This window comes from Dermacentor andersoni, chromosome 6 (assembly GCF_023375885.2).
Source record: "Dermacentor andersoni chromosome 6, qqDerAnde1_hic_scaffold, whole genome shotgun sequence".
Lineage (NCBI taxonomy): Eukaryota > Metazoa > Arthropoda > Arachnida > Ixodida > Ixodidae > Dermacentor > Dermacentor andersoni.
In genome coordinates this window covers 28,785,843-28,839,981 of record NC_092819.1, presented here as the reverse complement: position 1 = coordinate 28,839,981, position 54,139 = coordinate 28,785,843, and the positions used below count along the sequence as shown (strand labels likewise).

Here is a 54,139-nt window from a genome sequence, read left to right as displayed (position 1 = left end):
TTCTATAAAAATAAGGATATAAGACAACAGGAGTGATATGGCAATGAGTCTTTCATGATCCATCGAGACATATGCCACTAAAGATCTCGCTATAAGTGAAATCAAAAACTAACTTTATCTTACGGCGCACGTGACACTATTGAGACATATCCAACTATATATCTCGCTGTAAGTGAAAGCAAAAATTAACTATCGCTTACAGTGCACATGACACTAGTTCATAGTTGCGGTCGCATTATCATTTTTGCCTCTGACAATTTGACTCCTTTTTTCTCGCCCCTGTCAAGCCCTTCACCCTCGACCTCACACTTCAGTTGTGCTAGCCTTACTGATGCAATTCCACGCGTAGCCCAATAATTACGTGCGATTCCTGTGCCGTTCTAAAAAAATCGATCTGGAATCGTATCCATTCCGCTGAACGTTCGTAAGATTCGAACACAAGACATATTAACTTGTAACGCCACGTGCGGATTGTTTCAGTGGCAGTCATTTCAATGCATGGTAGACGTTGAACCACTGTTGAAACTTTCAGTCCAACTCGACGTGAAGGAAGCGTGTTTGACTCACATCCGAAATATTTGCCGTAGTGTCCTGCAGCGGCGTAACCAACGGCGGAGTACGGTCCGTAGGAGGCCACGGCAGGAGCTCCGAGCACCTTAGCTGCTGCTGGTGGTGCATACGCCACCGGAGCTGCGGCCACACCCGGATTGGCAAACACCTTTGCAGGAAGGACGAACGTGGAAAACGGCAATAATATATGTTATCCTGAAGCAAGTGCGTATTTGGACGAAACAAATTAAAATGATGTAGCTTGTATCTGAACGAGAAGAATAAGAGAATCCGAAGGGTTCGATTTTTATTAGCCGTAAACTCAGAGCCCCCATCCCCCCCCCCCAAAAAAAAAATAAAGAGAAAATCTAACGTTTAACGGAAACTTAGAAATAGTAAGGAAAACAAATGAAAGCGGACGAAAAGACAACTTGCCGTAGGTGGGAGTCGAACCAGCATCTTCTGCGTGCGGCGCTCTACCAGTTAAGCTACTACCGTGGCGGCCTCTTTTCCGTCCACTTTCTTGGGTATTTGTGTGTGCCTACAAGATTAGCCCTTGGAGTCCCTAGCCAGCGCAGCCATTAAGGTCATCATCCGTCCCCTCCCTCTCTTCGCATGCATGTCTTTCTCTATTCCCCTCACCCTGTGCACAGGAGCAGCGGGAGCGGCGTAAGCGGCCGGCGCTGGTGCGGTAGCAACCGGTGCTGGAGCAGCGGTTACCGGTGCTGGAGCAGCCGCCACCGGGGCTGGGGCAACGGGGGCGGGCGCCACTGGTGCTCCGTGCACCGTCTTGATCGAGTACGAGCTCGTAATGGCCTGCGGCCCCGGTGCGGCATAGCCTGGCGCCGGTGCGGCGTATGCAGGTGCTGGTCGTGGTGCAGGTGCAGGTGCAGGTGCGCGTACTGGTGCCGCCGGGGCGGAGTAGGGGGCGGGCTGCGGCCTTGGCTGCGGCGGAGTAGCAGCAGCAGCAGGTGCAGGGCCCTGCGCGTATGCCGGGGCGGCGGGAACCGCGAACGGTGCGGGACCGTAGCCCAGGAATGGAGAAGCGGGCGCCGCGTATCCAAACGCTGCAGGAGAGGCCAGGTTGCCGGCGTGGGCCGTGCAAGCGACAGCCAGGAGGATCACTGCACTGGGCTGCGCGGCAACGCCACGAAGGTCATCAGAGGAACGGTCACGGCGGAGTTAAAGAGGAAGACAAGGCCCAAAGCCTGCCGCAACTGGCGGCCTTTGTGGAGAGTACCATGCACGCTGGTGAGTGAGCTCGGCCTTGGGTAACGCTGATGAAGCAGCTGTATGTGATGAAGCTCCGCGTACGCGACACTGCGACATGCGCACGCGAACATGGCCCACTCGGTACCTCGAGATGGCGCAGACAATAGGGGTATACTTTTCTGGACGCTGTCGAATTTCGGCTTATTGTCGAATTCACCGTACTGCCAGTTCTGATTGGGTGGCGCCAGGACGACCACGTCCTCTCTGTCTTGCTGTAAACGGGGACAATATTCGTCAATATGGCGGAATTTGATTATTCAGAATAGCACCCCCGGTACGGACAACAGGAATAGGATGCATGCGCTTTCTACGATAGTACGCCTAACGGACAAGTGAGGCATGCAGCGCCCTCCATTAAGGACGCGGCCCTTATTTCCAAGCATCTACCCAATCATAATCCCATTTTGACGCTCGTGGAGCCAATCACGCGGAATTCAACTAAACTTTAAAAAACGATTCCGGGCGCTACGCACCGCAACTCCATGCCACCATAGCCACACAGAAAAAGAGACTTATCTATCGCTCAGAGCGCGATTGTTCAGTAATATGTGGCAAAGTTGCAGCGCATATGTGTATGACATGACTAGGTACATTTGTAGCAGGTCCCCAAGCTATTTTTATTGTGTGAGTATGGTATACACTCACATGCTTTGACAGAAATCATTCTGTGATCGGTGTCATACCATTAAAAACACTGCCAATACTTCCAGTTGTGATTTGTTAGGTTCTGTACTAGCAGACTCTGTCAAAAAGATTTTTCGTTCTCGCTCATGGAGACAAAAATGGACTACATTTAAGAATGGAAAGAAAGAATGGATCACATTTAAACTAATGAAGAAGCCGCGTATTAACAAACTTTATGCTTTTTATCTATCTGGAACGACGAGGGTGTAACAATGTGACATGGAGGCGGTGAACCATTGGATCGCTGTGCTATCTAAAAGAACCGATCGTCTCTCTAAGTCGGTAACGCTGCCGAACGTGCGATATCACAAGCGTGGCACTGTTCCTGCAGTTTTCAGCGAACGTCAACGTGAGGAAGCCATCGCTGGAAGACGGCGTTAACGGTCAGATTGATCGCGGCGTCTATTGCCTTCCGACAACACTTGATCAATTGGCAAACTTATCAGCGACATATGGGGAGCAAATGAGCACTGCTTCGGCAAGTCTGTCGGTGCAACTTCGGATAACGTTTCTTACTTACGGCAAACATTCTGTGCGTCTTCCCGGGAGCTCCACACGGAGTTGACAGACTGCGACAGGGACCGACGACTGAAGAAAACCGAAACCTCCACAAGGTGCCTCACTCGCCACCGCCTCCGCTGCGCATCGCTTTTGCCGAGTGCCCGACTTTTTATACGCGTCCGAAATAGGGCGTGTACGCGCGCATTCTTTCGGTAAGTGCAAAGAAGAAAAAATAAAATTAAAAAAACGCCCCGTAAAGGGGCAGGCGTTAGGGTGGATGAAGTGCGATCCTAAATACTCGCTGCCTTGTGCCTCATGCAAAGACAGGAGCAACGTACTCGCGCTCCCGTGTCACAGAATACACCACCAAGCCGACGAAAAACTAAAACTGTACATCTCACTTTTTTTTTCTATGCTGGGCCGCACAAGGTGTTACTTTGCATCTGCGACCGTGGTGTCTCCGACCTATGCTATACGCTATTCTCGGTGACTGTCAACCGAGGTACCTGCATGCAAAGCCTGACCCAGAATGCATTCAACGGTCGTGAAACACGCAGTGCACCGTGTTGATCGTTGACATATCAACAGCCTGACACGACGCCTGTCAGCTGATGCTGCTGCTGCAGCAGCAGCATCGGTTCTGAGTACCGAGTGGCATGTGTTGTGGTGACTCGGCCGCGATACGGCGTTTTCATGCGAAGCACAATGTCGCTATAGTTGAGCTTTCCGCGCGCAAGGCTGCCTCGTTCCGTTGGAAACGTTTGATTCGGCTGATATGATAACGTCGCATGATACATGATCGTCCGTTTCAAATGGTTGTGGTGACACCATAATAATAATCAGCAGCAGCTGTGCGGCAGCAATAAAGTGTTTGGCCCCGGCTTAATTTTGACCACCTGGTCGGGACACTAAAGACAAATATTAAACTTAAGCTATTAGAAAATTTCGCTTACGCAATATTAACGTGACAACTCCCACCGTGGCACGCAAGAAGCAAGAATCGATGTTAGTTGTTGAGTAGCTTGAATGAACATGTCTTTTTTTCTGAATATGTCGTCTACGGACAATTTTATTTTTGGAAGTGTAAGCAGCCATGGAGAGTATTCGACGTTATTGAATTCAAATTTTCATTGTCATTAGACAGAACTATGGAAAACCTTATTCACCTATTAAGGCTAGGCACTGCCTACACAAAGCAGTTCTTACACAGAATTCGCCGTGCGGAAACCCCCGAATATGATTGTGGATTTGTAGACGAAGATATATATCACCTCCTTCTATATTGCTCACGTCACGACACACCAAGATGCCGACTTAAATCAGCCCTTTATAAGTTAGACCGCAGACATTTCAGTTTAAAGAAACTTTTGGGTCTTTTGCCAACAACGTCCTTGCAGAAGAGCGCTTTGAAAGCACTAAAGACTTTTTTTGAAGACAACGGCATTGCTGGACGTTATTAACGCTTTTATTGTTCCTTTCATTTCAATGTCGCTGTATATAAGCATGTGTTTGTGAATTATGTTATGTTGACTGTTCTGTTGTGACTGTATGTGATAATGCATTTACACGATGTATGTACCACCCCCTGACTAGAGACCGTGTTATTAGGCGACAGTATCGTTTGTATTTTTGAGATTTTTATCTACATAACTGTGGAGACATTTGCCTTCTATATTGCATGTATATGTGTTTCTTACGTCATAGTCATCCTGTGAAAACGTTGCATGATAAGTCCTGGTGCTTGTGTGAAAAGGTTATTTGATATGTAATCTTGAACCCCGTATGTTGTATGATGGAACCATTCAAGAGATAAGGAGTAGCCGGCGCCTTAAATTGTGCCTCAACATCTCCTTATATCATATCAATAAAAAAAAAAGAACCGATGTCAGGTGCCGACGCCACAGTGCAGTTCCTGCTACAGTTCGCCACCAACAGAGCTTACACTCGAGCGTAGTTCTGCCGAATGCGTTCTAAAGGAGGCAAGGGCTCTACGTAGCACGTTTCGATAACATATTTCTGCGCAGCAACGGCTCAAACTGAAAAAAAAAACATTTTGAAGTTGACGTTCGGCGCGAATCTCAAGAAACGGAAGCTTAACCTTCGTTTTCTTCAGCAATAATCAACATTTTCAAGCCCAGTCAATAAATATTGAGCTTTCGAAGACTACACTACCAGTCTAAATTAATTTAATGCTGTTGCTTAGCGTCCCTTTAAGTTGCACCGAAACCGATAACCACGCGAGTGTCCCTGCGTTGCTCCCCTACCCTCTGGAAGTAGAATGCTCTCGGGCCGCGCAGGAGGGCGCCTGAATTCGATTAGAATATCAAAATCAAATCATTCACAAAAAATGTCGCGGAGACAGAGCCGAAAAGCCCCAAATCGGCTTTTGAACCTGAAACCCTTCATTACGGCGCCCGTCACAGCCCAAACGTGGCTCGGAGACGTTAATGTCAATCGGCAAAGACTGACTGCCAACCCTGAATGTTCTTAGTGGGCTGACAGCGCACGGCAGCTCGTTCGGTGACTGACAGCGCTGCCATGACGAACCTGTCAAACGCGAGCTCCTCTCGCTCGCAGCTCAAGGATTCCGTGCGCCGACTATGCAGATCACCTGGGCGGCGCTCGGCACGGACCTTGAGGAAGCAGACGCGCTCTTTTCGATGATCGGCGAGGGCGGTTGTTTCCTGGCCATTGTTCGCCCGTTCACAGCTCACGTGGCGTTCGCTTTGTGCGCGCTCGTCTGTGAATATAGTGCTTAAAGGTCAACCGCAACGAAATTTTGGACCGCGTACGAAACCTGCAGTTTCGGATAGTGTCCGATGTACAGCGTAACCCCTCCGAGTAATAACCTACGTTTCTTAAGTACCGATTGGTGGATGCATCACGAAAATCTCCCCCCCCCCCCCCAAAAAAAAAAAATTATGACTTTGATACCGAAAGTGATTTACAAACAAAAGCGCTGAGGCGCCAAGCCGAGAGCTTTGTCAAACCTTTTTACTGACGCTTTTAAGCTAGGAGCCCTTTGAAGCCAAGAATGGCACACGGGACAATCACTACGTTTCAGTTTGCTTACCCTGTTCGTAAGCGTGGTGTGAACAGCCATTGAAATTTTGATACTCGTGCAGGTAGCGTCAGTGCACATTACAGCGAAGTATTTGTAAGGAATTGGAGTCGTTTACGAAGCGATATAAAAGCATTTCACAGATGCAGTACGCACCTTATTTGTTTTCTTTATTCTTTTTTTTTTAGTTCGTGATCTTTAGGAGGCGTTGGCGTTTTTAGGTGATGCCGGCAACTCCTTTTCACATAAAATGGATACATACCCAAAACGAAAGAACACGCGGGCCGACACGAGAAGTCGCGTAAAACGCACTGCAACGTAAAGTCACCTATCATATACACCCTAAAGACCAAGAACACGAAGTCAGGTCACATAAATAAAGTCAAATAAAACACAGATATCACATATAAAACACAGAGATCAAATAAACACAAGCAAAAATTATCGTGTACTCAGATTTAAGTGCACGTTAAGTAATCTCAGGAGGCCCAAATTAATCCGTAGCCCCCCACTACGGCGTGCCTCATAAACAGATCGTTGTTTTTGGTTCGTAAGACCCCGGCATGTTATATATGTATATATATGAAAGGCCACTAGCTAGCACTCACCTTTCTAATTTATTTGTTGGTCTTCCACCTATAGGAGAGCGCTTTACGCTTGAATGAGCACCGACACACGTTTTCGGAGTCATGAAAACTCCACCACACGTTTATCGGACGTGAAAGGATCGACGATACTTTGCAACTATAGTGTACTAGAATTTCGCAACTATGAAGGATGGGGAACCTTGCAAGATATTTTAGTTTCATACTAAATTCGTCTCACCATGCCGGACCTGGTTGGCAAAGCTTGCACCATAAAGTTATCAGTTTTCTATCTGCTGTCAGCTTTCTCGTGTCCAAAACGGCGTGCGTGTGTGTGTGGGGGGGGGGGGGGGGCGTCAGGGCTGTCCACTGTCTCCAGTTTTGTTTTATTTATCCTATACAGAACCCTATTTAATAGTCATAGGACGTCATCCGCATATTAAAGGCCTGCCACTCCCTGGTAACTCTTTTGTTAAAGTGAAGGCGTACGCTGACGACATCGCACTGTATGTCCACAACGAACAGTCGTCTTCTGTACGCCCTTAATATATTTCAGGATTATGGGTCAACGTGTGGTGCAAGGCTCAATTATTCGAAACGCCAGTATTTTTTCATTCGTTCGCCAAACGCACGTCTCCACATCGCCTCGGCATTACAGTGGCATCCTAGAATCAAGATCTTGTGTATCTCTTTCGAAACAGTTTGCATGTCGACGTCGTCATAAAGACATTAAAAAGCAATGTTCAGGCAGCCCGACATTTCGATTTTCCTCTTCTTGATAGACGTTATTTAATTCAGTCCGTTATCTTAGGGAATTTTTGGTACATGTGCCATGTAGCTAAGCCACCCCTTTGTGTCTTGAGGAGTGTCCAATGCTGTGCCAAAACGCTTTTTTTTTTTTTTTTTTCGGGTCGCTGAACTATTGGCGCGACCGGCATTGCGACAGCCCCGCGACCGCGGCGGGTTCTCCTTCCCTAATGTCTCGTTTACAGCCTCCGTATTAAAAACTGCGCACTCTAATGAGGACCCTACTAAATGATGACATCCTCGCGCAGACCCGTGCAAAGTATTTCCTTGGCACGGCATTACGGGTTTCGCTTCCGACGAGCCCCGCGAATCGTGGACCTCAGTCGGCGGATGCGCCTGCAGTATACATACAGGACAGGCGTAGCCTTCCATAGACATCTGTCAGCTGCGTGACCGGATGTCGACTTCACCTCTGAGAAGGTCGTAGAAATAATGGGCGCTCTCCTGCTACACCCTCGCTGCCCCCTGACCGTCCCATAGCGCATCGATTTCAGTGGAAGCGGGTAGCCACGGCTACGCTGCCTGGCCACTTGGGGACTCGGCTGGGGATTGTTCCCAACTCGGGACAGGCTATAGCGCAAGCGCATGGTCCGTGTCTCCACGTGTCCCAACTGGATATCGGTGGAGACACGCGACAGTCGAGTGTGTCGTCGCACGTCCACGCGGGGTATCGAGGCCAGGGCGTACGGGACTTTGTACCTAGCGGAAGGTTTCCGCGCGGGCGCTTCGCGGACCTTATGCTGGTAGCGGCCCTGTTCAGCCTTTCGCGCAGTCGTTGTGAAGCTGTGGCAGGCAACTATCGCCGTCAGGCAATGTGGCCTATACTGGGCCGGCTGAGGCGAGAGATGTTTGCCTTCCTCTCGCACAAGCTCCTCTTCCTGGGAGAACCTGGATTTCTCCGTCACTGTTCGTGCCCAATCGTTTGGGTCCAAAACGGGAGAGTTAATTTAGCCTTTCGCCCGGAGTGTCTATGACAGCCACTTTCGAATAGTTTGTTTGGTTTGCATTTTGAATGTTCTTTTCCTGTATTATATACAATGTTCTTGATATTCGTACATGCAAAGTGAATGTTTTAGAGTGTATACGTATGTATTATCTGTGTACATAGTTTTGCACATATGATTACTTTTGTTATTTCCTGTACATAGTGCAAATAAACTTTTTTCTAAACAGTATATTTGCGATTGGTATGAATAAGACTTCCCTTTATATAAGGCCTGGTAGGCTGATGAACCGATATTAATATTGCTGGATATACTCTGCGCGTACATTTGTTGTTCACATTAATGTCTCATTTCTGTGTTTGCTGCTAGAGCATACAAAGTACATATAAAGCTACGAAGGCGTCACATCTTCTGCAAGTTCATGCAAGTCTCGTTTACCGACGCCAGGCCCTGCTGACGCCCTGTCGCTTTCACGCGGTCCCCCAGTCAGCCGTTCGGACAAGTCAGTCGCTCGCTCGCGCGCGCACTCAAATCCAGCTGGAAATTGTACAACTGTCGCGGCAATAGTGAATTAGTTCATTGTTAATCGACAAAAGGAGGCTCACATTGAGTTCTAAAGGAACCAAAAAGCTAGCCTATACCTTTTATAGAAATTTTGACAACTTTTATTGCCCTAAAATGACCCAAATACGAGAATATACATCGGAGTCAATGACGTCACACTGACATACCGGGGCTACGTTTCTGGCGCCGGTAGAGAAACATTGGCTTTCTTTTTCTCCGCTAGTAATCCATGAACCTTTACCCGCCATGTGAACACAAATTGAGTTCCGAAAGAATGCGTCACCGGTATACATTAATTTAGCGCTTCCCTTTAGCGTCCCTTTGATTCTTACAATAGTTTCGGATTATAACACTGGACTATCGGTGAGGTGCTCGACATCGCGGCGTTTCTGCAGCTCGGTAAATGTATAGCAACCTAACCAATCGAACCTTAATTCACTAGCCGGCATGAAGAAACGCTCGAAGCGCGAAGTGCGCCGTCCTATATACTGCCGACGCTTCTCGTTATCACATCGCGGCGCAAGACAACGAAGGATTAGTTATTCCGCACTCTATTGGACGGGGCGGGTTAACCTCTCCACCGCAACGCAGAAACATGGCGCAGCTCGTTCCCTGCTAACCGATTTATAGTCACTTAACTCCTCTCTAACGTCACTCGACGCTCCTCCCAGTGGCTTTCATTTCTTCGAGCCAGTATCGCGGACAGTGGGCCAATGCCGCAAGCCTCTTGGACGCGTTCTCCGTATGCTTTGTCCGTGTATCTCGCTCCGACCATCGCATCGTCTCGGAAACATTCCTTCGCGAGTGTCCTTGAGTTCCTCGAGCCGGTATTGCGGGCAATGCGCAAATCCCTTTAAAGACTTTCTCGGCTTCCTTTGTTTCTTGTCGGTGCGTTCGCGTCTTTGCTTCAGTCGAAAACAAAGCATCGCCATCCCATGAGAAGCCGGCCGGCGCTAATGGCTTTCTGAATACTTGCCGCGGCGCCACAGCAGCACGTGTGCGCCTCCCTCCAGCTCCGCGCCGAGAAAACGACGCGGTCATTGCGAACGGCGCGCCCGCGTTGCGGCAACGTTGACGCGTCGTCGTTCCGGCGATGAAGCGCGTCGGCCCAGCGGCGCGACTTCGGATCGCAGCGTGCTCGCCCAGCGCGCGCGTCCCCGGCGTCCGCTACGCAGCGCGCATGGCGCGTGCCGATGGTAGAAAGGACCGCGGCGAACGGAGAAAAGCGAGAAGCCACGAATCGGTAAACAAAGAAGCAAACGCGGCAGGAACTTCGATGATGACGGCACCCGCCGCTGCACAATGCCCGCTGCAGCCGCGCGAGAGAGAAAACGGCAACGCTTCGACTGCCGCGGGGTGCGCCCCGACGACGAGCAGACGATGGCGTCGTCTCGGAGAGGCTGTAGCAGCGGGGGCCGTTAACCCTAATCATTCTTGGTCAGAAAACGATGCCGTCGTCACATATATATAATATCCTTCCCGCCTCGGCGGTCTGTCCCTCCTTCAAATCTCTCTCTCTCTCTCATTCTCTTATAAGTTTGAGATGACGACGCGCGTGCGTGCGGTAAATGGCACGTGAGCGTGTCCAGACCTCAGCGGCGCCTTTGGCCACGGTTGCGCCGAGGACGCGGCGTGCACTGGTCGCTAGGGCTGTCGTGGCGGCTACGACGACGGCAAATACTACAGCGGTGTGCGCGCGTTGTAGTAGACACGCCACTATATGCGACGGAGGGAGATGGGTCGACCGTCGACGGTTGATCGTCGCGGTGTACGAGCGAGGAAATTAGCGTCGTGCACCCGAATGTCGCCACCGTGTGCGACGCTGCGGCCTCAGCGGGTGAGAGCATCGGTGACCCTTGCATGCGTACCGCTTGTCGAACGATGGAAAGGCCGCCTGATTTCCGGTTGGGTAACGGTCTTGTAGGACTTACGCCCCCGATAAGTCCTCGCATTCCGCTGAATGCATTGTTGCGCTGCAAGAGCAACACTTCCTGGATGAGAGAATCCCCGCACGCTCTCAGCCACGACGTCACGCGACAAGGCCGACTCTGTGTCAAAAGTGTACAGGTGTTACATGGCGTGCGAGCGCCGGGCTGATTACACACTTTTAATGGCAACATGCCACAGCTTCCAACGCCCTGGTGAACCAAGAGAACTCTCGTACGCGCAATCCAGAGGTCTAGGGCGTCAGGAGCGGAACGGAAGCGGAACTATATACACAGCGAAAAGGCGGATATGGTGAAGGCGCGGTGTGGCCTGTATACTTTTGACATATGCTGAAGCAGTACGTTTCGGCGGGCAGCGCAGGGCCTAGCAAAACCCCTTATTTTATTCGTCTTCTTTTTTTCGGAGCAATGTTTTCAGTTTCAGTTTATTCAGACATGTATTGCCTGGGTTGAAAGGACTAAAGACAGAGAAACTCTACCTGGCTAGGCCCCTCCAACCATACATTTGCTCAAATGCAGTGAGAAATAATAATAAACAAAAAATGGCTCTTTACATTTGAACATTATAAAGAATAGTTCAAATGCAGAAGTAATATCGCGAACAGGCATCTTAAATTATGACACGGAATCACACAATAATGCAACAGCAATAACCTCTCACAAGAACAAAACACGGAAAAATAAGAAAAAGATATAACCGGCAAACTATTCAAGAGTTCAAGATGATGCAAGTCCTTACCGAATGTCACATAATCATTTGTAGCAATGTACAGATTCTATGGAATACAGCAAAGTACAAAGATAATAGGACAATAAAAAAGCTTTTCTTTTATTCAAAAACTTATTTAGGGCAAATTACCAGAGAGTAAGTACATTTTTAACATTTTTCTTTAAGCTGAGTTTAGTACTACATTGTTCGATAAGTTCGTGGATATAACTATTGTGGAGAAAATAAGGTATTTAATATAAGAACGTTTGATTTCCGTAGATGGTTCTTAATAACGTATTTCAAATCGTTCGTGTCGGAGATCATAGGGAGCATTAGTAACGTAGCAATGAGCCATGTAACTGCCCCTGTCATTTCCAATTTTCTTGCGAATATATAAGGCGATTTTAAGGTTGTTAGAGACCTAAGTTAGTCTAAGATAGCAACTGACCTAGATACACAGATATGTACTTTGTTGATTTGCGGTGTCCAACTGAGGTTCTCATGAAAAAGTACACCAAATATTTAAACAAACGGACACGCTCGAGGTAATTATGTTTTATATCTAACAGAAATTGTGTAATCTTCGCGCTTATTTCTGCTCTTGAATAAAATATATTTAGGTTTACTGACGTTTAATTGTAGCTGGCTACAGTCAAGTCACTATGAAAGAGAAATCAACCACTCGTACGCTGCTTTTTCTAAATATCTTAAACGGCTGCCAGAGAAAAACAAGCTGGTATCATCTGCCTACAAAAATATAGAGGAAGTTTGTGGTACGTGCACGATATCATTTACATAAATAACTTTTGAAAAAGTGAACCGAGTATGCAACTTTATTGTGCACCGAACTTCAATGAATATAACTGAGATTGATACCCGTGCAGAGATCTATACTGCAGCCTGTCTGTTAAGTAGCTGCATGTTAACTGTAGAGCTACCCCTCGGATACCATTATGTGGTCATTTTTCAAACGATATATCATGCTTAACCGAGTCGTAAACTTTTCGAAAGTCTATAAAAATATCTAAGGGGAACTCCTTGCTGTCAATATCCTTAGCTATCTTTTTCTTTTGTGTTAAGTAAAGCTGTTTTTGTAGTTTTCTTTTTTCGCGAAAGCCGAATTGTTTCTCGACAAGCAATTCATGTTCATCAAGAAACTTGGTTCGTCTTGTTTTTATTACGTGCTCCAACACCTTTGAGAATAAGGGTAGCAATGATATGGGTCGATAATTGTTGAAATCACTGATAGGACCACCTTTATGCAAGACTGCAACCCTCGCTGTTTTCAAGTGAACAGGAAAAATGCCTGTCGATGATGATCTGTTACAAACATGTCGCAATGTTGCTGATAAAAGGTGTGCAACAAAAATAATTGTAGTAGCCTTAGTGTCATCATTACCGGCAGCAGTATCTTTATTTAGCTTCTTAAGAGAAGATATCTCTAATTCACTGCAAGGAGACGGAAATATAGACTTCGTACTGAACGTGGATATATATTTGTCTACATTTGGTTGAGCACTGAAAGACGAATATGTGCTAGAAGATATATCCAATGTTCTCTCCAGTGAGCGCGTCAAGCCTTTCACAAGTTCATCCTGCAGACGGCCGGGGGAACCGAAAGGTTAGGTGCGAACAGCGAAGGTAATCCAGTGTTGAAACTGACAGCGTTGGAGAGGAACCTGATAAAATACTACGGGCAGTGTGCTCGGGCGTAGAGCTGAGCTGAGCTGCTTTGCTGAAGAGATTCCATACCTGCCAGTCTCTCTGCGTCATCGCACACATCAAGTGACGTTGCTCATAGAGCCAGATTCAATGTTCGAGCACCAATGTGTGGAAGATGCGCTGGGTCTGTGGTTCTATTGCCGGTCGTCATGATGCGAAAACAGCCACTGATCAATGTTGTTGTTGTTGTTGTTGTTGTTGTTGTTGTTGTTGTTGTTGTTGTTGTTGTTGTTGTCGTTGTTGTTGTTGTTGTTGTTGTTGTTGTTGTTGTTGTTGTTGTTGTCGTCGTCGTCGTCGCCTTCAACATTGCCTCAGTGTGACATCAGTGATGATGACGAGGTGACGAGAAAGTCAAACATGCGCCAGTTGATACTTCACAAATGTCCCCTTAATAGTTTTCCGCCGCCCGATTCATAACCGATTCCCCAGAGTGGTCTGTACCACTTCACTAAGGAATAACGACAAAATCGCAAATCGAATTTGAATTCGTTTTATTACCTACAAATTTGCTACCATATTGTAAATCACGTGTTTTCCTCCGAAAGAAAATCAAATCAGTGGCGATTTAGCGGTAAATGCGGGAGAAATGCGATAAAATTACGTCGCACCTCTTTAAGGCCTTGGATCCACGATTTAAACCGCGTTCACCGCATTGCAAAGTGTTCATCATGAGTTCACTCGACACACGTTCTGCCTCTTCGAGCTACTGAATTTAACATCGAGATGTTAATAGAATATTGCAATATATTCAATGGGTTGTTTGATTTACTTGCTTTTCTTTGACTTAGCCATTCGGTATGTGTTCATGGGTGTGTGCCCGTCAATGGCCGATCCTCCATAATGGGCGTACGCTACTGTGACGCAGTAGAAACAGAATCGTTAAATGTAGCTGGGAATTGTTTTTTTCTCTGTGCATACATTTCTTATCATCATTTTGCCGTCGACGGGCATCCTATGCGGCTCACGTCCTCGTGACATCGATGCGTAAGCATCTGACACCGTGCATCCTCCGGCTTGAATGAATAAAGTTTCGACCTTGTGGTGGACAAGATAAACATGCGCGGGATTCATACAGAATGAAACAAAAACATAATTCTACGCATCGCCGTTAGTTGTAAAGCACTCAGTTAACAGCCTCACTAAACCTTCACTTCACATAGATTCCAACATGTGCGCTCGATCTGCTCTCTCTCTCTCTCTCTCTCTCTCTCTCTCTCTCTCTCTCTCTCTCTCTCTCTCTCTCTCTCTCTCTCTCTCTCTCTCTCTCTCTCTCTCTCTCTCTCTCTCTCACACACACACACACGCACGCACGCACGCACGCACACACAAGAACTACATGCATGTTTTGTCTCAATATTTCTTTTCCGTTTTCTCTCGTATTTCTTTCTTCCTTCCCAGGTGCGCGACATTGTTTGCTGTTAACTTGATATATTACAGCTAGATTATGTTTTGTGTTGCACTTTCGGCTTCCACCGGCGGCGAGTTGTCTTTTAGTCCACTTTCATTTTTGTTCAGTTTATCATTTGGGCACTTCATTTGAAGATACATATAATTTCCGCTATACTTCCCTTGGCTTTATTATCTGTTGGCTTCAGTAAGAGAGATACGCGCAATTACAAGTCACCCTGCTCCATAGGCATGCATTTTCTCCTCAACTCCTTCGCCGAGTGATCGGGGCTGATCTCCGCCTTCACTGGCTCTGCGTCCTAATGGGACGCCGTGTCGTCTACTTCCGGTTGTCTTGGAGACAGTGCGCGAAGCCTATCCAACCTCTCCGCCACTCGCATGGCAGTCCACCCCATGCGAGAGCTATCGAAGCAGCATACGTTGCGAGCATGCTGTCGCAGCGCCGAGAGTGTCCGGTATTGCAGTCATCACAGGCGAGCTGGGCGTTTGGAAGGATGTGTGGAGGCCTGACCAGTCTGCACGGTCCAGTCTCCTGGTGGCGGAGAGTTTAACCAGGCAAACAAAGAGCTAATATTGCTCTAACCAAGCCTAAAACGTCTTAAACATTTAGAAAAACAACTCGTTCACAAATACGCTCCTGCCAAAAATTTACGCCAACACCAAAGAAGAATATTGGCCCTTTTCTTTATTGGCCCTTTTCGTGGAGCAGTTTGTTCTAGAGAAACGAGATGGCGCTTTTGGCGGCGCACCGCACGTTGCCTCAGCGACAGCGCACAGATACGAGACTCTTATCGCTTCCACCTTGCATATGTGCGATCAGCTGTTGGAAATGCGACTGAATTTTTGCTAAGGCACTGTGCTCCAATCATGCCGCATTGAATCATGTGGATTGAAGACGTGTGCAGTAGTTGGCTGCAAAAATAGTGACTGGCATATTATATAGATGAATAAAATGAAGCTGTGTAGCCAAGCTCACGGACCGTTACCGGTACTTGGAGATCTACGGCTTTCTTCGAGGATACAGGCATTTGCTCATCCGCCAGCGTTGTGTCGCTAACCTTCAAAGAAATCGCTTCAGTCCCGGAACGTTGGCAAGGGTGAGTACCGCTCGTTAAACAATGACAAAGGGAGTAGCGCCGCTTCCTGTCATAGTACGTTTCGCGCGCAGTATCTACACACATCTACTTCAACTGTCGCGGAATCTTGCGCCAACTCTGTTACCAACGTAATGGGCGCACACTTGATATGCGTGCACCATAAATACACAATAAATGATGGACTACACCGATAGCGTACGAATGAATGGTCGAAGCAGAATGTTTCGTGACAGACCACAAGAGTAAGCGAGTTACTAGCGACAATGCATATTTGCTACAAGGTATTAAAATTAAATTAAAATTATTAAACGGCTACGTTTCATGCCTTGCGCGCAGCAAGAACAAATGTATTGTCGCTGAGCACAACCGCCAGCGATTAGGCAGAACTAGTCAGATAGTGACCGCACCAAAGACATTTACCGAGTCAGAAATGTGACAAGCCGCTGCGTCAAAATATTTGCCAAATAAAGAACGAAGAGCAAAACACACTAATCCTGATTCCATTCATGAGCGGAAAGTTTGGCTCGCTTAGAATACACATGGAGCCTCGCTTTTAAAGCAAGCATCACATACGCGCCGCTCGCGTCGTTTGGACATAGCTTAATCAGCTTCCAAAATACTTTTGCATGTTCTCTGAATCTGTGGCCAAAACTTCGTGTCGTCCACCCAGTCACCTCTACGATATTTCCCAAAACAGAGGTTTGCTAAGCCGCACCGGCGTCATACACACTCATTGTAAACGCAGAGGCAACGGAGTCATTTGAGGCAAGCAATGGACGCGTCACCACGTGATCAAACATGGCGGCGCCCACGAGATCTCCGCGAAAAGGGTCAATATTAGTTCTGGTTAGAGTGTACTGGAATAAGGTTGAGTGGGGCGAGCGGCTGGGGCGGCGCATGCTCTGCAGTGAGACGCGCGACGACGAAAAATACCGTGGCGGCGCTGCGATCGAAGTGGATTGGGCCACATCAAGGTCGCGCCTTAGAAACTGCTGGCGATACTTCTCGGGACGGTCATTCGTACTACTTCGGCGCTGGCACTGCGTTCAGACCGCTCAAACGGTGTTTATAATTGTATATGGCATGTACTTATTATGCTTTAAGAATGGGCGCCTTTCTCTCTCTTCTTTATAAATTTTTATTTTATTTAATGCCGCCCGGTGATTGCCCGTTCATTGCGGCCGCAGTGCTAGTTTTCATTTTGCTATGTTATTGTAGGATTCCCTTCGGAAAACAAATATATTTCTTGTTCTTCAAGTAGAATGTATCTCTCGTGTGTATTTCTGCGCATATAGTTTTCCATGAGTATACGTCTTGCGAAACGCAGATGGAAAAAAAGCATATGTAAACTTCCTGCTTGCAACTTCAAAGACACATATGCCCCATCTGGCGCCCTGTACTCAGATCTACGAGAAGTATTCTTATGGAAAAATAAAAAAAAGAACTGCCAGTGCAACATTCCATGCATGCATCCATCTTCCTCGCGTAACAGAATGCGGAGTAATTGGCACGGCTTCTTTTATTGCGGTTGGACGTCGGGCTCCGAAAACAGTTTTAGGTAGCTATATATGTTAATCTTTGGCCCGTGAGCTGTGTGAAATTCTTTGGCCAGTCCATGCTAAACAACAAAGAATAACAAAAAAAAAGCGGCTCGGTAGTCTAACTAGTGGCTATACAGTGCCTATGGCGTCGCGCTGCTAAACTCGAGCTCACGTGTTCAAACCAGGTCGCGGAATTCGATGGGAACGAAATGGATAAACACTCGTGCCTTCTGTTTAGGTGCGCGTTAAAGAACTCCAGGTGGTGCAAAGTGAACAGGGTGCCTCATAAACATATCGCCAGACGAAAACCGCCATAATTTGTTTAACTTAAAAAAATTTAGCTTAAAAAAATGTAGGCATTCTTCTAGGGGTGTAAACAAAAGAAATTATTCTCGAGTCTGATTTCTGATAAAAACATGTTACGCTTATCTTTTATTTGATACCTAAATGTAATGCCATTCCCAACTGTATGTCCGCTCAACTAAGCAGGCTCTGTATTATAAACGGCTGCTTTCAGTTATCCGGTACATTATCATAAGGACATTAATGAAGCAATTAAAGGAACAGCATGCCTCAGATACACGTAGGGACATTTGTAGACCTGCTGTGTTCGTTGAAGAAGATAAGTTTGGCACCACATTGCGTCCCCAATTTTAATAGGTTGCAGACATGGTGGGATATAACAAAAAAAATTTTTTTTTTTACTTGACAGCCAAGTTAGCAGATTTACAGGCTGCCTCAAAACGAGGCATTTATATTGAATGAGAGCTAGGAACTTGTTCAGCAGAACCCATTAGCACCCGTGCGTTAATTCTCTCAGGAACTGGTGCGCCTCTGCGCAACAGCCATGACTCTCCAGCAGCACAATCATTCGGAATGAGAGTCCTCACTTGCATCGGCTCCTCACTTTCGGGACTTCAAAAGTGCTGTTATGCGTTGAGTTCGAACGAAAACGGCTATTCGATCATTTTTAATAGCGAATTTTGAAGTCGAATGCGATCTGAATAGCAAATACCATTCACTTCGCCTGCTGGCACATTGAAGGAGATCTCCAAACAAGCCCCGGGAGACTTTCCTGTCTCCCCGATTCAGTCTGAGTACGTAGGCAATATCTTTTCCCTAACACTGTTTTTCATATTAACTTTCAATAATTGCCTTGATTCGTTTTATCAGAAAATCGATTGGTTGATTCACCTGGGGCTGGTGCAGCTTTTAAAAGGAACACGCCTATGCCGGTCGGGAGTTTTCACTTTTTCAATCAGTGCATTTAGAATATTTGATCATTTTTCTCTTACATGTATGCCGTGGTATATGTGTCTGTGTACTCTTTGATTTACCTAGAAGTGCATTGGCCATCTGCGTCTCTTCGCGCCACGCAGTTAAAACCTGGTCTATTTCACTATAATATGGTTTTCTACAATCATTGTTCCTGATCAATATTCCACCAACAGTAAGCGCGCGTAAAATGACACGATATCAATGAAATTTTCTTACATAGCTTCAGGTTGCAGATAGGCGGATTCTGTGACAAAAATTCGTCCCGGACCAGGACGAATTTTTCTTCAACTATGAGGCTTTCCTTTGAGGAACCCGTATGGGTTTCCTTTGTAGCAATTGCTACGAAAGGGTGGATGTCTGATTTTCCCTTTATTCATTACTTCTCTCCACCTTGCGGGTTTCCGCAGAACTACTACGTCAAAAATGACGTGTTACTTTTAAAAAACAATGTTAAAAATAGCAGTTCACTTGGCTAAAGCTACATATGGTATCGGCCGATAAGAGTCGCGAGAGCACTAAAGCAAGTAAGAATATAAAAAAAGTTTACTGCACAGACTTTCTGCGACATAAACTGTCTGCCTGCGCCCGCGCAACGAACGCGCGCTCGCTAGCAGACGATGCACTTGACAACGACAGCAAAATTGAAGGCGCCATGTTGTATAATTCCTCAAATATGTATACGCAGCAAAAAAGTGTCATTATAAATTTGCACTTGAAACAAAGCCCCATTATAAGAGCACACGTGCGCAAACGCTCTCAGCGCCCGCATCGAAATTACGTTGAATATGCCGAGAAGCGCGCCTCCACCCCAATCCACTTCACTCGCAGCGCCCTCGCAAAATTTTCCCACACGCGGCACCTCAGCGGAGGAGCGCCGATCGTGCCACTCGACCATTACCAGAGTTCTTCAATTGCATTGCAAAAGCATTGAAGGACTCTGCTAGTACGCTCTAGTTCTGGTGTTTGGTTGAGCTTTATGCCACCAGGAGGCTGCACCGTGCAGACCGTCCTGACGGTCCGTCTACGTAGCTCATGTTTGTCTGCTGCCTTGCAGAGGGACATGATGTCGCAGCTAGACATATTGCCAGTCGCTACGATTGCAGCCCACAACGCAACAAGGGCGAACCGTAGTGCTCACGAAAAATATCGAGAGGAACGCTAACCGCGGCGCTCTTGTCAACACGGAGCACTTTGTAACATAAGCAGACGACACTTGCTGTGTGCCGGAAATCTTGAGTGTAGCGATTAGTGGCCCTTGTGCATTCTCTTTCTGAAAGTCAAAGGGGCCCTGAACCACTTTTCATCGAAGTGGAGAAAGGCATTTGAAGTGAAAATGGGCTATTTTAGAAATACTTTGGCGCAAAAATTACTTCAATGCACTCATCTGAAACGGAGTTATTGGCAATCAAACGCGGCCTGCGCTTGTTTCCCGTTTTTTCTCCAAACGTTGCACTGCAAAGGCTACGGCGGAGTAGGGCGTCTCCACAACGCTCCGCCTTCTAAATGTCACCGTGGCGCGCAGTTCAAATTTTATTTTGGATGGTAACGTAGACGCCTCAACGACCGATTTGGGGGCCTACGACGCGCTAAACGTAAGCCAAACGCGGTGGCCCTGAGCGAGCCGCAGTGCGCTTAGCCAGTGGACTCATGGCGGCACCCCACGGCGGCCGCGGTATCTACGCCACGTATCCGACCGCAGCTACCAATAGCAGCCGCGCATGTGAATCCGCTTTATTGCAATCCAGAAGAAAGTGAGGAACAGGCTTTCTATTGAAGAGAGAGTGTTTGAGAGAAAGGTGACTTCACGCTCCGCTTGCGAGCCCCATGCACCGCGTGCGACACAAAAACTTGGCTGAAATGTTCACAGCAGCGTGCGCTATCCGCGGACTACGGTATTTAACCAAGCCCGAGGGGTGGTTCAGGCTCCCTTTAACTATACCAACTATTACGAATAACAGTTGTTCGCCATAAAGTTGGAAAAACTATCGATTACGCGTTCTGGGCGGTCATTCGAATAGCTCGCCCTAGTGGCGTCATATATATATGGTCACCTTGCGTGGCCAGGGGCGGCTGAAAACTAAGCCCGGTGGCATGTTGCGATCGGTAGCGATGCACATTTTTCATCATCATCATCAGCAGCAGCAGCAGCCTATTTTATGTCCACTGTAGGACGAAGGCGGTCTCCATCCCTGTCCTGCCCCGATCGATTCCAACTAGCGCCTGTGAATTTCTTGATTCCATCACCTCACCTAGCTTTCTGCCATCCTTGACTGTATTTCCCTTCTCTTGGCACCCGTTCTGTAACCCTAATGCTCCACCGGTTATCTAACCTACGCATAGCATATATGGCCTGCCCAGCTGCATTTTTTTTTCTCTTAATGACAATTAGAATGTCGCCTACCCCCGTTTGCTATCTGATCCATACCGCTTTATTTCTCTCTCTTAACGTTACGCCTAACATTCTTCGTTCCATCGCTTTTTGCACGATCCTTATCTTGTTCTCAAGCTTCTTTGTCAATCTCCAAATTTCTGCCCCATATGTTAGCACCGGTAAAATGCACTGATTGTACACCTTTCCTTTCAATGATAATGGTAAGCTTCCAGTCAGGATCTCACAATGTCTGTCGTATACACTCATAACAATTTTTATTCTTCTACAAGTTCCCTTCTTATGATCAGGTCCCATGTGATTAATTGGCCTAGGTAAAGTTTCTCAAAATCTAAGCGCTCGTGCGTTTTCTATTTCGCCCCCGTCGAAATGCGGCTGCAGCTATTGGGATCAAATCCGCAACCTCTAGCTAGCTACCACGGGTGGGCATAGAAGTGTTGATTCGACGGTCGACCACTTCCGTAGTGTCGCCTGGACCCTGCGGTGCGCTTTAATTAACGCGGCTCTGCTTCTGCACGACCTGCGTAGTTTGTCCGCTTGACATATTTGCATGGTGTTTATTTTCCAGAAATAGCAGCAATGTACTGTACCGTACCTTGAACTTAAGCTTATTCAGTTTCCCCGCAACCAACCGCAAAACGTTGTCGTATAGTATAGTCCTTTTCACTTCACCTTCCTTCCCCCTCCCTTGCATGCGAACTGCTTCTTGTCCCTTCTCTCTACAGTTCTATCTACGTCCCCTCTGGACTCGCACGTTAGTAGAAAGGGAAGCGCTGCAGCTTCTGCAATGCTTCGGGGGTGTGGGGTCTCGCATAATTATAAGTTGTCAAGAAGCTAATGTGACGACGCCCAGAGAGCTCCAGAGGGCATTGTGCACATTCGACGCGGTTGGGTGAAAACGAGTTTCTCGCGCCACCTTTCCTCCCTGACTCGCCCCTGTCATGTATACACACGCTCTGAACGCCCCCCCCCCCCCCCCCCCCCCCGCACGGTGTGCCGGACAGCAGCAGCCACAACAGTGGGAAAGTCGAAGGAAGAGGCAAAGAATGCTTCGCTTTAAAAACACGATGTATTCCTATAACCAAAGTTTTTGCACCCCTATTGTGAACTTTGTTTTTGTACGCCTCCGTTGTTTGTCGTTTCCCTATTTCCTTCTACCAATCTTCTAATCGCCTCTTACTAATCTCTAGTGCGGACAACTTTCGCGTCGAATGTGCACAGTGCCCTCTGGGGCTCCCTGGGTGTCGATCGCCACATTAGCCTCTTCACAGCTGTGATTATCCGTGACCCTGCGCAAAATCTCTGCAGAAATCGCAGCGCTCATGTTTCTACTATAGAACATTCTAGTTTCTACTATACCCAAGTCCAGAGGGGATTAAGACGGCAAGCTGGGCGAGTTGGTGATTGAACATGTTCCTATGGGTGGGAAGCGCAACCCGGACGAGGGACGAGAGGCAGAACACAACACGAGCGCGTGTTGTGTTCAGATCAGGAACATGTCCAGATGGGAGCTAGACAGAACGGTAGAGAGGAGGCAGAAAATGGGTAGAACTGATGCATGACACTCTCCTCTCCCCTTTCGGACTGTCCTTTTCATGCATGTCCTTCTTTCAGAACCAACCTCCTGAAACTTTCTGTTCCGTGGGAAAGGAAAAGTTCGTCAGAAAATTCCGGGGGTGGGGGCTGTACCCCCCCCCCCCCCCTTCCACTTCCCGGCTACGCCAATGTACACGTGTGTTTGCGCATTTCACCTCCATTGAAATGGAGCCGCCGTGGCCGGAATCCGTCTCGCTTCATCGTGCTTAGGAGCAAAACACCATAGCCACTAAGCAACCAGGCAGGTTAAAGAAAACGTTGCTGCTTTAATTACCTCAAAGCCTCAAACACAATTCCATTGCTCTCTTTCCCTCTTCACGTTGCCTCAGCGCATTTTCGGGTTCCACTAATATTACGGCTTCTTTGATATCTTCCAGTCTCCCGGCATCCCCGTCCTTCTCTCCTTTCTGCGAACAACTCACGGTGAAGGTCAGTTGGTCAACACCGTTGAGTCTTCCAAGGCTTCCTGCTTCTGCCTTCGCGACTCCACCAGATTCGTTTTACTTAGCATTTTTTCAAAGCTGCAACGCGCATGTGACAACCGCTGTGAACATGTGTATAATATTTTTTCCCGCGACCATCATCAAGGTACACAAATCCCAACAGGTGTTGATAAGCCGACGTTTCCGATGGCCCCGAACGTAATACGTACGTGTACAAACCGTACAAACCCACAAATGTGCGGGTTCCGTAATCGCATGTAATCGCAGCGCAGGCAGCGCCACCCCGGCGGGCGCGCCAAAATTTAGAGAACGAAACTCGAAACCACGGCGACCACGGGACCACGGCAATATCCGTTGTTCCTTCGAAACTGCTACTTGCGCGCTGCTGTTAAGCGCGCCTGATTGTGTTGTGAATTGCCATTCAATTGCGCATTAGGATTGGTCGGTTGGTTATGGCGTAAACCGACGGCGGTTTCTCGGTTGTGCGGACGACGAAAATGTGCGGAAACCAGTGCACCTGTTCGACAGATTTTTTCTAATTCAGGTGAGCAAGAACGTTGGACTGGTAGTAGCTTTTGAAGTGTTGCACACGCGGTTGGAACTGAGTGTCGTGGCGAATAACTTGCTTGGCGTCCGAAAGACGCGATTCTTCTGTCGGGCTTTTTATTCGCCGCACGGTCGTTCCAATGAGTGGTTGCTTTTCTTCTGCGGCACCTTTTGTCATTTTTGCCCTTGTCGTTCAATTTATTTTTGTTAACCAATTCTAGGTTGCTCTCAATTAAGTTATGCCCTTGTAAGATATGTCCATGCAGGTTTTATTAGCGTTTGGCGCCCGGTGCTTGCTGTAGTTCTTGAGGCTCATACAAGAACAGCTTACTTTGTAAGGCGCGCACGATGTGTTGCCACCATGTATGCCCTTAGTAAGAGTGGTTGCGTGTTTACATCATCGAATCGAGATACGTTTGTTTTTGCTTTGTTTAACAGGCCAAGGACGTGCAAGCACAGAGCCGGCGCAAAAGTTTTAGCCGCAGACGGGAAACATGGATGCTGCCCGTTTGAGGACTCCAAGCAGGAAGACAATTGCTCGAAGGCTGTGTAGCACGCCAATTAGGACAAGTGATGCTGCGGACAATGAAGTGGCCGATGGTGACGTCTCTTCATTTCTTTCGACCTTGGACGATTTTGTAGAGCAATGCGATAGTTTCCTTCCTGCATGCCCACAAGTCCCATCTGAAAGCGATGCTGCTGGCAGTACAAGCAGCTTTCACGGATTTTTTATCGAGGACAGTGAAGGACCAAGCTTACCAGAGCGTGCAAGTACTACTTGGCACGGTCGCTGTTTAGAAGACAACAGGGCGGACTCTGTCGAAGATGCTGATGAAGCTCAAACCCTTAGTATTGCATACTGCAGTAGTGAATATCAGCGCATAGAAACAACCCAATCAGAACAATATCCATCAGTTTCTGAGCATTCAGCATGTTCTTCAGCTAGGACTTGTCACAGGGAACCGGACTTCGTTGGTAGTTCACAAAACAGTCACTACTACCACAATGGGGAACATTCTCAGGGCTGTAAAAAAGATAAGCTTGAGGGCGCAAACCTGGAACACAGTGCTAGTTGTACAATCCTGGAGGAACCAAATAGGGAAAATTCCAAGTCCACATCAAAAAATGAGCATTTTCATTCACATTCATTTCAACCAGGGAACACATATGTCTCTACGAAATGTAGAGGGAAAACAGAAGGGAACCATTACAAGCAGCATGATCAAAGCTTTCATAGCAACTGTGAAAATGTTGAGCATTCTGCACATGAAGGATGCAGACAGGAGCCTAGAGCAGGCAGAGTGAGCCGTCTGAACTGTGCTCGGATAGAAGGTGCCTTCAAAACCGGAGAGTGTCCTGAGACTCCTCATGGGAAGAAAGCGGGCCAGCATTATGGCCACTTAAATAGCAGCTGTGAAATGCATAATGCTATCAATTGCTCCTGCACACATTTCCAAGAAAAGCTAGAGGAGCAGCAATTTGAGCAACACATGGAAAGCTTTAATAAAAGCTGTGTCATGGAGGATGCTTCGGCATTTGAGGAATATAAGGATGAACCATTGGATGCAGAGGCTAAGCAATGTGAAGATAGCTCTGATGACAGCTGTATCGTAGTATATGCCTCTACATTTAAGAAATATGAAGTAGAAGAGGTACAAGCTCAGCAATATGTAGAAAGCCAAGATAGCGGTGGTATCATGGTGGATGGTTTGGCACTTAAGGAATATAAGGTGGAACTATTGGACGTAGAGCCTGCACAATATGTAGAGAGCTCTGATGACAGCTGTATCATGGTGGATGCCTCTACATTTAAGAAGTATGATGAAGTGGAAGAGATAGAAGCTAAACATTATGTAGGAAGCTGCGATGGCAATCGTGTCATGAATGATGCTTTTACATTTAGAAATGATAAACCAAGGGAGGCAGGCTTAGTATATCCAGAGAGCTTGTGTCGTGTCCACCAGAGGAAAGGTAGCTTAGTAACACACCATGAGAATGAATCAAATGAATGTGGTGTGCATTGCAGCACTAATTGTTCTTTTCAGGGAGTTTTTGCATCTGATCAGAAACGAGTGTATGAATGTGAGGCACAGTGTAGCAGTGCTTATAGTTCGAGCTCTTGCCCCCATCATGCAAACTCTGTTGTCAGTGTCTCTGTACCTGTCCACCAGACACTTTCAGCAGGATGCAAAACACCATTTGACATCTGTTACAAATCCTGTACTGGGAATAAACAGGTGCCATGTGTCACACCTCACAAACAAAATGAGCTGGAGACTACTGAACTATTAGAAGATACTACTTCAAATAACTTTAGCAATTTTTTGCCTTCAGAAGTAGCTAGTGACAGGGATCTCTCTCCAGCAAATCGCAATGGACATGTGAAAACTGAGCATTGCAGCTCAATTCGGAATCTTGCAGCCTCAAGCATTAGTAACGCTAGCAATGTGATTTTGAAGCCACAGTTGGCAAAGAATGCCAGTGCTAACAGCCCTGCTTACTTTACAGACATTATGCAATCTGTCCCAAATATGTGTGACAGAAGTTCATTATGCCATGAGGACATGGGGCAGATAGTACCAGGGTTTAAGGGGGCAAATGACAAACCTGTTACTGGTTTGTCAGCTCCTAGTGATGATCATGCAGGTCCTTCCAGTTATATTGAGCACAAGCCTGAAGACAACATAATTGAGAGTAGCACTGATGCCAGTGAAAAAGTGGCAATTCTTGTTGTTGCGGGACATAAAGATCACCACAATGAGACTGACATTGTTCATGCTGTAGACAAGGAATGTAAAGGAACTTCAATGGCCATTAGTCCCAGCTCAAAACCTGTTCCTCTTCTGGATGCATGTCTGCAGTTGGACCATATCTGTGATAGAACTGACATTTTTGACACTGCATTGGTAGCAGCAGCTGACAGGAATGTTGCATCAAGTACACAAAGATGCACCAAGGATGGCATCAGACCTCCATCACCGTCCTGCTCAGTTGCATCTGGAGATGTTCTAGACCTCGCAGTTGAAACTGATGATGAAGCCTTCATTGCTGAAGTACAGTCACCTATTGCTTCATCAAAATCTACAGAGCACTGCCAACCAACTTTGCAGATTGCAAATGTCATGGCCTCGACACATGAGGTACCAGCACAACCGTCTATTTCAATGCCAGAGTGCAAGCCTTCCCAGGAGCTTCCGAATTCTACTGACACCAGAAGCCTTGCCGGAATCGAACCTGTGGCCCCACTGTTGGTACATACACTAAGCAAGGATGTGATGTACGTCCCTGATGATTTGGACATGCGTGAGAAAATAAACACTATTAGACGTCACCAAGGGCGGCATTTCGAGCCACCACACCAGCCTGAAGACCTTTGTGCTCATTCAAGCCACACTATGACCACTGATTCTCAAGGCTTGGACCTGCAGCTGCCAAGTGTCGAGGCCCCAGAGGTGAAAAACCGAGCTCCATTCATGAGTGAAGATCCTGCTGAAAACAAGGACATAGAAAATCCTGAATGGGAAGCTGTTCGTCGCCTTAGCACAGATGAAGAACGATACCAGGCCGTCCACAAGATTTGGCATAACACCAGGATTCCAGACCCTCACAGGGAACTGACGACTTTCCATTATCGGCGACGAATGTTAAGTCTGGGACATGCAAAGAGCCAGCCCGCTAAGTCTAAACGCCGCAAGCGCAAGGCATCACGCAGCTCCTCGCATGAACACACGAAACCTGCCAAGCGCCAGCGTTTTGACACTGACATCATTGACCTGAAGCTAAAAGAACTCAAACGGAAAAAGGAGAAAGACGTCACAAGAGCTCAGAAAACGTTCAGGGACGACATCCACAAGCTCCACTCGAGTTTGTGGAGGCCAAGGGAGGAGCCGTACGCTTCACATGACCGCGGACACTCTGACAAGCGCCACAGGAGAGCACATACGGCGCCATGGGACTTCCACTATTATCAGTCACAAGAAATGAGGATCTGCGAAGAGTACAGAGCCAACGAAGAGAGCATCTACAACGAGTACAGGGCCAGGGAGTACAAACTGCTGAACGCTAGAGACGAAGTTCGGCGCGTCGACGCTTTCTACGCTGGCCTGAGGGACAGCGACCCGCGACTACTGTCAGAGGAACAAGTTAAAGAACACTTAAAGCTGGAGGAGACGCTGGGATGTTTCAAAAAGGCTTACAGGACACCGAGGGAATGACTGCCGATGTGCGCGTGTGCTTTCGGAACTTTGAGTTACGTGGTGCAGTCGGTCGCTGACTGTGCAAGGGTGTGTGAAACTGCTTCTAGTACACTCTAACATTGTGACAGCCAGAGGCTTAGCACGTTTTATTTTTCTTACGAAGTCTCTCTCTCTCTCTCTTTGCGTTCTCTTTACGTAAAATAAAGCATCAAATCAACAATGCGTTTGTGTCTCTCTAGCCGTTCTAGCATGTTGCATGCGAAACTAGCTACTGTTATCGGTAAAAGGCGAAACTTGGAAGAAGCGGTGCGCTTCCTAAAATACTTAAAATGAGCTGCCGCTCTTTAACTTTAAGGACTAGTTCAGGAACTTGTGCTAGGTTCGTGCAAGGTATAGCGTTGATCGTTTGCTTAAACGCGCAAGCACGCAAAACTTGCGGAAGATAAGGGTTTCGGTTTCGAAACCTTTACGCAATTTCTAAGCAAGACCTACTGAAAACGCGAATTTTTTTTTTCGTTCTTTCTTCTGATTTTTTTTTATTTTTACACACCTGTTTAATTCGCAATGCATTTTTGGGGCTACGAGCAGCAGTCAGGTGGGCCAGGGGGCGCTTATGTCGTTTCTTGTTTCGCTGTCTCGCGATTGCATTTTTAATCTCACGTTCACCACGCCTTACGTCAAGCTGCGTTTAATTGTGCTTACTATTGCTTGATCGGCTGAATAAGCACGGCTTTCGCTATGACAGACTCGGCAGACGTTGAAAAGGCGACGAAGAAGTTGATTCATGCAGGGATTCCCAGGGCAGTATGCCTGGTAAGTCGCTCACACGTGATTTGCGCCGGCTAGCTTGACCAGCAAACTGTCGCTGAGAGTAATGTTTGTATGCTATGCATTCTAGGACGATATGGATGAATTTATGGCGAGAGAAGAGAATCAAACCATAGATGCGGCACTTAAGAACCTCGACGAGCAGCACAGTAAATACAAGTTCATGGAGTTAAATCTGCTCCAGAAGAAACAAAGGTGGGAGCTCCTCAATACTTCTTTTCATTTTCCCTCACTGCTTTTCTATGGAATCTGTCAAGTGTTCATTGTTGCGTTCTTTGTTTTGGGGGGGGGGGGGAGGATAGTGGGGGAGGAGATGAATCATGGTAGCAGAAACAGCATGTGTACGTGAATTGTATTTCAGGTTAAAGAGCCAGATCCCTGAAATCAAAACGTCGCTGGAGATCGTCAAACTGCTTAAATCGAAAAGGGTATGGTCCTGAGCCTTCTTATACAACTTTTGATTGGAAACATGCCTGTTCTATCAGCATCAGAGATATGCTGCAACTAGATATTCTTTTCTTTGTGGCCGACAAACTCGCCCTTAACGTACCCGGCTGACAATATGAACTGTTCAGTTTCCTCTTGAACAAAATATTTATGTATGCTGGTTTGTAGTGTACTGTGTCAAACCAGTGTAATTTTTGTGTATGTGGGGAAATATTCTGAGAAAGCACTTATATTTGAAGCCACGCCAAAATACTAACTACAAAACACATTGCTGGCCGCTTAAGATATACGAATATTGTGGATCGAATTGCATGGTACTCTGATGTTGTGGGACGAAATTGCATGGAAAGCATTGTTTATTGACATGAAGGGTGGTGATAATTGATAAAGCAATCTGAAGATAAAGGTTTAGGCGTTTGCAGGTTCATTTCTGAAGCTTGCATAATCTCCGAGGTTGAATGCCATCCTACTAACGGTATTGCATGTCTTCAGCCTTCTATTATCAAATGCACATATTTTCAGAAAGCATTTCATTGGGACATCACGACAAGTTAACTAGGCATGGGCTCCTGTTGCACTACTGTTTGGGGTAAATGGTTCCAGAATGTTACATTGGCCTGTTTGCACTTGTTAAACTAGTTAAAGCTTGCTGAGCTGTGGATGTTGCCACCATGATTGTGCCAACAGACTATGCAATACAAGTGTTGAGTCTGTATTTTGTTTCCAAGTATTGCAATTCGTAGCAATCAGCAAAGCCTACTGCTGACTCTCCTTAGGACTCCTCCGAAGACATGGAGACAAGGTTTGTGCTGTCAGACCAGGTCTACTCCAAGGCTGTCATACCGCCTACTGAGCGAGTCTGCCTCTGGCTTGGCGTAAGTCTCTTATTTGCCTTGTTTGACTTGTTTAGTTTCTGTACAGGGACCTGGCATTGTTAAATCTCCAGTGCTTGGTTGACATTAATTTACATACATGAACACCATGCGGCTACACTGTCGCATGTTTGGCCTTGTCAAAGTGCAGACATAGCTGGTATTAAAGGCCCCCTCACAGGGCTCGAAACTTTGGTTACACTTCAATTTCTAAAGTGTGTATGGGTTGCATTATACCACAAGAATATTTCAAGTTGATTCATTACAAGAGGAGATAGAAGTTAAAATGTCACGATCCCGTGCTTCCAGGAGGCAAGCTTCACTGCCAACACAGGCACTCTCCCTTTGTCTTGACTAGCGCCCGTAAGCAACACCCCTTCCTTGCCTTCTCCCATATCGGAATCAAGGGGACACACCACATTTGTATCATGAGCACCATCACCTTCCTTTCTTCTTTCTCTTTCTTTATTGCTGCACAGTGAACTTCTAGTGGCAGTTCTGTGCATTATGGTTTACAAAAGTAACATGCACTAGTCAGTGGCGTTGCAGGCAGTGCGTCTTATGTAGAGCTGCTTATGCATGTGACCTTGATTCTCTAACAGGAAGCAAGGCCCAGTTGAGAGGAAGGGCGTGTGAGGCAAGGTTTCATTTAAAATTTTAGCTGCTCTCGTGCTGCACAGCAGTCTGATACGTTGTAGACAATCATCGGCACATAAGGCATGCTTGTGTGTTCGTAATGCCCAGACATGGTGAGGGGGCTCTATAAAACTTTCTCGCAGTACTTCTGTCTACAAATTGGAATCATTGCGTGATCATAATTTCTAGTTCTTCTAGCAGGTTCCACATGTCGAGGAGCAAACACACATGGAAATTGCAGGCATGCAATGTTAGTAGATGTATAGAGTGTGCAGTAATACAAATACACTTTAGAGCAGTGATGCAACATGGTCTCCTGTGGTTTCGCTTCAAAGCCTCGTTTAACCCTTTCCGTGCCACAGATGAGTATAGCCATCATAAGTAAAAGTATCGTGCAGTGGGATCACATCCATCAATTTGTTTCTAGTTGTAGCTTTTGACACTAGGTGATCTGTGTGTAGTCTTTTTTATTTTATCTTTTTAAATATTCAGCCGCTTGAATGCTTGCACTAAGAATATGGTGTGCCTGTGCACCGCATACTTAAGGAACTTGGTACAATTTCTGTCATTTCCTGCGGTATGGAAAGGTTTGAACACTAGCCTTGCAGTACATGGGGTTATCATTGGATTAGTCTGCAGCCATTTGACATTGCAGTGTTCATGTCCAGTAGCTGTCTAGAAGGTCCATGCAAAGCACTGCTATGCTACAAGATTTCTCTGCTGCAGGCATTGCAGCCATCAGCCACGTTTTATGGCTGTCAAATCCTTCATGCCTTGTCAAACCAAAGTTTAATTTATTCCGTTGTCATGATCTGCTTAGACAACTTGTGCTATTTCACCCCTTTAAATGAGAGGTGCTATCACACATCTATTGTCATCTATTGGTATGCCTTCTTTTTTTTTTTTGCTTACTTTATTTTTAATTCTGTATCACCTTGGAGCAACAGTGTGCCACCAAGTATGAAAGAAAGTAAAATGCTGATATATTGTTCTTAGCTCTCATATCTGTGTGCATATTGGTGACTGCCCCTCTAAAGGAACATGGTGGTAGCAGAGGTTCTAGATATTAAAATTATAGTGAAGTGCATTGCTTGCCCAAACCACAGTCTAATTATGAGGCATGCTGTAGTGGGTAGCTGCAGAATATTTTTGACCGCCTGGGGCTTGTCTTAATGTACGGGTCAGAGCTTTCGAGCTTATCGGTTAATGCTGCTGTTTCAAAAGCTTGAGCTAACTAAAAAATGTCTGTTTCTGCCCTGTTTACCGGAGAATGTTATTGTAACCCACTGCGGTTGCCCAGCCGCTGCTGCATTGTGCTGTTCAATTCGAAGTCACAGGTTCAGTCTCGGCCGTGGCGGCCATGTTTCAATGGGGGCAAAATACAAAAACTAATGTACTTAAATTTATGTGCATGTTAAAGTACCTCAGGTGGCCAAAATCATTCTGGAGTCCTCCACTACCGCATGCCTCATAATCATATCATGGTTCTGGCATGTTAAACTTAAGAATTAAGAAAAAAAAAGATGTCTTGTGACTGAGTGTCAAGCACAAGCATAGTAATCCTAAGCACACTACAAACATTTATTTATTTGTTTATTTACTAGACTACTATAGCAGCAGATGTAAAACTATACTACATGTTGCAACAGCATGCTAAAAGATTGTCGCACTACACTTCTAGATAAACATGCGTGCCCTCTAAAACATTATATATTCACAATAGCACACATTGAAAACATGAACATGTAGTGGCTTGTGCTTTCTCCCTGTGGTCATTCGAAATTCCTGCCATATTGTATAAATCCTTGCAAACACCATGAATAAACACAGCAGTAGAGAAAATCTGAACACTAAAAAGAACAGCAGCATGGTGATTAAAATCCCTCATGCAAGGTGAGGTGAAAAAGTGGAAATGTAGTGAGATTACTTGTACTTTGTAAAGTCTAGCTGTCACTGGCACAGAACTGCTGAACCAATGGGGAAGATAGGCTGAAGTGGTGGGAAGTAAGTAGTCCAGCTGGAGGGAAAACAGTGCATGTGTGTGTCATTTCTTTGTGTCAACGATCCCTGCGCTACTTCCATGAAGAAATGCAAAATGGGACAAAAGGAGCAAAAATGTCTTTATTTGCATGTGCCCATCTGTGTACACTGATAATCACGATGCCTCAGCATTTCCTCTCTGGTTGCTTCTTATGTCTCCAGACACTAAAGTGGGCTTGCCATGATGTCTATGCAATGATTGCCATCAGAAACAGCTGAAGTGGCAGTGATAATGCGGCTTTCAGCATAATGGTGCTTTTTGCAGCAAGTGTGTGAATTGGTTAATTGTGCATCTGCAGTGTTATTCTGCACTGCTACTTTGCTACCAAATACCATTGATCAGAATGTTAATCCTGATCACGGTGGCCGCATTTTGATGGGGACCGAATGCAAGAACACCCATGTACTTAGATTTAGGTGCACGTTTAAGAACCCCAAGTGGTCAAAATTAATGTGGAGTCCCCCACGATGGCGTGCCATCGTGGTTTGGGCACGTAAAACGCCTTAATTTAATTTTTCTTTAACCAGAATGTTTTCTCTTGCAGGCGAATGTGATGCTGGAGTACACGCTAGAAGGGGCGGAGGAGTTGCTCTGTAAGAATTTGCAAACTGCTACAAGGAACTTTACAGAGCTGCACAGTGACCTGGACTTCCTCAGAGATCAGATCACAACTACTGAAGTCAGTATCCTTAACCAAGTTTGTTGTAAATTTCTCTCTTGACACAAAAGGGAGGAGTAATTGCTGACATGGTCTTATTAGCCTTGGATATACCCTATTAACCTTGCCATTCCTAACGACCTTTACATGTGTACTTGTTTTTGTCAAAAGAAACATAAAAGACAAAGCACAGAATATGGAGAGTACACCACAGAATTTTCTTACATGCTCCGTCGTTTATGTTAACTTCGTAGTTAAATACGCAGTTAGACTGACTCACCCATGTTTTGCGGAAAGAAACAGAAGCACTGTGGACGTGAGCGCAGATAGCGCTGGGTTGTATGGCTGGCCTCCTGTTACATCCACACCACTCAAAAGGTCTGAAGAGTAAGGCGTACACTCGTCCTCACCTTCTGACAGCCATACATGTTGACTCTCCCAAATTTTTTGTAAAGTTAACACAGTTGGGCTTATTCAACAAATACTGCGTCAAGTTATTTACGATAAATTCTGCTCATGAAAAAGTTTCACTCACTGGTCTGTGACCCTACCATTGGAATTCTTTGTCATGGTGAAAGGATGGCAGCAGGGTACTTTCTTTGAGCAAGTTTATGCAGATAAATTCCTGAAACAGGTAAAATTAGCAACAGCAAATTTGCTGAAAAAGTCATAGTGATCTAAGTATGGTGTGTTGCTTGTCAGTGTCTGCTGCTGCCTGGGTCCTGGATCTAAAGATGAATCATGGTTCATAAAGTATGTGTCTTACGAAAGGCATGTGCTCAGAGCAAGTGTTAAAAAGAAGTACATGTTATTCCCCTTTTCCCCTTAATGGTCATGTGCATGGGATATTTATGAATTCTAACTTTCACGGTTTGACAGGTGTGCAGAGCTTTCCAGCACTAGTAGTTGTATCAGCGCAACTTGACATACCGTAAAAACCGGAATATAGGTCGAATTTTTTTTTTAAAAACCATTGCGAGAAGTTGACCCTCGTCTTATATACCGGACATTGGTGGAAAAAGTATGGAAGTCCTGCAACAATGGGTGGATGAAGTAAACAGCTGCCATCGGCATCAGCAGCAGCGCAGCGTGGCGACATTGTGGCACCGGCATTTTGAGTTTCCATTGTCACAAAGTTATATTGGTTAAAGGCTGCTTTTTCACATATTGTTTCAAAATGAGTGGAAGCTGATGTCAATTCACCGTCGCCTTAAAAAAAATGGCAATTGAATATGCGGAAGGCCACGGCAACATGGCGGCACAGCGCGAATTTTGAGTATCCGAAAAAAGCATTCGGCAGTGGTGGAGGCAAAAGCAGCGTATTACAACTAGCAGCAACCAAAATAAAACGTCATTTCGTGGGCAGATCGCAGCACGGACCGCAGAACTGGAAGACAAGGTTGCGGAGTTCGTCCGGGAGCTGCATGTAAGATCGCTACCTGTGACGGCCAATGCATCCGTTTGAAAGGGGTAGAGATCGCATGTGCCTATGGACTGGGCAGCGAGAAGCACTCGTCATGCAACTCTAGTTCGGACGACTCAGGTCAAAGGCGTTGCTCTGATTCGGAGTAGCGCTTGCGCACTTCGTGCCCGTCTGTGTACTGTACATCTGGCCAATTTTTAACAGTATCGCGCGACCATCGACCCGCGTGTTTGTCAGCACCTTATCATCACAGCACGGAGCGGCGAAATAGCGAAAGTATGTGCACGTGTACACATGCGCGTATCTCGTTTGTTTCGCCACTCAGCGCCGTTAATAAAGTGCTGACAAGCACGTGGGTCGATCGTCGCACGATACTGTTAAAAACTTGGCCAGGTGCACATGCGAGCAGCATTTAAATAAATACTGTCACCATTGTGCAACCGGCTGAGTCGCATTTGTTTCAAGGTAAGGGTGTCTTTCGGTACTTTTGCCATTGAAGATTTTTTTCATTCTTAGAATTCGTTAGTTGGGGGATCGACCTATATTCCGGTTCGACCTATAGTCCGGTTTTTATGGTAGCCACAGCTAAGCAAGAGTCTCACTTTTGTTGTCTTTCTTTCTGTTCATAAAGGCTATACATTGTCTTTCTGAAAGGCAACGGAGAATTTTTACTAAAATGACACTAGGCATGTTTGCATATTATGAAGTGAAGAAATGCAGTGTGCAAAGTATGCTATATTGATTTGGCATGAATCTTTGGGGTGGTAACTCTACATACAGCCTCCAGCATTTCTAATAGTACTGAGGAAGCTTTGGCAGCACAGCATATGCAAGCTTCATAACAGCTAGAAGCAGCAAGATTAGCTATGGTTAGTACAACCATGCTGTGCACGCTACAGTGGCAGTGTCGTCTGCTACGCCGTTCACTTCAGGAGGACATGTGCCTGCCAGCGCTAACCGCTTGGTCCTGCTTAGATAAAAACGGTGCAGATTTGCACAAGTACGATGTGGCCCCAACCTGCAATGCATTTTCCTTCTTTATTTTTTTTCCTCCCCTATTACTGGAGTGGCACACGATCAGGAGAAGGAAAATGGGAATTTACCAACACGCATGAAGTGTTATCAGGAATTCATGTGAACGACAGGGGCCTCACAAACAACAGGGATTTGGTGCTTGCAACACTGAAATAAAGAATGGAGCAGACGACGTTCACAGTGGAAAGTGCTTCGCATGCTTGTGCTTACCATTGCGAATCTCACCGCTCATCACTATTGTAAGGTGCTGACATGCTGTGTGGTCAACAGTTGTGCATTATAATAGTGTATAATAATATGATAGTCCTTCCAATATAATATAGTATTTAAATAAATAAATATTAAAGATACGTGAAACTGCACACTGAATAGAATGCGGTGGTAACACTTTCTCCACCACCTGCACAGACTGAATGGAACAGGGTTTCACAGCTTAAGTCATGCAGGCCGCTAGCAGAGCAGCTTGTGGCTGAATGCAATGCATTCAGCCAGGTGGATGTCTCATTTTACTTTAATAATTACTTCTCTCCACCTTGCGGGTTTCTGCAGAACTACGTCAACCTGTTGCCTTTGTTTTGAGTTGTTAAGTTCGACTTCACCCTGCCATCTGCTAGCCTCCTTGTTAGCTCAGATGGTAGAGTGGCTGCCCCAGAAAGGTGGTGGTCCTGGGTTTGTGTTACAGACCAGGATGAATTTTTCAAGTGCAAGGCTTTTCTTTTGAGGAACCAGTATGGGTTTCCTTTGGAGCAATTGCTATGATTGGGTGGATGTTTCATTTTCCCTTTATTTATTACTTCTCTCCACCTTGCGAGTTTCCACAGAACTATTAGATCAAACTCTTGCCTTTCCTTCAAGTTGTTGACAAGTTCGACTTTGCCCTGCCATCAGCTAGCTACCTGGTTAGTTCAGATGGTAGAGTGGCCACCCCGGAAAGGCGGTGGTCCTAGGTTCGTGTCCCGGAGCAGGACGAATTTTTCTTCAACTGCGAGGCTTTTCTTTTGAGGAACCCTTATGGGTTTCCTTTGTAGCAATTGCTACAATTGGGTGGATGTCTAATTTTTTCCTTTATTAATTCTCTCCACCTTGCTGGTTTCCGCATAACTATTATGTCATTGCAGTATGTGTTGAAGATAGCAATGAGATCACAAGAATTCCAGCTCCCGCGCTAATTCTTGTACAAAATAGGAGTGAGGGTTGTGGATTTCTTCAGTAAACAAAGGCGTGTTGATGTAATAAGCATAGGATAATTGTTCTCGAGATGTTCTATAAATTTTGGTATTTTTTTGTGGTTCTGTGAAATCTGATATGAGCTTTTACTGTAGTACTGAGCATGTTGACAATGTTTAGTGAGAAGGAATCGTTTTTGCGGTCAGAATCGGATGCAGTAGACCATACAAGGATAGACTGCACTGAAATGCATGTGTCGCCTGTGAACCCAGCTCTCTGGATTCGAGGCCATACTTGGCATGTCCATTTTATACTTGAGAGGTTGGTTGTCCGCAAGCATCCATGTAGCAGCTTATAATTTGCAAAGATTCATTCGTAAAAAGACAAAAGAGGGGAATGTTTAGTACAATTCGCGTGCCAACGGCAAGCTTCTTGGCTGGATAGGATTCATATCGACAGCACACCTCCAATTCTACTGTTAGACTGCTGCCCCTGCAAATGAAACGTGGACGCACTAAGTATGGCGGCAAAGCCAAACAGCTGGGCCTGACACAGCTATACAGTCTTATCTATACTTACATGATTCGGTATAATGTATGGATTCATTTTGTTGCATTCTATTCATTTATTACCATCCGCCATTCACAGCTGGCCAATTCCAGTGATAATGTAGGCAGAGCAGCACTCTGATCATTGATGAAGTGCGAAAACGAATGCCATTGGAATAGAATCATTGCATTATCCCAAACGGTGTACTATTATCCTCAAGTTCAAAAGCAGGTCAGCAGGTTGTATTGTCTATCTCGTAAAAAGGTTGTGCTGCTTATATCCATGCCTCATCTTTAGCCCATGTTTTCGCTTGTGCTGCATAACATGCTTTTGAGAACATTTCAATCAGACGACGGGTACATTTTGTTGCTAGCACGCCAATACCCCTCAACAGGTAACATTGGTATATTTCAACACTACCCTGTTTGATGCTGCTGTTTGTACTTGACTGATCGCTCTTCAGATATGGCAAGGCTTCACAACTGGAATGTGAAAAAGGTGCAGGCGGAAAAGTTGATTGCCCAATCATCGACATGAGAACCAGTTGCAGCATTACACAAGCAGCTTTCCAAGGGCTGACTGGTTCTTCGCTGATGGTTGCATCACAGCAAGCATGAATTTCCTCAAAAGTGTTACGCAGTGCCGCCACCTTGTGGAGAGTGTCTGAATGCCGTGCTGCATGTTGCACCGGTGTACTGAATAAGTTATTGCCACGTTCACGAGACCTAACCAAAGGCTTATAAAATGGTGAATAAAAAAAAGGCTTTGTTTCGGCTAGTTACATGCCTTGGTACTGCATTGTTGTGCAGGATGACTGCGGGCTACCTGACTGTGGCTTACCTGCTGCCAGCTTGCGTTTCATTGTTGTTTCTAAACATGCACTTAAAGGGGTGGAGACATGAAAATTTTCGTTTATACATTCTTTGATTCTAACGTTGCATACTACAGGAAGCACAGTACACACCGCAAGTTTCATATATACCCGATAAATAATTTAATAATAGCATTATTATACTGAGCCATTTCGGTTTCGGTTTATGGGCTCCAGGTGATGCTATGGCGTCGTAGGAGAGGAAACGCAACACGGCTTGGTCACGTGGGCCACAACAAATAGTGACTTAAAACTATGCTGCGTAGTCCGCTCGCGCATACGCGTGCTCTGCCAGCATAGGTAAACAACTGGCGACTCGAAGTGCATGTCGCAATTATTATAATTATTGCGAAGAGCGAAAGCAATGGTAAGAAAGTATTGCGGCATTCCGAAGCGCCATCAGCTTTAGCTTTGAAGCGAAGAGGAGGAGGCCTAACGACGCTACCGGTGCCGGCGAACGGTCAGCAGTGGTGAGGCTGCCATCGGTGCCTGAGTGACCACTCCTCGGTCGCTGATTGGCCACGTCGCTGTACGGCTGCAGCACAAATGGGTCTCAGTCTCATCCTCTCTACGGCAAGGAAATCTTGCCGTTTGTGAGCAAAACTGCCGTCACACGGCAGCCAGCGAACGGCGAGTTGCCATGCCGGTAACGTGGACAGGCCTTTACACGTTGACAAATTCCAAGCGAACGAGAGACTGCTCTGAGCTTCCGAACTATGCAACTCGCAGATGCTACATCAACTGCTCTCCTCTACAGCGCTGTGCATGTCTCGGTTAGCCAGGGTTAGCTCGGTTACAGTGTTCTAGAAGCCTGTAGCAAAGAGAAAGGATTTCTATATGCCTGTAGCTCGGTCATAGTGGAGGCTATGCTCGGTCAGTCGATTCACCAGGCTCCGTAATTGCCATTTTATCGCTACTCATCATACGTCATGTTTTTGTGTTAGTGTGCTATGACGTCAATATTTTCGTTTATCCGTTGTCACGTCATAGCAGCCGCGCTAGCAATGGGTCTCGACCACGAGAAGGAGCTTTTAATGACTTTTTGGAGCTGAATTAAAATTATTTTCAAATGTTTGCAGCGCCCAACACCTCGTTGTGGGTTTCCTTGCCTAGAGAAGCAGCCTTCAACATGCTTTTTTATAGCCTCAAAATTTGGTGTCTCAACCCCTTTAACAAAATGTATAAAACCATCTAATTTGTCAGAAAAGCTGTTAGATTCACAATTTCTTAAGATTCACTTTCCATGCAGTGTAGGAAGCCATTCCGAGATAAGCCCAAAACTAAGACGTTCTATACATGGCACTGCAATTGTATTCATTTTCTACACTACAAACAATATTTGCATGAAGTTTCAGCCTATGCCTGTTGTGATTGTGCATACTTGGCCACAACAGACAGTGGACAGTACACTGCTACATTTATAGCTGCATTTACATGAATGTGGCAGTAGCGTATCGAATTTCTCCGCACATTGTGGTAATAAAATGCGACAGGCATTGACATCTTGCACAATGCTATGTTCAAAGCAACCTGGAACCTGTTTCTGGTGAGCGAAGAGCAGAAGTGGGCAGCCTTCTCACTTCTCAGTTTCCTCTCTGCCTTGGCGCGATAACCGAGTGCTTACACACTTAGTCTCTAGCTAACCTCTACTGTCGCATTAAGGCTATTTGCCTTCCTGGCACATTGCTACCTTTCACAGATGCAACATGCTATAAAAGTGAATAAATGTGCCACTCATTGCATTCATGTAAACATGGCTTAAGGCTCTCTATGGACTCCATATGCTTTTTTTTTTTTTTAGTAAAAGCAGTTTTTTTTACTAGGGGTGTGCAAAGAATACTGCAGTCATTCTTGAGACAGAGTCAAATAGTGCCAGAATTGAATTCACTATTGAATACTTGTTGAATAATGAATGTGCGTTATCATATTGTAAAACTATGTTCACGCACGAGTATTCTTTAAGTTGGCAAGTTTCTGTCATTACATAGTACGCTATGAAGCATTCTTTTTTCTAAGCACGAATAAAGCATTAGAAGCGAACACATTTGTTCACATGCCCAGGGCTCTTCAGAATGTAAACGATCGTTATACAGCCTTTAAGTTATGGCTATCTAAGCAACACAGCCTGCTCCACCACCAAAGTTCTCGTTCTATGTTTATAGTAGTACTATGCCCACGTGGGTGAAAACTTCCCATACTTTTGCCCCAATTTTGTTTATTTGGGCGCAGTTGTTTTGAAATATTCGAAAATATTTGCATTTACGAATAGCTACTATTCGATTCGAAGACAAGTCAAATAGAACTCTATTCAATTTGTTATTCAAAAGTTTCAAATATTCACACGCCCCTTGTTCTTACTGACAACGAAGGCCATGCAGCAGTCTGTAATTTCCATTTCAACTCAGTGTGCCGGTAAAGCTGGCACAAATTTTACCTCTTTTGCTCATAAGCTCCTGTGCCATATTATTACGGTAAATGTAGCGCATTAGTGGAAGTGTGGGCAGAGAACACTTAAGAGGAAAAGGACGTCTTGCCTGTCTCATGCCTGTCTCGCCTTGATTCCTTTTGAATAAACCCAGTTTCTTTCATGACGTAACAGTTTTGGTGTAGGTTGCGGGGTAATTGAAGTAATGACAGACCCGGAACCATTTATTCTTCACCGGAGTCGTCGCCTCGCCAGACTAGCACCTTTGCCTGCTGACATGTCCAACGACGGAGACATTCAGGATCTGATGCCTGCTGCTCGGGGATCCGTGCCTGCTGGCACATGGCGCAACTACTGAGAACCTCGGGTTTTCTCCGGGAAAGCAGGTGAAGATGTGGACAAGAGGCTTGGGCATTACCAACGAGTAAGCAATTCCAACGACTGGGACACTACCAACTAATCAACCTTTTCTTCGTACTCACTGACACTGCCCTGATGTGGTTTGAAAATCATGACGTGGGAGCGTTTCGTTGTTGAGCTAAAGAAATGCTTCAGTGATTCAGACGTAAAAAAGAAACACGCAGAACACACCCTGGCACAAAGAGCACAGCTACTATGCGAGACTCGCAGTACCTACATCGAGGACATGTTGAAATTGTGATAGCAAGCCAATGCAATAATGTCGGAGGAAGACAAAGTTGGGCACCTACTTAAGGGCATAGCAGAAGATGCCTACAATTTCCTGATCGACAAGGACAGTCTTGCTTCAGTGTCTGACGTCATGAAGCACTGCTGTACGTTTGAGGCACTGAAGATGCACCGAATAACGCCAAGGTTTAGCCAATTAGCCACTGTTACCACTGTGGCCAGTATCGACATGAGCTCTTCATTTGACTTGGCGTCGACCATAAGACAGATCGTCCGCGAAGAGTTATACAGGCACAACAAGATGGCACGTCGCCCACCTGATGTCTCTGGCTCCTCTTTTTTGCAAGCCCTGGCCACTTTTCCACCTACGAATGTGTAGCATCCATTGGCCAACGTCGCAGATTTATCAGAGTACCGACGCGCACCGGCATCGAGCAGTAACTACTCTTCGGATACCCGTTTTGAACCTCACCCTCGTTGTGCCCGTTCCTGTGGACCTCCCACGAGTGTCAGTGCTCCGCGATACGAGCCAGTCACTTGTCCTAGGCATGCTGAAGTGCCTGACTGTTCTGAAAACTAAAGCCATTCGCTTCCTATATGCTACATATGCGGCATTATTCACCACACATCCCGATTTTCTCCTCATCGTCAAAGGCCTCGGTACGATCAACTTGCAGACCCAGCGCCCAACACCCAATGGCCTTCACTGGCCCAATCGCCTCCTGGCAGCAACTTTTGGCCAGGAAACTTCTGGAACCGCTCCCCCGCATTCGACCGTAGCGTGACGCTGCCTCCTGCTCCTCAACTGCGTCGTTCAAGGTCACCACCGCTGGAAAACTAGAGAGCGCGGCCAATGGAGGCGAGGTCGCTGGAGATTCGCTGCTGAAAGATATGCCTCCGCCTGTGTTTTGTTAACGAACAAAATGGAAGTACTTGTTGATGGTGTGTCTACAATGGCATTAGTGGACACTGGTGCTATTGTTTCTGTGATGAGCCTTGCTTTTAAAAGGTTATTAGGATGCAAAGTGGTCTTTCAATGGAACCAAGTTGCAACATTTTGTGGCGTAAGTGGGGATTTGTTGGAGCCTGTTGGTGTTTGCACTGCGCAAGTGTCGCTGGGTGATCAAGTTTTCACAATTGAATTTGCCATTCTCTGCCGATCCTCACCTGATGTTATATTAGGTATTGATTTTCTACAGATGTGCTGTGCCACAGTTGATTGCCGAACAGGGGAGATGTTTGTAAGTGGCAACTTTTCGTACGAGCTCAGGCAGGATGCTGCAAGCAAGGACGGTGTATTGCATGCCTGTGAGGACACACTCGTGCCTGCTTTGTCTGCTGTGTACGTTCCGGTGAGCTGTGTTAGTAGCAGTCGTCAGGCATTTGACGTCGGAGTAGAGCCTGCACATTTAACGTGCATGAGGAACAACATTTTTCTACCACATTGTCTTGTGTCTGTGGCTCAGCGGCACTCTAAATTGTGAATTGCCAACCCTCCAGGCGAAAACGCATGGTACCCCCTGGCACGAAGCTTGCTTACTTCAAAGAGCACAAGTCGACTCCAGTTTACATGCTCGCAAGTGTTCCAGATAAATGAGTTGGCACTTGCTTGTTCAGAAGACTCAGATTCTTCCTATGATAGCTAATCAACCAGCACGGATGAGCACCGTACATTAGTGAACATTCTAACTAAGCACTTATGTATGTTCGACTGCCCAGGAGGATAACGCGCCATCCATTCCTGTGCCTCGAACCAAGCACAGAATTAAAGGGGTTGGGACACCAAATTTTGAGGCTATAAAAAGCATGTTGTAGGCTGCTTCCGTATGCAAGGACACCCAGAACGAGGTATTGGACGCCGCAAACATTTCAAAATAATTTTAATTCGGCTTCAAAAAGTCATTAAAAACTCCTTCTCGTGGTCGAGACCCATCGCTAGCGCGGCAGTTATGACGTCACAGAGGAGGAACGAAAGTATTGACGTCATAGCACGCTAGCACAAATACGTGACGTATGATGAGTAGCGATGAAATGCAGATTACGGAGCCTGCTGAGCCGAGCGACCGAGCATAGCCTACACTATGACCGAGCTACAGGCATATAGAAATGCTTTCTTAATGCAAAGAAGGGGTAAGGCGTGCAGACACGGACACAAGAGGAGAGAAGTGGACAACACGAACGCCGCACGGCGGCCTGCGAACGGCAAACTGCGTGTAACACTAGCCGGCCGACTCCGAAAGGGACCAGGATATGCGGCGTTCGTGATGTCCGCTTCTCTCCTGGCATAGTCGCATAGTTCGGCAGCTCGGAACGGTCTCTCGTTCGCTTGGACTTTCTCAATGTGAGGCACGGAGACTCGCCGCACGCCGTTAGCCGTTCGCGGGCCCTTGTGCGACGGCGGTTTTGCTCGCGAACGGCGAGATTTCCTTGCTATAGAGAGGACGGGCTGGGGACCCATTTGTGCGGCAGCTGTAGGGCGAAGCGGCCAATCAGCGACCGAGGAGCGGTCACTCTGGCACCGACGGCAGCCTCACCGCCTCTGATCGTTCGGCGCCGCCGATATCGTCGCTAGGCCTTTTCCGGTTCACTTCAAAGCTAAAGCTTACGGCGCTTCGGAATGAATCACCGACTCTCACAAGCCGCAATATTTTCTTACCGTTGTTGTCGCTCTTCGCAATAATTATAATAATCGCGAAATGCACTTCGAATCGCCAGTTTACCTCTGCTAGGAGAGCACGCGTACGCGTGAGCAGACGACGCAGCATCGTTTTACGTCACTATTTTTTGTGGCCCACGTGACCAAGCCATGTTGCGTTTCCTCCTCTGTGACGTCATAGCATCCGCCGGAGCCCAGAAACCGAAACCGAAATCGCTCGGTATAATAACGATATTATTAAATTCTTTATCGGATATATGTGAATCCCTCTGTGTGTATCGTGCTCCCTGAAGCATGACGCAACGTTTGAATCAACAAACGCATGAACGAAAATTTTGATGTCTCCACCCCTTTAACACAGGGTTGGTGCAGCCTATTCAACAAAACCCCTACCGAGTATCACAGTCGGAGCGTAAGATTATCGACGAACAAGTTCGCGAAATGCTTCAGAGAGGAGTAATCCAGGAATCCTCCAGCCCATGGGCTGCTCCTGTTATACTTGTGCAGAAGAAAGACAGTACTTGGGAGATCTTGTGTGGACTACCGCAGTCTCAATTCCATTAGCAAGAAAGACATTTGCCCTCTTCCAAAGATAGATGATGCATTGAACTGCCTTCATTCGGCGTCCTACTTTTCATCTGTTGATTTGATCTGTTGATTTAGCTGTTGAAGCGTTCAAGCCTCTTCGGTCTGTTAAAGAGCTTTGTATTTTCTAGGCCTCTGCTCTTACTTCCGCCGATTTATACCCGCTTCTGCTGTTGTCGCCTGTCCTCTGACTGGTCTGCTGCATAAGGACACCGCTTTTGATTGGACTCATGAGTGCGACACTTCTTTTCGTTGACTGAAGTTCCTATTGATGACGGGCTCCATTCTTCGGCATTTTGACCCAGCCGCACCGACAGAGATCCACACCAATGGAGGTTGCCTTGGGCGTTGGTGGAATCCTCATTCAACAGTGCAACCAGAAAGAGCACATCATTGCTTATGCGAGTCGCGCTAAGTAACCCTGAACACAATTGCACTATTACGAAGCAAGAATGCGTAGCAGTCATTTTTGCTGTGCAACGTTTCCACTCGTATGTGTATGGGCATCCATTCACAGTCATCGCAGATCATCATTTGTTGTGCTGGCTTGTCGACCTCTGTGATCCCTCTGGTCATCTCGCACACTGGGCTCTACGTCTTGAGTAGAACTTCACAGTTTCATGCCGACACGCTGATGCAGACTGCTTTTCGAGAATTCCACTAAACATAGCATGTGTGATGTGGATAACTTTGACTGCTTGATTGGTTCTCGTGATGCCAGCATTTCCTGATAAAGAGACCTCCGCTTACAGCCACTTTTCAAAGCTGCGCGTGACCCAACAACCCGAGGCTTTTGTGTTCGTGATGGCCTCCACTACAAAAGGAATTTCTTAACCACTGGTGCCTGCTTCCTTGTTGTTTTGGAGAACCTATGCTCCACTATTCTGCGGGCCATGTACGACGATCCTACCTCCGGACATCTAGGAGCAGCGCGTACATTTCATCGTGCCAAAGAGCAGCTTTACTGGCCCCAAATGCCTCGGTCAACTTAAATGTATGTGGCTGGTTACGCTTAGTGTCAGGCCCGCAAGCACTTAACTACTACGCTAGCCGGACTTCTACAACCACTGACACCTTGTAACTCTCCTTTCAAGCAAGTTGGAATTGATCTCATGGGTTGCTTTCCCCGCTCATCGAAAGAAAAGCGTTGGATCATCGTAGCTGCCCAGTATTGCAAGAGAGCTTGCCTTGCCATCTGCCACCAGCAGCCAAGTTTCCTCTTTTCTGTTGCACTTGATCATTCTCCTTCACAGCCCTCCTTGAGTCATCATCAGTGACCGCGGCCGCCAGTTTACTGCAGATGTCATAGAAGAGCTTCTTCAATTCTGCGCTTCCAGCTTATGCCATTTGACACTGTATTACCCGCAAACAAATGGGCTGACCGAGCGTACCAAGCGCACACTGGTGAACATGTTGTCCATGTATGTCGCATCGGACCATAAAGACGGACGAAATTTTGCCCTTTATTACATATGCCTTTAACAATTCAAAGCACAAAACTGCCGGCTACGGCCCGTTTTTCCTCCTCCACGGCTCGTCCGCCGCACCACACACTGGACACCATATTTTCTTTGTCAACCCACGACAATCCATCGGCAAGACTGCCTCACTGAAGTAGCTCGACGCTTGGCCCACATGCGTACTCTGGCTTCGCTAGACTGGTCAAAAGCACGGTACGACAGGCACCATCGTGATGTCACCTATTCTCCAGGGGATCTAGTCTTGCTGTGGTGGCCTGTGTCATAAACTTCTCGCTAGCTATAAAGGACCATACATTGTTGACAAGCTCGGTGAGGTAAACTATCGACTGGTGCGTCTCACCGCAACTGGACGATCCTCTGCCAAGACTGGTTATACACGTCACTCACTTCACAAGTCCTTCACTTCGAGAACTTAACTGACTCGCCCAGCAGGCTTTGTCTAGGAGGGGAGAAATGTTAGGGTAAATGTAGCGCATGAGTGGAAGAAGTGTGGGTGGAGAACACGAAGAAGAGGAAAAGGACATTTTGCCCATCTCAGGCTCGCCTTGACTCCTTTTAAGTAAGCCCCGTTTCTTTTGTGACATAATGGCATTACAGGACAGCCTGCCTTAAAGCCCTCAAACCACTATTCAGTTCTTTTCCTGGTAGCAGGGCAGAGCAGGCAAATGTCCACATGTCTGACAAGACAAAGCATCTGAGGCGTCGTGCCCCAAGCCTCCACGTCGACGTGCCACTGCGATTAAGTGTCTAGGGCATTATGTTGGAGAGTATGAGGTCACCAGTCCAGTTTTCTGCCACAATGGTTGCATTATGATCGGGAGCACAATAAGAAAGCACTTGTATACTGAGCGATAGGCACTATACTACCAGACAACTTCCTAAAAGGCAAGATTGTGATCTGCCCTGCTGTAGCAGGAAGTGACAAAGGAAACCCATATGGGGGTTCTCACAGAAAAAATGCTTCGCAGACAAGTAAAAATTCATATTGATCCAGTGAGTGAACCCGGGACCAAAACCTTTCTGGGGCAGTCGCTGTACCATTTGAACAAACCAAGAGGCTAGCAGATTGCAGAGCAAGGCTGAATTAATCAACAACTCAGAGCACAGGGACACAAAATGTGGCAAACTGGTTCTGCAGAAGCCTCTGTACATAGTATATGAGATGTTTTTGATCCCCAGATTAAATGCATGTGATACCGTGGGGCTCTTTCAGTAGCACATTCACATGTGCAGTTTGTCTCCGTAGCTGTTCTCCATTTTCACCAAAAGGTTTTTGCGAAAATAGACAACCCTAGCTGATCTGAATTAATCTACAGCCTTCCCTAATAGCACAAAGTTTCTTGCTAAAGTTACTAGAGGGAACTCCAGCATTGTTATCACTCAGCCAGCGTTGGAGGGGTATGGTCAGTACATGGATTTATCGTATCTTTGAGCTTATGGCTTCGAATGTAGTTACAGCATTACTTACTGCACTTTATTGGGCTAAACTTTGAAACAATCCTGTATTTCTTAACACAGAAGGCAATAAGATTCTGCACACATGCAGAATTATTCCATTTATAACAATATCTTGGTGAAAACGAAAAGTTTGCAGTCACAAAGCCAGGACAAAGTTTAGACAAATACATATACTAGTCTTCACTTGTCTAGCCTTCATTCCCATACTGGCTGAGCTGCCATGCTTGCAGCTCCTGTTGACACTAGTGCCAGAGTTCTCTAGTAGTAATTGTAGGAAACTCTATACAGTATGGCATTGCTAATAGTTTTATAGAGTTGCATTGAAATGTTAAGACACTAGGTCAGTCAGTCATCTTTCAGTTCAAGCAGCATTTAGGGACTCCTTATTCTTTAAGAGGACACCAGAGAGAGAGAAAAACAGTTCAGACAAATTAAGTATGCTTTCAGAACTCTATTTTCGTTAATTCTTGTGGTAAGTTGATTACTAGGAAAAAAAAAACGAACTGTTCCCCCAACCCCCACTACATAACCTCATGTTAGATACGGTCAGCCGAGCGCCTGCTGCTGCTGCTTCATGCAGGAGATTCCCTGTCATCGCACACACATTGCAAACCTTTTGTGCAAGCTGGCAGGGATTGTTGATCCAATGACATCACACTGCGTACCATTGATCTTCGAGCAACTTGTCGTGTGCACGAAAAGTGTGGACGTGTGGTTTACCGTATTTGCATCCCCCATGTGCACGTGCCATTTGACGAGTGACCCATGCGGTGAGAGCGAGAACCACATTTTGCTGTCGGTCTCAGTGAGTTCATCGACGCCGTTCCAGAGGTGGTGAATCATCTCTGGAGAACTCATCGTCCTAGGACCCCAAGGAAAACTGGTTGTCACCGTGACAGCAGTGCTTACGTAATGTGTGGGAAAGTGGACGACATGAAATTAATATGACCCGAAGAAGAAAAGCCCCTTTCACCCTGGAGGGGGAAAGGGTGTTAAAAGCAGCAGTGCATGTGTGTGAGGAGGATTCTGAGACTTGTCAAGAGCAGCACTCATTCTGCTGTCATAGCTCTCTTAAAAAAATTCATGCTGCTTCCCATAGTCTTTTCTTTTTTTTCTTGGCCTTATGCTTACACATATGTAAAATAAATCCAAGTCTTCCTTCATCACACGTTGTTGGCACCCCTTTGGCACGCTTCAACATCTCGGGCCGTGAGAGCATTGGTGCCATCAGAGGGAATGGCCAAGAGCATTTTGGAGTAGGTTTTGTAGCAGTCGACAGTGACGGTTCTGAATTTTTATCTGCCAAACACTATTCCTGCGCATCAAGACTAGTTCTATAATACCAGCACATATGATTGTGAATGTTCTTGAGGAAAATCATCTGTGTACACGACCACTTATAAAACAAATTGCAACCATCATGCGGCCACAGTGAGTCAACCAGCACGCTCGATAAGTACTGCGCATCCCCAGTGGTAAAGTAAGACAAAGGCACACAAAACTCGTGGCAGTACAGTCATGTAGCATGCAAGATGACCATTTGAGCAATTTTTTTGTAGGCCTAAAGACTTCTAGCTGGTAGAATAGTGGAGCTACAAATTCTTTGCGTTACGAGCACTCGCAGATAAACGCGACATAGCAAATCTAATAACATGCAAGGAGGCAAGAAGATTCAGTTTGTTGAGTGCACCATTATACAGCCACCATGCTGAACACACAAAATGCACATCACACCGCCGATACGAAGTATGAGCACAGGACATGCCAACAAGTGTATGGGCGAAGCGCGCACTACTAGGCCCGACAGAAAATCCTCATTATCCTTAGCTCGGTAACCCTTTAGCTCATTTAGCTTTATGAATGGCAGCAGATGTGACAGCGCTCTTTGCATAGGGTGGTGGCAACTTCCACCTGACTTTCACAGCTCTTTGCAGATGCCTCCCATAATGCCAAGCAGTTCATCCTGGAGCAGCTTTGGAGCAATTTCTCTCAATTATGAAATTTAGATATGAAATTTCCTATTCTGCGTGGAATTCCACGCCCTCATACATGCCCGATACACAGACTGCGATTAGGCGTTGCCTTCACGCACAAATATTTGCACATTATTGGACGGACAGACTCCCCGGACTGTTCAGTATGTGGCGCTGTAGAGACTATAGAACATGTGCTCGTGCTATGCCGAGTATGTGCGCGAAAGACTGACAATGGCAGATACCTTGAGACATTTACACAATGGACCACTGTCGGAGGACCTCTTGCTAGGCGCATGGCCACAGAGTTGGCAGACGACAGAGTCAATGCGTGCTCTTTCACGTTTCCTAGGTGACACGGGCCTGGACTCACGCCTGTGATACCAGTTGTGTCATGTGTCCTTCACCTCGTTCCTCCCATTATCATCCCCCATTGTTACCCTTTTTCTTCCCCTCTTCCCCTTCCCTTACGTAGAGTAGCAGGCCAGATGCTCCATTATCCAGCCGACCTCTCTACATTTTCCAGTCATTAAAATACTTCTCTCAATTGTAGCATGAATGTAGCAATTTTAACGAAATGCAGTCGATTGGAGCAATTGTAGCAGCATTCCCACCACTGGTTGAAGGTTTCCCTACATCGATCTGGTAAAGTTACCAGGTGCCCAAGAGGCCTTTCCAACCTCGCTGAAATCCAATACTCAGCGACGTCATGGATCTTTGTTTTATTTTTTATTTGAGTTGTGGCACACTTGTTGAAAGTTAACAAGTTCGGTCTTTGGCCCCTTTAGAAACCAACTTAGTTCATCTTTACTGATGAACAACTAGGCCCCAGCAGACGCTGTTAAAGTCCATGATGTTATGCAAGGCAATCTGGTGTGGCAACTTGAACGCAGCACCATTACCAGTCTTTTGTTCTCCTGCTTTTTCTGGATTGCCAAGCCTCACCTCGTAGCCAAAGTGGCTTTTTTATTGCACAATGATAACTTAATAATGCATCTGATTTTCTCTTCAGTATACGTCCAAAAGGTTCCCAATTTTGTCTCCCATTTATGCTTTTAAAGGAGATGTGAGAAAAAACTGCTTTCTCCAACAGCTTCATAGGAAACAAAGGATTGATCTTCTCTGTGTAACGACTCTAGGGTTTTGTTGCAAAATTCACTAAAATGAAGTTTGACTTTCATTTGCTCCCTTAAATGTCAACCTATCGCCATGACATTAATTAATGATAATAGTTTTGAAAGAATACATTATCATATTAAAGTAATATAGTCTCTTTCTTGTGTCCCTTTAAAGCATGAGAATTGTCATGAATGTTGAAACTGCAGCCTTCCATGTCACCCATTAGGTAATACAGTAACCACACACATACTACCTTAATGACGTGTTACCTTCGTAAATTAAAGGTTAAAAACATGTTTCCCACAAAGTGCACTATGTTTTGACAAACTACAAAGCAGTGATGTGCCATATGTTGGATGTGTTCTGTTGACCTGCAGTAACATGTAGCCTTTGCACCAGGCGCAGTTCAGGAGTTGCCAGGCTACACTAAGACATTTACAGAATTAAGAACTGGATTTGTTAAGCATGGTATGCCTCCTGACCATGAGAATTTAGTCACTGCTAAAATGAAATTAATGTTTAGAAACCACCAAAAAGTAGCAGCTTATAGCTACAATACCAGGCCACTTACATTATTCAGCCATGGTTTCATGCACTATAGTTCAAAGCTTGTTCAGAATTGACAGGTTAAAAAAGCTTTTGAATCTGTTATTTAAAAAGCAACCTGCTTTTGAAGTTGACAGGTCAAGCCCAAAGTATGTAGTTTTGAAGATGGTGAATGCTGTTACGGTTGGCGTGTCACACCCTGGGATAAAAGGATGCTTGGGGCACTCTGCTCAACCGGAACGGAGGATGGATTGCTAATTTGCTGTGGTTGTCTCGAGTGGTTACCAGTCTGGCAGGTGCCCCGCAGTACTTGCAGGCCCCTTCGTGTGTGTGCATGCCTTAGCGAAATGAAGGATGGATTCCTAATTTGCTATGGCTGTGTCTCGAGGGATTGCCGGTCTGCCTGGCGCCCCGCAGTGATTACAGGCCCCTTTGTGTGCGTGCGACTTTAGAAGAACCCTTTCCACAAACTGTCCAAACTCTAGGGGAGAATGCTTTCTGCGAACCAATGTCGCCAAGAAGAAAGGATAAGCGCCTATGGTCCCGGACCTGCGGGTTGCCACCTGCGGAGGTGGGCCCGTGCAAGCTCACCAGGGAGATGGGATCCACCGCCTATCCCTGACTAGACTCTGTGGGTTGCCACCTGTGGAGGCAAGGTCGTGAAAAGTCACCCAGGAAAACGAATCAGCCGCTTACGATCCCGGACCTGCAGGTTGCCACCTGCGGAGGTGGGCCCGTGCAAGCTCACCGGGTAGGAGGGATCCGCCGCCCATCCACAACCAGACTCAGTGCCTGTCGCGTGACGTCTACGTGAGCAAGATCCCGCCTACGATTTTAGTGGGCCTATTTAAAGGGCCCCACAATGTACTTTTTCAATTCATTCTCTTATTTTTCACAAACCATTGAATAAACCATGCAAGTTTCGCACTAGAAATCGTCTCGTCCCTGCCTGATCGCCATGGTCCACCGGATGTCTGCAGCCTGCCGACAACGCCACGCTACCCAAAAATAACGCTGGTCAAGCTTTAAGTAACTGGCGTCGCAACAATGCATGCCAAGCCATCCTACTTGAATGCACACAGGCTGCATTGTGACATGCTGCCATTTCTTCACGCTGATCAATAGATCGTCCTAGTTAACCTTTCCTGCAATGACTGCATCTAAAGACATGTATGCCCCATTGTTTTGACAGCGTTGATGGAATCAACTCTTCATGGTTCAACAAAAGTGGTCATGAGCAATTGAAAACAAAAATTTGCCAATCATAAACGCTGAAAAGAACATGAACTTTTATGCAGCCCAAGCATGCAAACTAAAGTTGCAAGTTCCATCATGAACATCAATGTTCAAATGTACTATTAGATTTTAAACTACATGCACAAGCCCCAAAAGTACTGGGTTTTGTAGCATGAAAAGTCCACAAACCTTTGTCCCCAAGTAGAAGCTGTACATATAGACAGAATGGCTTATCTAATTGGGCTAATTTATTGTAAAGTTAATCACATCTCTAATATAAACAAAAGAGAGATTCTTATTAAACTCAAAGTTCTGGGGCCAACTTGGCTGCTATTTCAAAGACATCTAGCTCACATATGTTGCATACTATATCATGCATCATGTGTAAGATAGCTTGTGCCATCATCCGTCCAAAAAGACAATCGTAGATGCCTTAGCATACAGCATTTTTTATTAGGGGATTGCTCAATTTGGCAAATGAAACAACTCTCGTGTTCTTAAAAATTATTGCTTAAAATGTGTATCAAAGATGTTTGTCATGTACTGCTTTTTCTCAATTTCAATGATCTGCTGAAAAAGAGTTGTTTTCAGTATTATAAGAAGCCAACAAATACTGACACCAAGGGCCACATAGGGGAAATTACTTCTGCTTAATAAACGAAATAAAGAAATGGTAAATAAATGGAAACGAAAGTGGATGAAAAACCAACTTGCCACAGGCGAGGAACGATCCCACAACCTTCGTATGCAAAGGTTGTGGGATCGTTCTCCGCTTGCAGTAAGTTGTTTTTTCATCCACTTTCATTTCCATTTATTTACCATTTCTCGGGCCCCTCGGTTAACCCCCTTTCTTCTTGTTTATTACATAACGAGGGTCTCGAATCCGGCAACACTGATGCCTTCAGGTAGCATGTGTGGCTTTATTGGCCGGTTGCCTTCACCCAAAAAAGATCATGGTCTCGTGACGCCTGCGGCAGAAAGGATGTTCCACGTCCACTGCCTAGGTCTGTGAGTGGTGGCGCTGGCTAACACGCCCAGGGTTCTATGAGGAAACATAAATACCCAAGAAAGTAAACAGGGAAACGGCACCACGGTAGCTCAATTGGTAGAGCATTGCACGCGAAATGCGAAGGTTGTGGGATCGTTCCGCCCCTGCGGCAAGTTATTTTTTCATCCACTTTCATTTCCATTTATTTACCGTTTCTTTATTTAATTTATTAGGCAGAAGTAATTTCCCCTATGTTGTCCTTGGTGTCAGTGCTTGTTGGCTTCTTATGATATGACTAATAAAAATCAGGCCCCTCGGTTAGCTCCCATTCGTCTCGTTTGTTTTCAGTAAGTCACTTTAAGATGCCATATATTTTCCCCTGCAGTCTTAGGACAAAGCAACGCTATTGGATCGATAGATTCTCAACGAGGCATGAAAAAAGGAAATTTACGTATGCTCTTTGTTTAATTCACTGCCACAATATATCCCTGTTGCCAATTCCAGAACTAAACTTAGTAAGGCACTGAGGCACTCTTCTAATTACATGCAATTTCCCGTTTGATAGTTACGATAAATACTATTATGTCATGTTGTCGTTAATGCTTTGATTTTTTCTTGACTTTGCCACACTTTTCCTACTATTTCTCTTCACTCTATTTTG

At 46.1% G+C, this 54,139-nt stretch overlaps 2 protein-coding genes across 2 annotated transcripts; both read left to right on the top strand.

Moving 5' to 3' along the window:
- Window positions 1–23,430: 23,430 nt before the first annotated feature.
- On the top strand, window positions 23,431–28,058 carry LOC126521453 (uncharacterized). Its single transcript, XM_050170153.3, has 2 exons — window positions 23,431–23,638; window positions 24,079–28,058. Exon 2 carries the CDS (start codon window positions 24,135–24,137, stop codon window positions 27,852–27,854), a length of 3,720 nt encoding a protein of 1,239 aa, XP_050026110.2. The 5' UTR covers window positions 23,431–23,638; window positions 24,079–24,134; the 3' UTR covers window positions 27,855–28,058.
- Window positions 28,059–28,441: 383 nt separating this feature from the next.
- On the top strand, window positions 28,442–38,273 carry LOC126521451 (prefoldin subunit 3-like). Its single transcript, XM_050170152.3, has 6 exons — window positions 28,442–28,649; window positions 28,735–28,859; window positions 29,026–29,092; window positions 29,888–29,986; window positions 33,205–33,343; window positions 37,956–38,273. The coding sequence occupies exons 1-6, from the start codon at window positions 28,575–28,577 to the stop codon at window positions 38,027–38,029; spliced, it is 579 nt and encodes a 192-aa protein (XP_050026109.2). The 5' UTR covers window positions 28,442–28,574; the 3' UTR covers window positions 38,030–38,273.
- The last annotated feature ends 15,866 nt before the right edge of the window (window positions 38,274–54,139 follow it).

Excerpts from the sequence above, each read along its gene's own strand:
- LOC126521451 (XM_050170152.3), top strand. The coding sequence starts at position 28,575 with ATGACAGACTCGGCAGACGTTGAAAAGGCGACGAAGAAGTTGATTCAT. Across the intron at positions 29,093-29,887 it reads AACTGCTTAAATCGAAAAGG|GACTCCTCCGAAGACATGGA; the intron begins GTATGGTCCTGA and ends GACTCTCCTTAG. Across the intron at positions 29,987-33,204 it reads GAGTCTGCCTCTGGCTTGGC|GCGAATGTGATGCTGGAGTA; the intron begins GTAAGTCTCTTA and ends TTTCTCTTGCAG.
- LOC126521453 (XM_050170153.3), top strand. The coding sequence starts at position 24,135 with ATGGATGCTGCCCGTTTGAGGACTCCAAGCAGGAAGACAATTGCTCGA.